The 66,399-nt window shown below is 46.3% G+C and overlaps 10 protein-coding genes across 14 annotated transcripts; 7 read left to right on the top strand and 3 right to left on the bottom strand.

Moving 5' to 3' along the window:
- Positions 1-10,127: 10,127 nt before the first annotated feature.
- Positions 10,128-15,245, top strand: LOC101753925. 4 transcript variants are annotated; one of them, XM_022822991.1, is made up of 9 exons: positions 10,128-10,262; positions 11,807-11,892; positions 12,305-12,399; positions 12,497-13,099; positions 13,320-13,437; positions 13,711-13,890; positions 14,050-14,165; positions 14,360-14,491; positions 14,973-15,245. In XM_022822991.1, exons 1-8 carry the CDS (start codon positions 10,260-10,262, stop codon positions 14,446-14,448), a joined length of 1,290 nt encoding a protein of 429 aa, XP_022678726.1. In that variant the 5' UTR covers positions 10,128-10,259; the 3' UTR covers positions 14,449-14,491; positions 14,973-15,245. The 4 variants fall into 4 exon arrangements, with proteins under 4 accessions (XP_022678726.1, XP_004984011.1, XP_022678725.1 ...); XM_004983954.3 differs by having other exon boundaries at positions 13,663-13,890; XM_022822990.1 differs by having other exon boundaries at positions 13,317-13,437.
- Positions 15,246-15,796: 551 nt separating this feature from the next.
- Positions 15,797-21,535, top strand: LOC101753507 (nucleolar complex protein 3 homolog). The gene is made up of 13 exons (XM_004983953.3): positions 15,797-16,102; positions 16,221-16,402; positions 16,731-16,921; positions 17,393-17,601; positions 17,690-17,792; positions 17,983-18,146; positions 18,573-18,711; positions 18,855-19,025; positions 19,099-19,235; positions 19,400-19,714; positions 20,142-20,281; positions 20,675-20,772; positions 20,856-21,535. Exons 1-13 carry the CDS (start codon positions 15,936-15,938, stop codon positions 21,366-21,368), a joined length of 2,529 nt encoding a protein of 842 aa, XP_004984010.1. The 5' UTR covers positions 15,797-15,935; the 3' UTR covers positions 21,369-21,535.
- A 75-nt stretch (positions 21,536-21,610) lies between these two features.
- On the bottom strand, positions 21,611-25,126 carry LOC101753107 (ninja-family protein 6). Its single transcript, XM_004983952.4, has 2 exons — positions 24,002-25,126; positions 21,611-22,310 (listed from the first exon to the last, which is right to left on the bottom strand). Exons 1-2 carry the CDS (start codon positions 24,525-24,527, stop codon positions 21,889-21,891), a joined length of 948 nt encoding a protein of 315 aa, XP_004984009.1. The 5' UTR covers positions 24,528-25,126; the 3' UTR covers positions 21,611-21,888.
- A 2,149-nt stretch (positions 25,127-27,275) lies between these two features.
- LOC101752694 (ras GTPase-activating protein-binding protein 1) lies at positions 27,276-32,101 on the bottom strand. Its single transcript, XM_004983951.3, has 9 exons — positions 31,913-32,101; positions 30,595-30,647; positions 30,377-30,514; positions 29,731-30,282; positions 29,363-29,552; positions 29,157-29,278; positions 29,022-29,087; positions 28,639-28,702; positions 27,276-28,266 (listed from the first exon to the last, which is right to left on the bottom strand). Exons 2-9 carry the CDS (start codon positions 30,643-30,645, stop codon positions 27,635-27,637), a joined length of 1,815 nt encoding a protein of 604 aa, XP_004984008.1. The 5' UTR covers positions 30,646-30,647; positions 31,913-32,101; the 3' UTR covers positions 27,276-27,634.
- A 1,243-nt stretch (positions 32,102-33,344) lies between these two features.
- Positions 33,345-38,824, bottom strand: LOC101786842 (protein LONGIFOLIA 1). The gene is made up of 5 exons (XM_004983950.2): positions 37,360-38,824; positions 36,791-36,858; positions 35,058-36,695; positions 34,812-34,953; positions 33,345-34,325 (listed from the first exon to the last, which is right to left on the bottom strand). Exons 1-5 carry the CDS (start codon positions 37,517-37,519, stop codon positions 33,574-33,576), a joined length of 2,760 nt encoding a protein of 919 aa, XP_004984007.1. The 5' UTR covers positions 37,520-38,824; the 3' UTR covers positions 33,345-33,573.
- Positions 38,825-41,707: 2,883 nt separating this feature from the next.
- LOC101763271 lies at positions 41,708-43,598 on the top strand. Its single transcript, XM_022829760.1, has 4 exons — positions 41,708-41,725; positions 42,880-43,131; positions 43,231-43,319; positions 43,471-43,598. The coding sequence occupies exons 1-4, from the start codon at positions 41,708-41,710 to the stop codon at positions 43,493-43,495; spliced, it is 384 nt and encodes a 127-aa protein (XP_022685495.1). The 3' UTR covers positions 43,496-43,598.
- LOC101786450 (nifU-like protein 4, mitochondrial) lies at positions 43,560-45,196 on the top strand (the record flags this gene model as incomplete). The annotated part of the gene is made up of 4 exons (XM_022822893.1): positions 43,560-43,598; positions 44,470-44,573; positions 44,661-44,772; positions 45,009-45,196. Coding segments are annotated over 4 exons (321 nt in total), but the record flags the coding sequence as incomplete, so codon positions are not given.
- A 2,833-nt stretch (positions 45,197-48,029) lies between these two features.
- LOC101785776 (vacuolar protein sorting-associated protein 52 A) lies at positions 48,030-57,327 on the top strand. Of its 2 annotated transcripts, XM_004983947.3 has the most exons (19): positions 48,030-48,277; positions 48,381-48,438; positions 48,647-48,742; positions 49,081-49,182; positions 49,719-49,802; positions 50,297-50,377; positions 50,948-51,091; positions 51,773-51,864; positions 52,799-52,880; positions 53,459-53,644; positions 54,083-54,198; positions 54,277-54,335; positions 54,698-54,798; positions 55,373-55,423; positions 55,553-55,732; positions 55,851-55,985; positions 56,095-56,169; positions 56,575-56,632; positions 56,716-57,327. In XM_004983947.3, the coding sequence occupies exons 1-19, from the start codon at positions 48,177-48,179 to the stop codon at positions 57,015-57,017; spliced, it is 2,103 nt and encodes a 700-aa protein (XP_004984004.1). In that variant the 5' UTR covers positions 48,030-48,176; the 3' UTR covers positions 57,018-57,327. The 2 variants fall into 2 exon arrangements, with proteins under 2 accessions (XP_004984004.1, XP_004984005.1); XM_004983948.3 differs by lacking the exons at positions 48,030-48,277; positions 48,381-48,438 and having other exon boundaries at positions 48,727-48,742; positions 49,723-49,802.
- A 472-nt stretch (positions 57,328-57,799) lies between these two features.
- LOC101785101 (protein SPIRAL1-like 1) lies at positions 57,800-60,187 on the top strand. The gene is made up of 3 exons (XM_004983946.3): positions 57,800-57,946; positions 58,974-59,228; positions 59,859-60,187. The coding sequence occupies exons 2-3, from the start codon at positions 58,995-58,997 to the stop codon at positions 59,931-59,933; spliced, it is 309 nt and encodes a 102-aa protein (XP_004984003.1). The 5' UTR covers positions 57,800-57,946; positions 58,974-58,994; the 3' UTR covers positions 59,934-60,187.
- Positions 60,188-63,017: 2,830 nt separating this feature from the next.
- LOC101784711 (cytochrome P450 78A5) lies at positions 63,018-64,961 on the top strand. Its single transcript, XM_004983944.3, has 2 exons — positions 63,018-64,022; positions 64,163-64,961. The coding sequence occupies exons 1-2, from the start codon at positions 63,057-63,059 to the stop codon at positions 64,766-64,768; spliced, it is 1,572 nt and encodes a 523-aa protein (XP_004984001.1). The 5' UTR covers positions 63,018-63,056; the 3' UTR covers positions 64,769-64,961.
- The last annotated feature ends 1,438 nt before the right edge of the window (positions 64,962-66,399 follow it).

The following is a 66,399-nucleotide window of genomic DNA, read 5'->3' as shown; positions in this document are numbered from 1 at the left end:
GTCGTCGACGTAAGCCTCAACGGTTCGCCCGATGAGGTCCCCGAAACACTTTAGCATGCATCGCTGGAACGTAGCCCCTGCGTTTTTGAGACCGAACGGCATCTTAACATAGCAATAGGAGCCGAAGGGGGTGATGAAAGAGGTTGCGAGCTGGTCGGACTCTTTCATCGCAATTTGATGGTAGCCAGAATACGCGTCAAGGAAGCTAAGGGTTTCGCACCCGGCAGTTGAGTCGACTATCTGATCTATGCGCGGCAAAGGAAACGAATCCTTTGGGCACGCCTTGTTGAGTCTGGTATAATCAACACACATCCTCCATTTCCTATTTTTTTCGTACAAGAATAGGGTTAGCTAGCCACTCGGGGTGGTACACTTCCTTGATGAATACGGCCGCCAAAAGCTTCTTGAGCTCCTCGCCGATGGCCTTGCGCCTCTCCTCGTCGAAGCGGCGCAGACCTTGCTTCACTGGCTTGGAGCCGGCCTTGATGTTCAAGGAGTGCTCGGCGACTTCCCTCGTAATGCCGGGCATGTCCGAGGGTTTCCATGCGAAGACATCGCTGTTCGCGCGGAGGAAGTCGACGAGCGTACTTTCCTATTTGGGAGATTGGGAGATAGGGTAGCGCCGATCCGTATGATCTGGCCATCGGAGCTGCTAGGGTCGAGGGGGACCTCCTTGACACCTTCGGTGACCTCGAAGGAGGTGGCCGACTGCTTGGAGTCGAGCTGGTCCTCAGTGCCCTCGGCGAGCTGGACCGCCGAACCCTCCGTGAAGGTGATGGCTGCGGCGTACTCGCAGCACTCTACGTCGCACTCGTACATCTTTTGGAAAGACGTGCCGACGGTGATGACCCCGTTGGGCCCCAGCAGCTTGAGCTTGAGGTAGGTGTAGTTGGGGATGGCCATGACCTTGGCGTAGCACGGCCGCCCCAAGATGGCGTGGTAGGTTCCACGGAAACCTACCACCTCGAAGGTAAGTACCTCCTTCCTGTAGTTGGAAGGAGTCCCGAAAGTGACGGGCAGGTCGATCTACCCGAGAGGCATCGCCTATTTCCCCGGCACGACGCCGTGGAATGGCGCCTTGCTGGGGCGGAGGTGGGAGCGGTCGATTCCCATGGCGTCGAGAGTCTCGACGTAGAGGATGTTGAGGCCGCTGCCTCCGTCCATGAGCACCTTGGTAAGGCGCGTCGTGCCGACGACGGGGTCGATGACGAGCGGGTAGCGTCCTGGCTGCAGGACGCGCCCCGGGTGGTCGGACCGGTGGAAAGTGATAGCGGATCCCGACCAGTCGAGGAAGGCCGATGTAGCAGGCTCGGCCGTGTAGACCTCGCAGCGCTCCAGCTTCTAGCGATGCTTGGATTCGTAAGCTGCCGGCCCGCCGAAGATCATGAAGCAGCCGTCCACCTTGGGGAAGCCGTCTTCCTTCTCTTCAACGTCCTTCTTCTCCTCTTCGGGCTTCCGTCTCCGGTCGCCCTTCACTGGGTTGCCTACAAAGTACCTCTTCATGAGGTTGCAGTCCTTGTAGGCGTGCTTCGCGGGGAACTCGTGGTTCGGGCACGGTCCCTCGAGCAGCTTGTCGAAGAAGCTCGGGGTGCCCTCTGGGGGCTGCTGTAATACCTGCCATTTTTAGTCATCAAAGTAGCTCTAAAGAAATAGAAGCAATTCATGAAGAAAAGGAGAAGAAATTGGCTAAAAATCAAATTCGGGTCAAATTTGACTGAAATTTGAATTTTGAATTCGAAATTCAGAAAAATTCGGCAAAAATATGGAATGGAGGTGTAATGGTGATTAGAACTTGAAGATCAAGATTTGGGACAAGACCTGGTCCCAAATACCTCAAGAAAACTCAAAGAAAGAAATTAAAAACCCAAGTTACTGTTCACCATCCGACAATAAGAAGTTCAGAAAGACAGCAGCAGAGTCCATTTTGGAAATTAATTTCCGACCAATTTTCCAAATAAGTGAACCAAGAAAACTACACAGTGATGAAGTATGGACATTGGACAAATAGATTTGGGTGTTGTTGATCACGAACAGTAAGAAGGACAAATTCAAATTTAAGCTCAAAGTCAGCACATTGTCACGGGAGGCTGCATTGCTGAATTTGCCTAAGTCTGAAACAGCAAAAATAGCTGAGTTTGGAGCCAATTTCAGAAAAATATAGTGTAAAGGATATAGGTGGTTTTGGGCAAAATGGAATCCTTGGATGTTGCAGAACACAAATGGGAAGAAGTTGGACTGCAAGGAAAGGATTTGGATCACTGAAATTATTTACAAAGTCGGGTAATTGAATCTGCCGAATGACTGACGAACTGAATGGGAAGAACAAAAGGGTTCAGTTACTTGCCAGAGAAAAACTTAAATTTGAAAACTTTTGGATGCTTATCTCGGGCAAAGGTTTAAATATGAATTGTAAAGCTCAAGTTAATCTACAACTTTGGTTAAGCGACTTGTGGACCGTCGGATGCGATTTTGACCGTGCAACAGATCTGAAGTTTCGGATATCAGAAAACAAGAAAAGGGGGGGTAACAGAGCTGCGCCCGACGTGTCGCCGCCGGTGCGTCTGCCGCAGTCTAGCTCAAATAGCTACGCCACCTCCTCACCACGCAAGCCTACGAGTAGACCACGGTGTCAACCATGCGCGTGGTGAAAGCTTTGAATAACTACCGCTCCCGCCGACCGATTCTACTACCTGTTCTTTTTACCGCCGCCGCCCTTCTGTCCAAGCCACCCCCGCCGACCAAATTCCACTGCCACGCCTCACCTCCCGTTGATTTCTCTCGCCCACCCCACAGATACCCCAGCTACACCCCAGTCGAGTTGTTGTCCAACATCCTTGCCGAAATACCCTTCGCCACCGTCGTTTCCTTCCGCCGTCGCCGCACCTCCTGCTCACGGTGAGCACCTCCTTGCTCTTGTTCTCTTTCTCTATGGGTAGTAGTAGGCGGGTCCTTGGGGTGCTAGGAAGCCGTAGAGGGAGTCGTCGGGGTAAGCTCAGTCGTTGTCGTGCTTAGCCACGACCGGCCGTAGGCGCCCCCGCCCGCCGCCGTGGAGGGAGTGGCTCCGGCCATCTCCTGGGGAGTTGTCACCGCGCACGGGTGCGTTAGGGCATGGGGATGCTTCCCCGGCCTAGCCCCGTCGCCGGTGGGGCGCCGGCCGGCGAGCCGCGCCACCCCCTGTCGCACCGGTTTATGGCGGGAGGAAGAAGAAAGCGCTGGAGCCACGGGCCCGCGCGTCAGAGGAAGCAGGGGGAGAGAAGGGGGGGCGGCCGAACAGGGGAGTTGGTTGGGCCAAGGGCTAGTTGGTCCGAGGAGCCGGTACGGTCGGCCGTTAGAAGAAAGGCCGGAGGCCCAGGAGTCCAGCAGGCCGGTAGGCCAGGGAGGCGGGCTAGAAGCTGCGCGGGAGGAGGAAAAGAAGTAGTAGGCCGTTGGGCCGATGCTGGGCTAAAGTTTGAAAAGGAGAAAAGAAATCGGCCCGGTAGGGCCCGGCCGAGGGGAAGTGGCCGGCGGGTAGGGTGAACAGGAGGAAGGGGTGGGTCCGAGCCGTGGGCCTAGCGTAAGAGAGAGGGGGTAGAGTAGGATCGCGTGAGAAAATTAGCCGGCGGTGTTTTCAGGAAAAATTAGATTTCCTTTATAGAATAATTAGTTTAAATCCGAATCTCACCATTTAAATCACAGAAATTTCTAGGAGTGTCCAAAATTAGTGAAACCAATTTTATTAGGCTTATTTTATTTTCCTTTATGCATTAAAATTTTTATACCCTAGAAAAATAATAAAATTTAGGCATTTATTTAATACCTTTCTTTTAAGGTATTTAAATAAATACTTAATCTTTATTAAATGCATAAAATATGGAATAACATTTTCATAATCACAAATTATTATTAACTCATAGGAAATTAGGTTTTAAGGCTAGAAAATAATTGTAACATTTTCTAAAAATAAAAGAAAAGACCTAGGTAAGGTTAGTAAGGAAATAAAATTGTGGGCTAATCTTTTCGGGTTTTTGTGTGTGTTGGCTAGCAACTTTATCATGATAAATTGTATAGTCCTTGTTGGCTTGCAACTTTATCATGAAGGAAAGTTGTATAGTCTTGTATTCAAAAAGTTGCATTCCTAACCCCCTGCATGTGTTGTGTTATAGACACCGAAGCACCAGAAGGAGATTTCTCGGAATATTCAGAAGGATCCCCGGAATTTGAGGAAGTCTTTGAATTGGTCCCCTGCGAGGCCAACCCTTCGAACAGTGCTAACGTTTTTAGCGAACAAGGCAAGCCCCGGTGCATTATACCTATTATTTTGGAGTCGATATTTCATGTGTCAAATTATTGGTTATTTGCTATATGAATGCACTAAGTCCAGGAGTTGCTTGAAACCCATTCTTGTGCATTATCATACCTTGTTTTAAGGACATCTTTTCCACTTGTTCAAACCTTTAGTAGATAACCCAAGTCTAGAATTGCTTAGTTGCTTAAATACTTGGTTTGCCAAACCTTAAGGTAAATATTGAGTCATGCATATTAATTATGGAAAGATGACTTGGAAATTAAGGAGCGGACAGAAGCTAAGGATGTTGTTCTGTCTGCTAGTTTAATCTGGTTAAGGCCCGATTCGTTGTCTTAACCTTTGATCAAGTGAAAGACATCTGATCACTTACTGGGTATGGGACCAGTAAAGCCCAGTAGATTAGTAAACCCTCTGATCGGGAATACTACGTACCCGCGCTTGACGTGCTGGAGATTGGTAGGGGCGTAGCCTGAAACTCACATGGTGATCGGGCCAGACGTGGGGTCCCATGTGGGGGTGCGTCCCTGGGTCCGGGTAGTCTTATTCCCAATTGTTGGTTTTGCTAATTGAAAAGTCGTTACGTACGACCTGGACAGTCGTATATAACTGGTGATCAGGGTACTCTCCTGCAGGATGTAATTTGATCCGGATCGCCGCAATTCTCGGTTATGAATGCACTTGATCACTGTTGAGCATCGTAGCATAATTTCATGAGTGCTATATCTTTTTACTAATGTTTGGTGTATGACTTAATACCTTGATGTTTGCAAATAGTCTTTTATCATCACCTAGAACGGTTAGGTAATGACTTAATCCAAATAAAAGATAAAGCTAAGGTCTCACTTTTTAGTAAGCTTTTTGGCAAAAATGTGTCAGCCTAGTACACCGAAAAAGCTATCATGTACTTCCAAGAAAAACTATTATATTGGTTAGTCGGGTAAGCCTTGCTGAGTACCTCGTACTCAGGGTTATCCCTTGTGGCTATTTTCAAAAGCACCGCAGGAGTCCACCGAGGAGCAAGCCCCGAAACCCTAGGGTATTGTTATGAGTCTCACAATACCCTTAGAAGCAATCTTAAATGCTCATCTCCACTCGAACCGTTTATGTTTAAAATCCTAGAACTTCTGTCTAACCTGCACTGTTAAGTTTGCTTCAAACTATGTCTTGTAATAACTCATACCCCGTGTATGTATGTAAACAATGTAATATTTGTTGATGCTATCCCATCGCGGATACAATCCTGATGTATGGCTATGAGACACGACGTGGATCTTTCGAGGAGTCCTAGGGACACTCGACGAACGACCGGACTTATACTGTTTTAAGTGCGTTTCGGATAATTGCTGCGTCGGCAGCGATTAGGCGCACTTAAACTAGTTTAAGTTGGACGGTTCCACCACAACTGCTGTCCCCGCTTGCGCTCAACAGCAGACACGAGGGGAGCCTCGCGCTGCTGCTTGTTCTTCTTCTTCTGCTGATGGTTGGAGGCGCTCTCGTCGGCGTCCTCCTCCCGATTCGCCTTGCCCTTGGAGCGGTCGAAGATCGCTCCGACAGCCTCTTCGCCCGAGGCGAAGCTGGTGGCGATGTTGAGGAGCTCCTCCGTGGTCTGCGGGCCTTGGCGCCCCAGCTCGTGGACGAGGGGCCGACAGGAGGTTCCTGCCAGGAAAGCCCCTATGATGTCGGCGTCCGCGACGTTGAAGAGCTCGGTGTGCTTCCTGGAGAAGCGTCGGATGTAGTCCCAGAGGGACTCGTCTGACCCCTGGCGGCAGCTCTGGAGGTCCCAGGAGTTGCCAGGCGCGTGTACGTGCCCTGGAAATTTCCCACGAATATCTCCTTTAGGTCGTTCCAGCTGCGGATCCGACCCGAAGGGATATGTTCCAGCCAGGCTCGCACCGAGTCGGCCAAAAAGAGGGAAAGGTTGCGGATGATGAACAGCTCATCGTCCGCCCCACCGGCCTGACATGCAAGCCGGTAGTCGCTGAGCCATAGTCCGGGGTTCGTCTCGCCGGAGTATTTGGCCACGTTCGTTGGCTGCCTGAAGCACGGCGGGAACGGCGCGTTCAAGATACGCGCGGAGAAGGCCCGGGGCCCCGCCGGATCGGGGCTCGGGCTGCGGTCTTCTTCGCTGTCGTAGCGGCCGCCACGGTGGACATGGTAGCCGCGGTCCACCCCCTCCTCTCTGTCCGCGCGGGAGCGCCTCCACGCGTCTAGGGTGTCGCAGGCGTCGCGGATGGGACCAACACGTCGGTGAACGGATTGAGCCCCGCCTCCTGCGGGCAGCGGTGTCCGTCGAGCGGGCGCGGCTTGGTTCACCCTAGGAGGAGGCTGGTGGACAGACTCCCCGCGCCTCTCGGGGGGTGCGGTGGGCGCTGCCCTGCTGGCATTTTGCCCGCGTCGTCGGGACGCGGAGCTCTCCACCTGCTGGACGGCGGCGCACTCGAGCAGGTTGCGCACTTCTTGGTGCGCCTGTTCGCTCCTCGGGCATCGTCGGCTCGGGGACTCGTTGGAGTAAGGCCGTCGCTGCGGCGATGTTCTGGCTGGCGCGGGCGAAGAGCTGAGGGCGATCTTCGTCCGCACAGATGCGCTGCTGGATGTCGCGCGCCCGTTGTCGTGCCCCGCCATCATTGCGGGGGCGCTCGACCTCCTGGGGGGGCGCTGCGCGCGCCTCCGACTGTCGAGGTCGCACCGGGGCCCTAGCAAGGGCCCCAGTTGTAGCCGCGGCACGCGGTGAGGGAGTCCTCGGCCTCCCTTCAGCGTCGTCGTCATTGGACCCCTCGGAGTGCACGTCGGCCATGAAACACTCGCGCGAGAGGTGGTGGCTCCCGTTGTTGGAGCCGGCGTCGGAAGTCGTCCTCGCCACGCCCACAAGCTCGTTGCTCGCAAGCGGCACGATCATGGACCGCGCTAGGAGACGACCGTAGGTCGCCGTGGCATTGCGCAGCCCGAAGGGCCACCCCTCCGAAGGAGGCCCCTCGGCGCGCGCCCGGCCGCTCGCCGCTATCCCGGCGGCGGAGCTAGAGATGATGGGGCGAGCGGGCAAGATGAGGAGAGGGATCAACTCGATCCCCTCCCCGGTGGCGAGGAAGTCCAGACTCCCGAAGCGGACCAGGGAGCCCAGGGCGAAGCTGGTGTCGTGGTTGGCCATCTGAAGCCGGTGATGTACGCGCAAAGGTCCCCTACCTGGCACGCCAACTGTCGTTGTCGAGATTAGCGGATCAAGACTAAGACTAGTGAATTTCTTTTATGCACGTAAGGCTTCGGATGGTGGCGTGGAGACACAGGGTTTAGACTGGTTCGGGAAAGGGAAAGCCCTACGTCCAGTATGAGGTGTTGCTCGTGTTGCCCACGCAGGGTCTGCAGTAGGGGTTACAGGAGGCAAGAGAGGGAGCTGGTCCCAAGTCTCTTGTGTGTGCACTGATGCTCTGAAGGAGAGTGTGTGTGTTCTGTTGGCTTCCCCGAGTCCTCTGTCTCAGGGCTCCCAGTTCTCCTTTTATAGCGCAAGGAGGCCACCGGGGTTACAAGTGAGACCGGATGTGAGGAGAAGTAAAAGACATAAGCTAGGTAAAGTAAAATACAACACAAGAGGAGGGACCAAGTCCCTGGGTCGCCGGCCTCCTCTCCCGCCTTCGGCTCCTGTCAGCGCGTCCGTCGGAAGAGGGTGGCTGCCTTCGAATCCTGTCGACGATCTCCCCGGTGGCCGTTGCCGCCAGGCATGATGATAGTGTCCGGCCGTGGCATCTGTGCCCGTCGGGGAAGGCGGCTGATCCCACCATCTTGCTGATGGCACGCGGAACACGGACGTCGCGTCCCTATCGCCGGATGCGTGGGGCGCGAGAACGGGCGGGGCCTTCTCCTGTCATGAGTACCCTGTAACGAATCGGGGAGAGCCGCAGCCACTGTAGCCTGTGCTGTGCGGTCGTGCATGGGTACTTGTGGCGGGTCGCGTCGGGGGCGCGAGCACCTTTCTGCGCGCCAGAGCCGCGGCGCATTTATGGCAAGATCGACAGGGGGCCCACGAGATCCGCGCTCTTATCTTCCAGTTTGCGCTCGAGGCGGATACTTGTCTTGAGGGCTCGGGTGAGTCCGACCCCCTGCGCCCTGGGTCGGGCGAGGCGGAATCTTGCGGCGAGAGGTCGGGCGCTCCCGACCCTAGGTCCGTGGATCGGGCGAGGCGGAGCCTGTCTGTCAAGGGGTCGGGCGAGGCGGAGTCTATCCGTCAAGGGGTCGGGCTCGTCCGACCCCGGGCACTGGGTCGGGCGAGGCGGAGCAGGGCTCTCCCCTCTCATGTTGGGCCGACGGCAATCTTCATTATCTCAGGTGGATCTGGGCCTTCACGATTGATGTTTTTATGGGCATTAGGAGGTCGTTAATATTTCTCCCAACAAAACTATGCGCTAAAAGCTAGATTATTGGAAAGGTCGTCTCTTATTGTGCTTAAAGTTAGTAGGTGCTGTTGGAGGAGGCCCGACTTTAATGCACAAGATTTGTACAGGACAGTAGAACTCCTATACAACGTTGCCCCACTCTACTCGTACTGTCGTCCCCGATCGATGGGTTCGGTTCGAGTTTGATCCATCGCCCAAAGTCGGTCACTCGTTCGGTAGTCTTGGGCAGGCGAGAGCTGATTGGAGAGATTTTGAGCGTTACCGCACTTCCCGGTTCCAAGCAAAGCAATGCGCCGTTGCTGCACAAACTTGACTACTTTCGGTCCAACATGAACATGACTCATCGAAATCGTAGCCCAATATGACCGGCCAACTCCATTGACGGGTGCTATCTTTTTTTTCTTTTCACACAAGAGAAAAAAGATGTGGTAAATAGTCGTGTGTCCCAACCCTAATGCCTATTTACCTTTTTCCCGTGCCCTTGTGACCGACACAACACACCCACATTTTCACGAGCTCCGCACAAAATTGTCTTTTCTTAATAGGATGGATGGTCTTTTCCTAAGCTTACATCGCTTCTTATTTGTGGGTAGTTTCCTTCTTCATCTCCGGCAGCTCCTAACATGGATCCACCACCACCACTTTTTTTATCACCTCTTTGGTAACCACTTGAATAGTTCAATGTCGGTACCGCTCAACCCTTCTACCCATCACCGATGGTCCTACAACTTCCCCAGCCATCCCTCTTCAAGCGAAAACTACATATCCTTCTGGTGTCTAAACATAGAATTCTAATTTTAGTAGTAGATTTTATAGACTTGTTTGAGAAGCGAAGGTTGTTTGAATCTCGAATCAAATCCTATGGCGAGGAATTCAATATTTTCGCTCTTAAATCTATCATCATATGATAAATAGCACAAGTCAAAAAACGAATTTGTGACTTCCTGGGACCGAACGGTTCTCATGGTTATTGGGCAGCCTTTGGGCTCTTTTTAAGTAGGTTGGGATCAAGGGTTTTAGCAAGTTTGCCTTATTTTATGTCAATGACATCTTGGTGGTATACCAAGCTCAGTATAGTTTGAACAAGCCAACTCAACTCGGCTTCATGGATTTGCTGTTTCGTTTTTTTTTATAACAACTCCGCTCCCGTTTTTTGACCGTGTGCTAACGAGGTTAATGTGCCATGTCAGTTTTGTTCGAGACAAAGTAAGTGGAATTCAAGCGTGAGTAAATCCGACACGTTCGCCCCTTTTTGCTCTTTTTTTGGATCTTTTAGAAAAGGAGTTATTTTCTGGAATTATATCACAGACAGAAGGAACACACAAGTGAGCAAGTGAGATGTGAATGCACATCTCAGCAGAGGGCAGTTTGGACCTTTCACGATCCCACAGTTGCTGGGTGTGAAAATCATTTGACTCGCGTCGCGTCTCTTGCTCTGCTCGCTGGCAACGGAAAACAGAGGAAAACCCCGTTCCTCCTCGGCTTCGGCTCCTCTCCCTCCCCCGACCTACTAATCACCCAACCTCCTCCAATCACGGCATCTCGTCTCGCCTGGCCTTGGACCCGCACCGCGGCGGGGCGACGGCGCAATGGTGAGGAACTGCTCTCTCGCGGCGCCTTTCTTTCCCCGCTGTGGTCGGACTGCATTTTCTGATCGCCCTTGTTTGTTTCTTGGTCGACGGGTGCTTCTCTCCCCCCCTCGGTTCTTTGATTCTTCTTTTTTCCGGGAAGAAAATGCTCTTCCTTCCTTTCGAGTTGCGGGGCGTCAGCAGGTTGCATCTTGTTGCGATCCTGGTGGGGACTGCTTGTTATTCCGATTGGATTCCGCCCTCTTGGCGTTGGTCCGAGCATGTCCTTGGTTGCGGCTGCGCTTCTTGGTTCCTCTCCTTTGATCGCGGTGTGGTTCCGGTAGGGGTTTGGAAGGCCGCGCCTTTTGCGTTCTTGCTCAGCCGAATCTGTGGCGACGCGAAAACGAACTCGTCTTCTTGGATTCGGTTCCAGCATTTTGGGCTTGCAAGTTCTCAAAACCCACAACTTTTCCGCGCCCTTCACGCTTTCTTGGTGACTGGACGATTTGGTTCCTTTTTTCGTTCCTTTTAGAGTTCTTTCCCCCCTTCTTTACGGGATTGCTGGTGGTCCGTCGTGCGTCTGGTCTAGTTTGTGTTCTGTATTGTTGATTGTTTCATCCTGTTAATGCTCGGTAATTTGGAGCGGCCTTCGAATTAATCTCACCGGCTTCTTTGTTATCATTGGTCCAATTCTTGTTCGAGAAACATGAACTCAATCAGGTGGTTTAATCTTAGGGTTTTTGGTTTTCTGTAATCTTAGCTTGCTTATTGTGTTCACCTGTTCAGTAATTCAGTGCTTGTGTTTTTGTTCTTGATTATTTTAAAAAAATGTTTTTGTTCTTGAATGTTCCATCCTGTCAATGGTCAGTAATTGCAAGTGGATGTTAGTTTTATTGCACTGTGTTAGTAGCTGTTACTGGAGCATGCTCGTGCTCATCATTAGGAAACTTTTGAGTAAATTTTTAGGACAGGGATAGCAGAGGCTCAAAGCTTTGGCACAGCCATGCTCGACCAATTTGATTTCTCTCTCACAAGGTTCTTGGTTAATAGTCTCTTTCATAAAGACAAATGCAAGGATAAATTACTATGCGAAAAAGTAGGACAGTGGTAATTAACAGGACTACCATGACTAGCTATTCTTGTACTTTCATTAATACATCAACCTCTAAAAACCCCATTATTCTTGTTAAAGGAGTTATTTCCCACACATTAAAAGTGTTCTGCCGATAATCCATAACTTGTGTGGGCATGCGAATTCAGTAACATTAGTAGCATACCTGTTTATGGAAGCTAGGATGCTTGGCTGTTATTTTATATCTTTGTTTATACGTAGTCAGTTCAATGCATCTTATTTAAGTTGGTTTGGTGTGATGATAAACTCTACTTGTTCAGTGGATTTAGTTTTGTCAGATATTTTCTTTGACAAAGTCATGTCTGTTTCATACTTTTCTTATTGCGATGTATATTTCTTCTTCTCTTAGGGCTATTTCCCAAAGATCTGTGTGGAAGTATTAGATGAACACGAAAACCTGTCTTTGACACTATGCTATACTTTCCCTTTCATGCAGGATGCCGTGGTGTGTGGGACATGTGGCAGTGGTAGCAGCCCTCATCTGATTGTAAACTGTGCTGGGTGCAATGCTTCTGAGCACCGGTACTCCTTTATTTCAATGCCCCATCTAGTTTTCCGCCCTTTATTTTCACATCCTAAGCTCTTGAAAAATCTGCATATACATCTGGTCGTCTGCCTTGAATATGCGTGTGTTTATGCTGGTTAATTGTTTGACCCATTTCTATGTAATGATGCCTTGAGAGCAGCAACCAGCAGGAGAAGTGGATGGTAGCTGAATATCTATGGTGAATTGGTGATAGGAAACCAGTATGACTTCTGGATAGATAGCACATGCAAAAATTGTACTTGAACTAGGCTTGAAACTTTTTTAGCTACTCTATAATATTTTATTTCCTTTTAATATACTCTGTGGCAATAAATTTTTTATGTTTTAGAATTAATATCAAAATCTTTTATTTAGCTCTCTGAAAGTTTTGTTCTTTTCCATTTGAAGTTATTGTATGAAGGTGTTGACATATGTGATTCCAAATGAATGGTATTGTGCTGGATGCCAGGAGTATGCTAACGGGTGCCCAAATCCTAGTCAAGGTATTTTTCACTGTTCTTGATCACGTATCTCACTTTTGCTATCTTTAATAAACTCGATTTTGACTACTCTAAAAGTTCTTCTCTGATCATGATGAAGGTGGGCAAACTGAGCTCCAAAAGCCATGGCATGGTTGTGATAAGATGAAGGAAAGGGAAACTGCGAACATGCACCTCAGTCACAACAATGTGGCACATCAAATTAATCCCAGATCTTCAAATAAATTTGGAAATGCTAAGGTGAAATTCATTTCTTCAGAAGAAGTGGCATTATTGAATAGAGGGAGGCCACCATATGTTAGGTCAAGATTTGCTGTGTGCCCAAGTAAAGGTCATCCGTCATCACCTCCAAATACAAAACATTCGCCCAATTTGAAGTGCATATCCCCCAGCAGGAGTGACACACAAGTGCAAGCCCTGAAACGATGTGCTGCTGCAAGTCATGATCAAACAAAAATTGAGGATAGGTCATATTTTGCTAAGTGCCAAAGGAAGATTCATCCTGCATCTCCTCCAAGTGTGAAGCAGCCATCCAGTATGAAGTCAATATCCCCCAGTAGGAGTGATATGCAATTCCAAACCCTGAAACAATGTGCTGCTGCAAGTCGTGATCCAGCAAAGATTGAGGGCAGGCCAGATTTTGCTATGCGGCGAAGTCAAGTTCATCCTGCGTCTCCTCCACATGTGACATTATCTGCTTCAGGTATGTAACTATGGAAGCATATTTTATCCTGTTGTTTTAATATTGCGGTTCAGGAATAGCTCAGTTCCCATCCTCCAGTATCATGACATTTGAAAAGGGCTTAGTTTCGATATATATTTATTTCTGCGCTATATTTAAATTTAAGTTCTGATGCAATCTGAGGATTTAAGTGCACTAATCAAATGATCATTATTGTGCTCATTTTTCAATGTACTAGTAGGCAGTGATACTGGAAGCAAATCTGAAGCGGAGTCTCTGAACCAGAATAGAGGTGTGATACTCTCCATCAATCCAAGTATGGAGTATACAAGACGCCCACCACCTGCAATTTGTTGGATGTGAGTTGTACACCCTGATAGTTTGCAATAACTTCATGCAACAATATTTACCTTTATTATGGATTTTTTCTAACTGCAGTAATTAGTTAACTAGACATGGTTTCTTAATGATATGAATGTAGTTGCTGTTATCTGTATTTCTGATGCTGTATTTTTAACTTGTAAGAAATTCTAACAATGTTGCATTGCTGGACTGATGCTCTTTAACTCTCTTTTGCTCTTTAGGGGATGCTTTCATGTCTCTGATGTTGGCATAAATCTTAACCTTGGTAGGTTCAAAGCTCAGTTTCCATCAAAAGTGTCATCCAAAGTTTATGATATTGTGAAGATGATACCCAGTAATCTAGAGTTGGAGTTATTACCTCGAATGAATGACTGGCCAAAGTCTTTTGAGGCTTGTCGTCCAGTTTATGAAGACATCGGTTTGTTCTTCTTTCCTAATGAACCTGATGGGTAGGTTTCTGTTGGTTACCGTACCAACATTCCTTCATGCATATTTTACTACAAGTATAACTACAACTATGCTCTTTCAAGATATGTGCTAAAACATATTAAGTCAGTAACCATGCTTTCATACATTCAATTTTATTCTGTTCGTTCCTTTGTTTTTAGGCGTAAAAAGCACTCTTATCTTTTCGAAGAATCCAATAATTATGTTCTAAGGGCACGTATTAATGGCATAAAGTTGTTGATATATTCGTCAGAAGTGCTTCCGCATGACTCTCAATGTAAGTGATTCTATTCTCTGTTCCCTTCCATACAAGAAAAGCAACCACCTGTATTGCTTTCTCACTATATATGATGGTTCTTGTCCAACTTATTTGCATTGCAAACCTGGAAACGAATACATTTCAGTGTCGTGAAAAGATATCAAATGTACTACGTATGTTCGGTGATATTCTAATTTCTATCATGGTAACAGGGATAGATGGTGAGTGCTACTTATGGGGAGTTTTTGTGAGGTTGGAGGGAAAGAGCGTACCTCGGCAATTTGGTCCAACCACTACATGACCATTATGTTTCCCTGGGCATGGCAGTATACAACAGCGAAAAGGTATATAACCAAACTGTAAATTATGTTGCCAATGAAAGATATGGTTGGTGCTGCTTTGATGCAGTTCTGGCTGTTGTGTCCTTTTTCATTGTTGGTCTAATAAAATGGAGAATATAGCTGAAACTATGCTCTTTCAAGAATTTTTTAAATTTGTTCAAATCCCTAGAAAGGGTAATATCATGAAAGAACCTAGCAAGGGTAACATCAAATTGGGTGTGAAAGGTTCATATTTGGTTTTTTTTTAAAAAAAAGCTATTGCCCTGCATTTTCTTAATAACTTTGTAGTTTTAATCTCTGGACCTGTTGAATTTCTGCTAGGATTCACTAAGTACAGATATCTAGCTATGTTCTGTAAGTCTTATTCCAATAATACTATGATCAAAGGGTGGAGAAATCATTTCAGAAAGATCTAGCTAATTTGATGCCTTCAGAAAGATCCCGGCTGTCTCTTGTCTAATTTGATCAAAATCATTTCACGCAGTTTGTCAAATCCAGAGGTGGTCAAGTGGACGCTCCGTTACATGTACCAGTGGCATCTTCATATTGTAGAGTCATTGCACCTTCTGTATCCATCTGATTCTGTCCTTGTGACCGAAGGGTTGAGCTCAATGAATTGGGAGGATTCCACCGCGCTGGTCTATAACAATGCATGTTTTTTTTTTGGTTCTGATCTGAATTCTGAAACTAACTCCTGTGTAGCATAGCAAGCTTATCTAGCAAACGCTTGCAGTCCGCAACTTGCTCTTGAGAAGTACATCCGTTGTTTGCCATATCCTTGCTGGTTTTGCCGACGATCTGAGAGATTGTTGGTTTTGCCGACGATTCTATTCTACGTGTATCTATATGCACGTGTTTGAGAACAGCGATCGAGTTGCGATGCCTTGGTAGAGTCCTGCTCCAACGTTCACCGGTATCAGGAAGAAATAAGAGAACCTCGGCAAAACTAGGAAGAAATAAGAGAACCTCTGTGGCAAATCATTATACAGTAAGCACGAGCGAGTACGGCTCCAACACCAGTCCAACTGTCCGTGTCCATGGCGTGTTACCCCGTTGGTGATCAAGGAGCTGGAGCTGGAGCTGGACAGCATCATCAGGAACGGACTGTAACAGTTCTTGGGCTGAACCTGAAGCCCAGACACTCCCTTAACGCTCTTCTGGACCAAAAAGCCTCTGGTAAAACGCGAGGACGTTAAGCCCACGGGCCTGGTTACCACCCAGGCTGAGAACGAACGAACGTGCGGGCCACGCGAAGGCCCATTTTTCGGTAGAAAAGCGAGCAGCCAAAGCCCGTGGTGAGTCTTCTTCCTCCTCCCCTCTCCCCGCCGCCATCTCTCTGCTGAGGACGAAGGGACAGAAACCCTAACTAAACCCGGACCCCGCCCCCCGCCGCGCTCCCCTCTCCTTTTCCCGCACCGCAAGCCGGGACCACCGAGCGGCGACCGCGATGGGGAAGAGGAGCGGCGCCAAGAAGAAGGACAAGAAGAACAAGGTCATCCTCCCGCCGGAGCTGCCGCCGGAGGTCGACGACGAGGAGGTCTACGTCTCCGAGGAAGACATCGACTTCTACGGGCGCCACAGATTCCACACCTTCGACCAGAAGTCCATCGACAGGTTGGTGCCTCTAGGCTACGGCTGCGCTGCGCTGCTCTGCGCCTTCCAAATTCGTCGCATCCCTTTGGTCTCGCATTGCTGTTGATTGAGCGTGGGATTCCGGTTTGATTCTTTGAAGGTACGTCGGGAGGACCGCAGGCCACGACGAGGCCGAGGTCGAGCGCCTCTATGAAGAGCGCAACAAGAGGAAGGCCACCGACGCCTCGAGGAGACCCCGGGAGGAGGATGACGATTTGGAGGTGGACCCCGTTGACGCGCTCCCCATCAAGACCCTGCAAGGGGAGCTCGTCTACAACAAAGGTAAACTGCTCGTGATTGCAGTAGATGCGCAATGCCACTGACTAAATCATAACTGCCAAGTATGGTGAGTTTCTGGTATCATGATTGTAGTAACAACTTTCAACCCTGCGGGAAACAGAAATGTTGCCCTAAAAAGAACAGAAATGTAGTGAAAATTGCATCTGCGCCTGCAAGCTTTGCTGAAACTTACGAAACATGTTATCAACTGCAAATGACTTTTTACATTGGCATCTGAATTCTGAAGAACAAAGATGTGTTTTCAGTTTTATGCTGTCTGTAGTGTTAATCTACTTACATAATTATATTGCATTTATGTTATGACATGCAGCAAAGAAAGCAAGGTACGAAGAAAATACTGGCAGCATGAAGTCTAAAGCTCAAGAGAATGGTGCTGATGCCAAGCAGAGTATTAAAAAAGAACCGACGGGCAAGTCTAAAAACAAAAAGGGAGATGATAAAGTGAAAAATACGCAATCTCAAACTGAAGTTCCAAAGGGGAAGCTACACTCAGATGTGCTGGTACTACTTTGGTTCCTTTTCCTTGCTTGCCCCAGTCAAAAAATTTATTTTCTGAAATCTCCTTTCTAGCTATTCATTCAGCATGTCGATAGAGTAAATGTACCAAGTATTTGGCTTCTTCATCAGAGTAAGCTTACTTATCATATTAATATCATGGATGTAAATGAATTTGCTACATTTGGTCATAAATAACACTTAGGCATCATCAACTTTAAGCAAGATATCTAAAATGATATCCAATTTAAAGGCTAAGTAATTCACTGATGTTGATATAGCAATGCTTTAGGTTAGAATAAAAGGAGAATTTTGAACCAAAAGAACTACCTCAACGTGTTTATCGAATACTGGGTCAATATAAACAAACTACATAGGGTTTTGAATGGCAGTGTTCTATAACTGGTTTACCCATAATTTCAACATTTTCTAATTAAAATGATTTTTTCTCACATGCCTTTTTACTATGCATAACAGGAAGAAGTGAAGAAGGAACTTTCAGCTGAGGAATTATTCGAAAAAAAGAAAGCCCAACTTGCTGAGTTGGGGATGGCTATGCTTGAAGATCCTGAGTTGAATATTAGATCTCTGAATGATATGTTAAGCATAAGCAATGACAAAGACCAAAAGGTCGTTAAACTTGGTCTGATGTCCTTGCTTGCTGTGTTTAAGGACATTATTCCAAGGTAACTTACAGTTAATTTTTATTGTTACCTAGCTGTATTTGTTCCTTCCCCCAAGTTACTTATGCATGTCACTGTATGCGCACTGCAGTTATCGGATTAGGCAGCTGACAGAAAAGGAGCTAGCAGTAGAAGTTTCGAAAGAAGTGAAGAAGACTAGATATTATGAGTACACACTTCTCCGCTGTTACAAGGTCAGGATCTCCTTCATACCATTCGTACCTAGTGAAAGAAAGTCAATAATTCTCTGATCATGAACTAAGCTAAATGGTTCCTTTCTTTCTAAGTACCATTTTGCATATGTCTGAATTTTGGTGCTCACGATAGCTTCCAAAGTTCTGATTGGTGGAGGTGGATTTATTTTCTTCTTTGGTGCATTTTCAGACATATCTACAGAAATTGATATCATTGGAGAAGCAACGCCACTTTTATCCTGTGGCTGTTCGATGCATGTGTGCTTTATTGGATACAGCTCCACATTTTAACTTCCGTGAAAGCCTGTTGGCCAGTGTGGTGAAAAATTTAAGCTCCTCAGATGATGTAGTAAGGTAAATAATCATTTATCTCTATTTACTTTAGGCTGATCTGAAATTATTCAAATAATGTATCGGAGCACCATTTAAAAGTATTGGTGTACCATGGAGTGATAAAATGCACCATAGAGCACCATAGAGCTGAGGAGCAGAATGCCTCTATTGGTTGCTCTTATAGTGATCTAAATCACATTTAAAATTGTGTAAATTGTCAACTGATAAAATGCACATATCTTTTATTTGAGCAAATATATTATACCCAACAACAGATGTGGTATGTTTTGTTACTCCTTTAACATCATTTTATAAGTAATCAGTAAAACAAGGACTATTTCATCAGAAAATGTATTGAATTTTTTGCTTCGGAGAATTTTTCGAGTCTTCGATCACTGAAGTAGTGCACATAGACCTAACCTGCAACCTTTTTACAATTCCTTGTAGGAAAATGTGTTGTGAAACAATAAGATCAATATTTATAAATGAAGGAAAACATCGTGGCGAGGCAACAATTGAAGCAGTAAGGTTGATTGCAGATCATGTGAAGCTCAATGATTGCCAGCTCCATCCTGATAGCATTGAGGTATGTGGTGATTATGGTCTTCTTATCTTTCACATATTGTTAATGTTTATTTTATTCTTTTTACATGTAGTTTTCCATGGGAAAAAACTGAGCATGAGTCAATATCATATCATTGCTGACTATGCGCTGGGACTTTTTGTTAGGTCTTTCTGTCTTTGAGATTTGATGAAGATCTTGGAGAACATGAAACCGAGGAGCAAAAGGTGAAACCAAAGAAGAATAAACGTTGGCAAAATCAGGAGGCCCCAAAGCAATTGCCTGTTAGCGATAAAAAGAAAACCAGACGGGAACTGATCTCAAAAGCTAGAGAGGAGGTAACATCAGATATGGCATAATTTTTATAGGACTGCAGTTTGAATTTGCATAATAACTTCCATTTTGTTTCAGGTTGATGCAGATCTTAGGGCGGTTTCCTTCACCCTTGATCCCAAGGAGAGAAAAGGGATACAAAGAGAAACACTTTCTGCTCTGTTTGAGACTTACTTCCGTATTTTGAAGCATACCATGAGCACTTCAAACCTAAGGTGGGTCCTTGAATGTGGTTTCTATAGTTGTATCAGAACAAATAAAACACATTGATTGGAGTTTTGTCTATTTTTAGACTTGATCTGTGTTGATTTGATAGCATGAAAGGTCACTTAGTTTTGAAATAGAAATTTATCACCCTTATGTTGTTACAAATTTCCAGGTCCAAGGCCAGTATTGTCTCACCTGGTGCCTCACACCCACTACTCGCTCCATGCTTGGAGGGCTTAGGAAAATTCTCACATTTAATTGATTTGGATTTCATGGGTGAACTTATCTCTTGCCTCAAGAAACTTTCTGGGTACAGCGACCGTCAGGATGAAACACCCCATGATAACACACTGTCTGTCTCAGAACGCATGCAATGCTGCATAGTTGCCTTTAAAGTCTGGAGGAGCAACCTTGAGGCATTGAATGTAGACCTGCAGGATTTCTTTGTACAGCTCTATAACCTCATATTGGAGTATCGTCCTGACAGGTTTTGACTCTTAATCTTGGTGATAGTTATTAGGAAGAATACCTGCTTTTGTTTTTCATTATTTATGATTTATCTTAAGAATTTTAGATGATTTTGGTGTTACTGCACTATTCCTTTCAAACAAAGATACTCTGTAGATAGCAAATTTTTATCTTGAATCCACATGGACAGGCTGACAATGCATTTTGTCATGTGCATCATATGCTTTTATCTTTTATTTCTAAATGCTTGCAATCTAGAACTCATAGTTTCATGTCCATGAATTACTAATTTTGAATTTCCGATGATGTAGATAGTTTCATGGCTTATAGTTGTCATCTTTTCTCTTTTTCGTCCCTACATTGATAATGTGAAACATCATTTGGAGCGATTATGGTGGTTATTCTCCATGAAGTAGCATATTTAAACTCTTTTCTGTTGCATCCAGGGATCGTGGTGAGGTGTTGGCAGATGCTCTAAAGACACTTCTTTGGGAAGGCAGGCAGCAGGATATGCTAAGAGCTGCTGCTTTCATTAAACGTTTGGCCACATTTGCTCTCTCATTTGGCTCTGCAGAAGCCATAGCAGGTTCGTTCTGAGTTCTGATATTGCTGTTGTCCTAACTGATTTTGAGCTATACCTGCCAAACTTTCTACTATAATGTTGATTGATATGGTATGATGCAAAGATGCATGAACTGATTATCCATTCATGTGCACGATTATTTGTGGACAACTTTTAGTTATTCAATAAGCTATACCCATATGCTGTTGTACATAGTTTTGCTGTCCGTAGTTTGCTAATGATAGGCACAAAAATCCTTCTGCCTTGAATAGTATTATAAGTATTAGGCCTGTATGTAATTAATAATTTCCATCATCAAATCCCATGGCTAGTGTTATGAGAATTAGTTATGCAAGCATAATCTTGTCTCCTGTATTTAGCTGACACAATGATGTGCATATTTGATGAATATTTCAGCATTAATCACACTGAAGCATCTCCTGCAAAAGAATAGCAAGTGCCGTAACATGTTGGAAAATGATTCTGGTGGTGGTTCTCTTTCTTCCTTAGTTGCGGTATTTATCTTATCATCTCCTTTCTATAATAGGCAATCGACATTTAATATTTTTTCTGATCATGATCCTCAACTTTTATCCAGAAATACAACCCCGAGGCAAAAGATCCATATCTGAGTGGCGCACTGGCGTCGGTCCTTTGGGAGCTCAGCCTCCTGGAGAAGCACTACGATATCTCTGTTTCTTCAATGGCATCGAATATCTTGAGTATGGCAAATTTGAATCCCACCCAGAACCCTGTTCCGATTTTGAATGTGAACCCCCTGGAAGCATATAGAGACTTGTCAATTGAACGGGAATTATCAAAGCCAGCGAGCAAAGCATTGTCACTGAATCTCAAAAAGAAACGGCGTGGCAAGGAGTTTGTTGTGCTAAGCCCAGATGTGCTTCAGAAGGCAGATTGCTCTGTGGATAAAGACAAGCTTGAAGAGAAGTTGCAGAACCATTTTGCAGTACTAAGAGGTATCTCGGAGAATGAGAGGTTGCGGGCCGAGTTGAACCACACATTGTCATCCATAAACATGTACAAGGAGTACAAGAAGCAGAAGAAAAACACGAAATCGAAGATCGTTAGGAAAAAAGTAGCAAGGGTTTAGGCGTGTTATTTCTTGGGATTTTTGTACACCAGTAATGGAATGGGTGTTATCCTCTCTAAATTTTGGCCTATTTATCGTGGTGGCTACCATAACGCTGAGTTCTGCTACCTTTTTTGGTTTCTGTACACGGTACTTGAGTGAAAACTTGTTTCGAGATTTTGTGCAAATATTTTTTTAAAAAAAGTAAGTACTGTCACGAGCCTGCAAGAAATCGTGTAGTCTAAATTTGAAAGGAAACAAAATTCACGAGTAAATTCAGGCAAATTAATATTAAAGGATAGTTCCTGGTGATTGTGCTCCAGCAATTTCAGAAGGCTTGTGTCCTATACCAGCGGGCAGAAGCTAAATCATTGTAATTTTGTAAACAACCCTAACTTTTGCACCTGATGTTTCTCTTGAATTTGCTGTCATTCTCTCAATTTATGCAAAATACAGAGACTTTCCGTTTGACTCTGAAACAGGAAGCCTACATGTTACAGCACAATAGGTACCAACAACAGGGTAACCCTCTCTTCAGTCTTCAGGAGAACGGCGAGGGGTTGACAACGATATGCCTAAGCGGGTTCGACACATCTCCGCCGCCTGCGTGCTTCACAAACTCTGCCGGAGTGAGGAAGCTACCATGGCAGACGCAGACTATCCTCACGTCCTCACCTTTCTTGTACCTGTACAGGAAGCCGTCGATCCTCCTGGCATTAGGACCTTCCACCTTGGATGAGACCATTGGCATGTCCTCCATCATAATCTTCCTGATATCACTGCAGCTGCTCGTTCTCGTTGTCAGGGACCCAAGCGTCCGCAGCCGAGGCTGCTCTGTCGAAGTGCCATTTTGTGGCTTCTCAGTTGCTTTGGTTGGAGGAAGCATATTATTTTGATTTGTATTATCAGAGGTTGATGGACTCTTTGAGTCAGTGGACTGGCAAACTGCGCTTCCACCAATACCTGCGAAGACAACAGCAAAGACTTAGATTCCCGGTGACGATGAGGGGAAATGCAAGCAGAAACTGAAGGAACAGTTTATTTTTTACTAGATTGATCTCCATTTCATGACAGAACAATCATCACACTAAAAATGCAAGATTATTTCGTCCAACTACCGACAACAGAATGGAATATCAATCAAATATCATGTGGTGTGCTTCAAGCCTTCAAAATAGACTTCAGAAAGATTGAGAGGTCCATGATTCAAACTAACAGAACTTTAGATATGCATGCTATGCAAATGCAAAACTTGTAGAACTTCCGAATTGTGTGTGTGTGTGTTAGCTTTCTGTGATTCAGAAACAAGTGCCTATCAAACTAATGTTAAGCCTCACTTTCAAGTTTCAACCAGGCATGCAGTCTTGCATGATAAACATCAAGATACTGTCCAAAATTAGATTGTTGAATCAATTTATAGTGGTGTATTAATTGGCAACTAATCACCCTTGTCAAGGTAAGCACGGAGATAGCCAACTAGCAACTGAATTCCCAGGAACCAGCTGTAAGTTGAGGAGAAATGACATTTGAATGTTCACTGAAAGAGGGGGGAGACGGTTTCGAAAGGGCATGCTTGCCAGATACTCAAGTAGTAACTAGTAAGGGTTCAGCTAACCTTGTTAAAGGGGTTTTGTCTACATTTTTGTTCATAACCACAACCCCAAACACCGAATTCGTCACACATGAAAATCATCCTATTTTGGCCTTGTCTGGATTTCAGAATGTAGTGCTCAAAATTTGGCTTGCCAAAAATACAACTAGAGCTTGTGGGATGCAATGTTCTGAAATGATGACCCCCTAGGCCCTAGCTACCTTGCTATGGTTGGTTAAGTGCATGCAACTTTACATCTCCCTATCACATTATAGTGTGCCAAATATTGGACACTGTCATGTTCAGATCGCATGTTGACACATTGACTGACACCAAATTTAGTTAGTAATTCCTAAGAGTCAGCAACTGAGGAGCTCCAGGATTTAATACCATAATATCCAGAATAAATGCCAAAATTGCAGCTGCCTAGTTCTGGACCCGTAGGGGCACGTGACTAGCCACCAATCAACGATTCAAGCAAAACCAGGGGCAAAGTGAAAATTTTGAACTCAACTCATCTAGACATTTAGGGCATGTTTGGACTTCAAAGTTGCAGCGCTCATATTTTTCATTGCCAATATGACCACAGCTTGCGGGATGCAATGTTCAAGTGACGAATCCAGCTGCGGTGCTGCCTTGCTATGATTCGTCTTGCGCAGGCAACTTTACATTCTTCTGCCATATTGTCAAGCCCAATCCAGAGATAATAGATTACAAAGCCTGGATCACATGCTGGCACATTTTGCAATTATGATCCAAGCAAAAGTAAAACGTGTGATGAGGTGGCTGGCTCGGATTTGTGGCGACTACTCGCACACGTGTCAGCCTGGAGAACCAAGGCAGCACACGGCAAAATTTTGAACCCAGCACATCTACTTCAGGAATCTGGTGCGCATAACGGATACTAAAAGTTGCTGACTAGTGCATTAGCGGTGTGAATCGAGTTGTATGCATCCCATCGAGAACACGCAGTAGCAACAAAGCCTTAGTAGCTGCTGAACACGAGAAACAGAGGAATCGGAACGAATTAAGGGCACCAATGTTAGGATTCATCCTCGTATACCTTGCTCCGCCGTGTTGACAGAGTTGCTCCCCTGCGAGCCGACGGACCTCCTGAGTTGCACGCCGTTGGCGGCAGCGGTCGCGGTCGCCTCGCCGCCTGGCTTGGGCGGCGCCGAGGGCGGGGCGCCGCCCATGGAGTTCCTGCGCTCGACGCGCTTCCGCCGCGCCTCGAGGCGGCGCCTGCTCTGCATCTCGCGGCGGCGCCAGCGCTCCTCCTCGGTCTCGGTGGGCAGCGAGCTGGTGCGCAGCAGCGGGAGCGGCGCGGCCGGGGACGGGTCGGCGTCGTCCCCGTCGAGGGAGGAGACGGAGCAGACGGAGGCGATGGAGGAGGACCGCGCGAGGCGCTGGCGCTTGGCCTCGGTGCCGAAGCGGCCGCCGAGGGAGAGCCCGAGGCTGAGCTCGACGTCGTCCGACTCGCCGCCAGCCGCGCCGCCCGCCGCCGCGTCCTCTGCCTGTGGCCGCGCCCCCTCGCCCCCGCCTCGGACGCCGCCGCCGCCGAATGCGCCCAGGAAGTCCCTGGACGCCATTCCCTAGCCCTCGCCGGACGCGGGCAGCTACTCCCAAAGCAAGGAAGGAAGGAAGGAAGGAAGCAACGAGCTCCGGCACGATCAGAATCAGGAATCCATGCTCCGGCTGGGCGGGTGAAACAAATCGGGGAGCAAACGAGGTGAGCTCAAGCCCCGACGGGTCGCTGCTAGCGACCACGACACATGCCGCCGAATCTCCCGAGAACCTGCGCCGAATCCGTGGGCGAGGGCACCGAAGAACAACAGCAGCGAGCGAAGGGATAGGCGGCCCAGGCAGCTAGCTAGCCCCCCCGCCCGCCCCCTCCTCGCCCAAGAGAATCGGGGGCGGAAGATATGGTGACAGTGGCGGATTGGAAAGCTAGATGGGGGGAGCGAGGAGATAAGCCCGGGGGCGGGGAAGCAATCAGATCTCTCCGTTCCCTCTCTCTGGCAGGTGGCTGCAGCTTGCAGGGCAGGGACGGGGGGTGGTGGTGGAAGGGCGGGATTGGTGAGAGGAGACAGGGGGGACGTGGCCGTCCAATCTGATGGCTCGCTCGCTTTCTTTCTGCTGCTCGTCCTCCCTCTCGATTGATTGGGTTGGGGGAGGAAAGGAAAGGATTTCTTTTTTCTCTCTCTCGCTTTGGGTGGGGGAGGGAGGGAGGGAGGGATTATGTGTCCATAATTGTTTGATTAGCGCGGGAGGCAAGTGGGTTGGAGGCTATAGATAATTGGGGGGAGCCGTGTTTGGTGGGCGACGGTGGTGGGCGCCGACACGTGTTGGGCCGGCGAGAGCCGGGACGAGCACGAGCACGAGCCGAGCTGAGCTGGATCCCTGCCTGGAACAAGCTCTCTTGGGAAAGGAATGAGGAGTCAAGCCGAGAGAGAGAGAGAGCTCCCGCAGGAGCAGCAGCTCGGCTCGGCTTGGCTCCGCCGTAAGCCGAGACTGGAGGAGGATGCGCAGAGCTCAAGGTGAAGGCAATGCAACTATGCAAGCAACAGGTACGGACGTGCGTGGCAAGCCAAGGGTCAGAGACCACCGGGCGCAAGTGGCGCTGCAACTAGCTGGGCGCTTGCTGTTGCCGGTGGGGCCGTGGCCGGATGGGGCGGTGGGCCCAGGCGGCAGCATCCAATGGGAAGGAGGGGGGAAAAAAAGGAAGGAAAAGGACCGTCGTGCTGGTGCTGCAAGTGGGGGCTGCCCTGCCCCGCCTTTCGGTGTCGTGTTTGACGCCCCGACCCGCCACGTACGCCGCTGCCGGCCTGGCAGTCACGCCACGACGCGCACTTGCGCTAGCTGTCGGATCGGGCCGGATCGGACGGACCACCGACCTCGAGGAGGACGCCGCGAGCCCGAGCCACGACCACGAGGTCGAATCGGACGGCGACAGGCGTCCAGCGCCGAGGGACCCGCACTTGCAGAACTAACCTGGGGCCATGTTTAGTTACTCCCAACTCCCAACTTTGACACTATGCAAAAAGAAGATTCCCCATCACATCAAACTTGCGGTACATGCATGGAGTACTAAATGTAGATGAAATTAAAAACTAATTGCACAGTTTTGTTGTACTTTGCGAGACGAATCTTTTGAGCCTAATTAGTCAATATTTGGACAATAATTCACAAATACAAACGAAACGCTACAGTGTGCTACAGTGCTGTAACAGTAATTTAGCACCCCCAAATTCGCCAAACTAAACACGGCCTGGGTTGGGTTGGAGTACTAGTACACTAGAGGTAGGCCTCGTCCCATGGCGGTCACGTCCGGGCGTCCGGCCAGCACGCAGCAGCGGCCACTTGAGCAGCGAGCCGTCGAGTCTGACCAGTCGACGCGGACGGGCTGCTCCGCTGTGCTCCCATGGCCTTCTTCAACCGTCGCTTTCGCGCGTGATCCACCGGATCGGGAGCGAATCCAACCACGCCTCGACGCGTCGCCGTCGAGACCTCGCCACTAGTAGTAGTAGCAGCTTGTATGGGGTGCGGCCGTGCCCAAGGTTAAAACACACTAGACGCTACTGATTATATCCGTTGGCAAGAAAAGATTACGAGGGAGATGGCCATCGCGCTATCCAGCTGGGTACGTACGTACGGTGCTCGAGGAGACCACGCATCCGCCAAGCTCGAGAGAGGGCAATGGCCAAGCGCCGAGCAAGGGGGTGGACGAGGCGGCCGTTGGCTGTTTGCTTGTTAACAGCCTCTCCCGAGTGGCCCAACAAACTGGAATTTCATTGCTCAGGCGTCAAGCCTTGCCGCACCCCCAACACCATGCATGGCACCGTGTCCATTCTGCGAGATTCATCGATCTTAACAGATAGAAAGAAAAATTACATCTTCCATCAATCCAAATATAGGAATTTTTGGGGAAAAAAAAACTTCTCTGGGTAAATCAGGAGCTATATCTCATTGGGACCCTGTTACGATGCTTGACAGTTACATTTCCATGGTCCGTAGTGCAGCTGGTTAGTCTCCCTGGGGAGGCCCTAGCCGACCAAGGGTCGAACCCTGGTTTCTCACCATTGTTCAGAAGGTGGGGTTTATATACCCCCCTTGCCCCAACCTCGTTTTCTTTTCATTGCCAAATTGACTTCGTAATATATTACAAATATGACCTGACAGGACAAATACAAAAGATTATGATCCCATATCGGAAAAAAATTAAAAAAAAAGCACTACGTAGGTTTGATATTCTCCTCGTAAGCCGTTCGCTTTGTCACAGCGGAAAACTCAAGGCAGTAACTCAAGAACAGAGGTGATGCAGTTACTGATGCTTCATGTAAAGATATAGCAACAAGCGCATTGCCTCTCCTACACTAACAACGGTAGTAAACATGGGCACAAATTTCTGTATGCGCCACTTCATAAGATAAGTGTCCAATCTCCCAATCCTGATCGGCAGATGACACAAGTTACGGACCACCAGTCCAACAACCAGTTGATAAGCTTATCAACGGCAACAAAATTCACCTACCATCAATGGACGACTGCCACTACTAAACTTGTAGCGACCCCAACACAGTACAAAAGAATTTGAGATGCCCCTGGAAGCTGTCTGATCAGCAATGCTCCTACTAGAAATAATCCTTACACTCACTTGAATGTAGCCTTAAGCATCCTACTTTGACGCCTGATGCCTCTACACAGCAACTGGCGATTGCTTAGGGCCACTGTTGACACGGCCGAACCTCCCGTTCCCATTCTGGAAGGGTCGAGCTGGGTGGAGACCATTCCCATTCTGGTGGTAACCATTCCCTGGTGGAGGTGGCCCCCGTCCACGACCAGAGAACTCATTGTGATTTCTGAAGTTGTTCCTGCGGTTTAAGTTCTCGCCACCATCGTTCCTGCGGTTGAAGTTCTCGCCACCATCGTTCCTTCTGTTGTAGTTATCACCATCATTCCTGCGGTTGAAGTTCTCACCGTCATTCCTGCGGTTGAAGTTCTCACCATCACTCCTCTCGTTCCTGCGGTTGTAGTTATCACCATCACTCCGCTCGTTCCTGATGTTGTAGTTATCGCCATCATTCCTGCGGTGGTAGTTCTCTCCATCGTTCCTGCGGTTGTAGATCTCTCCATCGTTCCTGCGGTAGATCTCTCCATCGTTCCTGCGGTTGTAGAAGTCTCCATCGTTCCTGCGGTTGTAGCCCTCGCCTTCATTCCTGCGATTGAAGTTGTCGCTGCCTCTATAGTTTGCATTGTCCACATAGCTGCCACCACGTCCCCTGAAGTTATCACCATGGTACACCCCCCTGCCAGATTGGAAACGACCACCTACAACATTGTACAGAGTCTGAGTACCCATAGACATTTGCATAAATCAAACAATAGCATCAAAGTGTTTAAAAATGCTCAGCAAAATAAGTAATGAAATAATGCTATTTAGAATATTCACTTCAAAATAATACCAACCAATAATCACTAATAACAAGGTGAGCAGGTAATAGCACCCTAAAAAGTATCTTGTCATGTCCTCTACACATATTTGCAAGACACACAAACCATTTTGACAAGTCAAACTATCTGGAAGATACTTAATACCAAACAGGAAGAATTTAGCACAGCTACAGTACCAAATGGTGAAATGGATACATCTTGGCATAAAACTCTCTACAGTTTACTATTCAGATCAGGTAGATTGCCTACCTCGTGAATTGGCTCTTTTCGCCTCAATATGGACTTCTTTCTCCTCCATATGAATCGGAGATGCCTGCAGAAACAAATAGGACAGATCATCACAACCAATATCATAATCAAATATTTATCAGGCAGAAAAGATTTAGCAGTTATCTGAAATATACATATCCAGCTGCACCATCCACGCATGACACATGCAGTGAATTTGCAGTAAAGTATAAATGCGAATTGTAAATGTACTTTAGGGGCTGAAAACTTTCAAAATCTTGATTAAAAAAAAGGATGACTTTGATCACTGAAAATTTACCACTTTTCAAGTAAGGCATGGTCCAGAAAGGATGCTAACTAGTACAAACAGTCAGTGATTAGAAGGAACTGAATAAAAGGCTAACCTCAATTGCTGCTTGCATAGACTGCTGGGACTCGTACTGGACAAAGCCAAAGACAAAACGATCATCCTGCACCAACGCAATAAGAAATGTTTAAAACTAAACACCACAAATAGAAAAAAAACTAAAAGTTCCAACCTTGTTGTGCCGGACTTGGACGCCTCCTGGCTTTATAGTGCCAAATCTCTTGAACTCCTCCTCGACAATTTCAATATTTGCACTGAAAGGCAAATTTTTGATGAAAATTGAATAGCCTGGCTCTACAGGCAATATAGTGTCAGTATTGCTAATAGAGTAATACCACCAAAAAGGAAAGCAATGCAAAAGTCAGAACCAAAACAAACCATTGCGAGAAGAGTTGTTTTGGGCAACAATCCCATCACTGGTTTCATTAGCTTGGGTAGGTTTCGCAGATGATTTTTCCGGGCCTTCGACAGCCTTGGACACTGGCTTAGGAGCTGGCTTTTGTTTGGCAACTGATGGAGTTGTTTTGGCAACTTGTGGAGTCGGTGGGCCCTCCTTCATGTCCTTCACCTGTAAGGAAGTCGTAACAGGTATGTAATTAGAAGAAGCAAACTAAAAGTCCACAAAGTGATTCCAGCCAGATCATTTCTGCACAACACTTAGAGCAAGGCATCAGCACTAAGGTACTTGAGTTACTAAAAATAGCATGTCTATCCCAATAAACTGAATAGAATGATAAATAACTTACAATGGATGCATAAGATTTCTTAGTAACATCTGTCGGAGTTGGAGCAGGAGGGGGAGGAGCAGCGACTGGGGCCTTTTTAGGATCCTCTTTGGCCACTTGCACAGGTGGCTCGGCATGAACATTATTTTCAACAGCAGTTCCATTAACAGGGGGGTTGCTAATTTGCCTCTCCGTGACAATATTCTCAGTTGTCACATGGTCCGAGATCACACTCCTGTCAGCTGGAGTAGGTTCTGGTAATGCTGAACATGATTCAGATGCAGATCTACCATTCTGACTACTTTCATTTTCTTGAGTAACAACTTGATTAATTTCAGCCGGTTTCCTTTCTGATATAAACCTAAACACATCGTTGAGAACGAAATAGCCACCACTTTCTTGTGGAGCTAGGAAGAATGACTGGGTAAACCTACGGCAAACGCCTTCATCTGAAGTCAAGGATCCAGTAACAACAATGAGCACACCATCCTCGTGAGATAACTGCGCATCAGCCGTCTCTATCTCTGTTAAGCAATTCCTGAAGTCCATAGACATAATTTTTTCATTGATGTTCTGTTCAGAAGAAGGATGGCACAAGAGTTAATCTCTGTTTCAGAGAGTATGCCTACTGTAGCAAAAGTCAGAAGATCCTGGTACTAGAACTTACACCAAGAGTGGTTACATACACCATGGTTCCATTGGACTCTGGTCGACCAAGCATACTTGATTCTTGGTAAAACTTGTGCACTTGATCTGGTTGCTCATGTAGAATGTGATAATATTGCTGAACAAACGCGCCGCCTATCTGTAAACAATAAAATAACATTCAGCAAGCCTGGTAACTATTCTAAGTACTGAACTGAAACAAATGAGAACACAGATTACCACGTGGGGACTTATATGATGGTTTGCTGGGTTTCCTGCTTGCCCTGCCATTGCTGAGGGGAAGAACAGATTAGTGCCTTGTCGCAAACACAACAGTTAGATGGTTATATTTAGCAAAGAAGATTTGAATGGAAGTTTCAAGACATAAATAGATGATTGCCTGCAACATTTGCAAAACCAAGAAAAATACAAACAGTAGACATGGCAAAACAAAGGTGATGGATCAATAAACACAATGTCTACATGTACTGAAAAAATTGTAGTTCAGTAGTTGACTGTATACAGTGACACAAATATACTACCTCACAAGAACCACAAGCACAAATGCAATGAGTGGACAATCAAGGACGGAAATGAAAGAATACAAGCACAAATGCAATGAGTGGACAATCAAGGACGTAAATGAAAGAATACTAAGAGCGAAATCAGAATTACTTTTTATCTCTAAACTTACATAAGAAAAAAATAGATTTTCATAAATCCTAATATTGACAACAGGTCTAGTTTTAGCAAATAGCAGCTAAAAGGCTAAAAAACATGAAATTCTTGGTTACTAGTACTCCAGACCACCCACTTTCGCTAGAGTGATGACCAGCATCTCCCAGATAATCCCCTGACAGAACGACATGTTTGCACAACTCCATCAACAATGTCCAACGTGATTTGTTATGCACAGTAGATTTCATCAGGTATCAGCTACTGATCACATGAAACAAATAAAATATGCAATGCAAAATCTCTCTATCCTAAAAAAATTATAATGTCTGGGTATTAAACATTATGACACATGAGATCAATTTGTCCTACCTAATCTGAGTAGGATGAACCCCATGTCCACAAAAAGAAGCCATTTTGATTTAATTCATTAATACCCATGAACACATAGCATAAGGAATCACTAAAGCCACAGCCATCGAATTCAAAGATTTCAAGCAAATCCGAAGAGGGACTTGCGTTAAGCAAAATTGAGAGGACTACAAACTCGACGATTTAATCAACCATTCCAGTCCTCCATAAGAGACAAAACAAAATCATTGGACCCTCGCTTTATTCTCTCACCTGATCCGCGCTAAAATGAAAAACTTGAACCACTAGCACCACGGCGAGCGCCGCGCGCTCGTCCAAAGCCCGTAGAGGAATAAAAAAACCTAATCCGCGCCGGGCATCAAATCCCTCCGGTGGAACGAGCATAGGAACCCCACGAAACCCTCCCGCGACATTTCCCGACGCCAAGCAATCGAGAGACGGATCAAAACCCACAGGACGGAGAGATCGCCACCAGTGAAGGAAGAGACAGAGAGTCGAAGAGGCGCAATACCTTGCTCGCGGAGGAGAGGGGGGCGCGGCGCGACCGAGGAGGAGGCGGGCGGGCGGGTTTCGCCGACGCCGCCGCGAGACGACGCCGCCGGCGGCCGCGGATGTGGGGCGGGAGGAAACCCTAGGAAAGGCTGAGGAGGAGGGAGGCGGCGGCGGCGGCGAACACGGGTAGTTTTACACGGGGCCAGGCGAGGGGTTTAAAAAGCTGGAAAGGGTTTTGTACGCGCACTCGTGTGGTTTTTACTTTACGGGGTCTCCCTCGCCTTCCCTGTCGCGGTTTTTACCGCTGCACTGACTCGTGGGGTCCACTGGTCTGCGTCACTGACCTAACGGAGGGCTCGATTACGAAGAAATTCGGAAGCAATTTCACAGAAATTTTATTCTACCAAACATTTTTTTCCTCCGAATTTTTGTTAGTTGTTTCATTCTACATGAATTTTGAGGGAATATCACAAAACACTATTCAATTAGCATTACGTTTGCGTAAATTTAGAAGGAAAAAAGGAAATTGCATCATTTCTGCACTCGTTCTCCCCTTTCAATCCTTCATTCAGGCATTGTCACAGTACAGGAAGGCGTTGCTCGGCCAGGATCCCCGCCATGGCCGAACTAGCGATTCGCGTCGAAGGAATCGATCCATTTCTTGGAGCCGCTACCCCGAAGCCCGGACCACCGCGAGGGAAGTTATGGCTCTGGTCCTAGGGCTGCTCACAATTCCTGTAAACAGGTCCTTGCGCTTCGAAACCCCACCTTTGTTTATTGCCATCTCGAATCCATTATGATTTCCTTCTCGTCTGGGCGCATTTCCTTGCAGCGAATGATTTAATATTTTTGGGATATGTAGTTTTGTTTAGGAACGAAGAATCGGACTCAGGTTTTGATGCCTCCAACTCTGGGGATTATATGATCCTAACCACCTTCGGGCCAAAATACATAATGGACTCAAACCTAGGAGCATTTCCTGCTTCCAAATGCCTGATGAATATTGTCTCACCTTGAGAAATTCGCGTTAGAGATACCCAGTTAAGCAGGTGTTGAAGGAACGTAGGTGAAAAAAAAATAAGTATAGAGTTCCAGTGTCAATTAGGGTCCAGGTATATTTGGTCTGTAACTAAAGACTGACAAAATATAGCCATGTTTTTTTTCTAAGAACAAAGTTTAAGTACGCCAAGAAGATTTGATGCCATTAGAGCCAAAAAGATCTTTTTGTACGATTCCACTGATTTACCAAAGCATTGGGTCCAGCCAAACACACTCCTATTTGTGATCTATCAGATAAATCTTGTGTTGCTTGTAAGAATGTGAGATGCTTCTAACAATGCTGATGCCAGGTGGTTTTAATTATCACGTTAGCCCAAACATATGCTTAAATAGTAGGGACAGATGGTTTTAGGTGTTTGTAGGAGCTAGAATTTGAACTTCGCATGGCCAAGGGAACAACTTTATTCTTCAGTAGTATTTGCATCTTCTATCAAAGATTGTAGGGTAACTAATTCTTTGTACAGGATTTTTCATATATACTTGTACAACTTATTATTCTTTACAGCTGCTAAAATGCAATTACATTTACCATCAGGTCAACTTCATGGAAAATAGGAAAACAATGAAACCGTTTAGTCTATATGATTCTCAAGGACAACTGTCTCTTTATATTTCCATTTCCTACACCTTTCTCATGGCTTCACTACTTATGACCTCGTCAATGAGATTCTTGAAGATGTGTCTTTCAATGTCCAGAACCACCCCTTGTAGCTCGCTGTCGAAACTCTTCCATTTTCCCATTTCATGTACTGCATTCTTTGCTAGCTTGCGCTCTTCCTCTTCCTCTTCAGAGAATCTTATTATTGAGGCCTCAGGTTGGAGCATTTCAATCTCTGAGCATAATTCCTTGAAAAGATGCCATCCGCTTGATTTTTTACATATAATCATCTGCACTTGTTGTCTCACAGAACCGCCACCGTGTATTTTCTGAGCAATGAGTTCATTTGCAAGATCGAAAATGAGTTTGCGGTGAAGCTTTCCTGCGGCTGGTTTTGCTTGTTCAAGGATAAGGAAAACCTCAGGATTGATTGTATAGCTTGGCAGCTGGAATTGACTACGCACTTCGAAAGATAATGGTGTATTCCGCTGGAACCGACAGGGGATCATCTTGGAGCTTAGTTCACTGCGTAGGAGGCCTGATGCTGAGAGTATCTCATAAATGTAATGGCGGTCTTTATTGGCAGTTACCGTCAACAAATTGTCATTTGTGCTGGGAGCCTCATCACTCAACAATTGCAAGAGTTCAAGCTTTTGGATGAGGGCTTTCATGTTTTCTGGTATTATGTGGTTACCCTCAATATTTTTCTTCAATGTTGGGGTGTCAGGGAGGCTTACTGGATTCCAGCACTCATCCAATGTATGTGTCGCAACATCTGAACAAGTTAAGATAAAAGGTTAGTTGAGCATTAAGGGCTAGAACGATCAATCCAGCAAACATGTGGGGGCTCTGAGAACAAGCTAAACATGAACAGTCCAGCTAAGAAAATCAGTTATACTTGTGGGCTCATCTACATAAGTATGTATGCACAAGGAAAACATATACTATGTCCCTGTATGGGCATTTGCAACATGTGGGGCTCCATGATGTTAGGTGCAGACATGAACTACTACTGGCAGTGAAGAATTGGTGCTCTTTAACTGGTTCGCACAAGCACTGCCAATTTACTGTGGTTCTTCCTGGTATGCTGGACAACGAGCCACATTTGGTTGCATTGATTATGAGTTGCTTGTCATTATGATTGTTGGATGTGCTTACAGCTAAGTATGTTTGTCCTGTGACGAACAATATGGTTTCTGGATTGATGGAAACCCAATGATAATACTTGTGTGAAGAATGGTTTGACAGACAAATTTCTCACCTTGGAAAGAATTTGACATGCTTCTCAGAGAAGGTGACAGTCCATCTTGACAGAACGTGGCATCAAGGACTGATATAGGACTCGGTATGTTCTCCAGCGTATGGATGTTCTTCTTGTCAGAAGATAGAATTGGAGGTGTTTCCTGGGGGAAAAAAGGAGGGAGTCTTTCAATAACCATTATCTGGTGATAAAGGATGGAAACATGCAACAATCAACTGCAGGTCTTTACTGTGGAATTAGTTGTACCTCATGATTCCACGTCGAAGTTGTATTACTTTGGCTGCATGCTGTGTTGACATTAACAGGATTTGGATAATCGATAATGCCCATATCAACCTGCTTGGATAAACAAATTCTACTTTCAGGAATTATTGACATCTTATCATCGCGGCAGATGCTATTTGCTTGTGAAGCTTTTGACCTTAATCTGCCTCTTGGGGACACTACTTCATTGAGTGTCTTGGCTGGTGACATCAGTGGAACTGCCAAAGGGATCCGTCCACAGTCTGACTTCTGCACAAGTCTTGGGCTCAACGATCTAGAAGGCGGTGGTGAGATTATGCTGCCTACAGCTTCCTCTGCCCTGGAATGATCTCTTTTGTTGTGAGAATGGATCTTCTTCCTGCCACTGCTGTCACTTTTCCTGGTGAAAGGACGCTCTTCATGCTGCAACTTTCGGTGGACTTTTGGGGCTGCAAGGGGAGCAACTGAAGCTTTCGATCTCATGATTCTTCTTGCCGTCTTATTGATCACAACTGGAGACTGGAGGTCTTTACCAGTAGTGTTTCCTTCAGCAGTTGCCTTCTGAATGGGCAGTAATCTGGCACTGTAATCTCTCTGACACGGTGTGTGCTTTGTGTGTAAATTGCCAAGTATCCTGAGAGCCCTCAAGTCCTTATTGCATTCAGACAATGCGAGATGCCTGAGCCTTCTCTCTATGTCATCATAGGTGGATACAGATATTGGCCTTGCTTCATCATAATATCTTGTTATACCCCTCTCCTGCTGCTTCCAAGGTGCAGCTTCAGGGACAATTCTTGTGGAAGGTTTGGTTTTCAGTATAGGAGGTTGAGCCATCAGCTGTGATACACTAGGATCAGGGTGGATACTCCTGGGGATGTCTGACGGGTTACCATTTTGAATGTCAGGGGCTTGTCTATGTGATCTTGCAGGCCCAGAGCTATCTATAGTCTCTTCCAACCCCATGAGTTTGGCAATGACACCACTTGCCCGCCGATGGCTTGGGGATTCTTGGCTCTTCACATTATCATAGAGACTGTCATCGGTTTTTGCGCAACCAAAGTTTTTCAGATGCGAACTTGGCTTGACAGACTCTTTCCTACTGTCCAAGGACAACCTAGGAAGCTCCCTGAGCTTTGATGAAGGCATCTGGCTATCTTGGGCTTCTACCTGCTGCAGCAGCTGTCGATCGTCACAGGAGAAACGTGGTTGCCTTCTAGATTCATCAGTGTATGCTGGAAGCTCACTGCTTCTATCGATCGCAATCACGTAGGTTCCATCTGTTGATTTGGATATCAACAGTGGCCTTGGTGAGTCTTTGTGCAATCCATTTCTCTGCGCCATCGTTGTGGTCTTGATGGCTAGGACACCAGGTTCCCGGTTGATGGAGTCCTTTACGACATCTCTAAAATCAGTATTTCTCCGTTTGGATTTAACCTCTTTATTGCAAGATTTTAAGCTTCGTGAGCTCCTCACTGTCCTTCCTACAGCAGGATCCTTGTTGATGTAAGGGAGTTCCTGCTGTACTGGTTTGCTGCCGTCCAGGGATGATAATGAAGAGCAGGATGACGAAGATGAAGATACTCTTGATGATTCCATTGAGAGGATAGTGTTCTCAGCCATACTTTTGCTGAACGAATTCTCCTGCACAAGTAATTCAAATCAAGTTAAGGTGAGTAATCCGTGGTTTGGTGAAACAAGGAGCGAGATATAAGTTTACTGTAACATGTGAAAATTACCGGAGTGGTGTTTGGATTAGCTGAATTATGCACCAGGGCATACGTGCTGCTACTTGGAAGATCGTGACCTAGACAAAGGAAACACATATGCAATTTATCATGCGATGCAGGTGATCACGAAAATCCATGGACATGATAAATAAAAAAAGGTAAACATCGGAACACATATGAACCCTCGATCATTTTCTTTTGCATGAATATAATTATTGTGTAACTTTTGATGTCTTCCTTGGCCCCATCTATCTTCTATCTGTTCTGTGTGTATACATTTCTGCAACTGCTTCGCTGTCAGTATACCTTTGGTCATCATGGTGTCAGTTTCTTGTCCATGTGCATCCCAAGAAAGGGAGTTTTTTTATTTGCATGGTACTTTCTACGTGAAGTAAACTTTAGACCCTGTTTTATTTGGCTTCATGCAGGTTATACTTTCCAGAATTATGTGCTGTACAACTCGACCTGTCTCCTGATAGTCTTTTTTTTTTTTGACTTGGAACAGGCACTCTTGTTGCAAGAACAAACTCTGAAAATCTGAAGTAAAACAAAAGCAGAGCTGCTAGAACGAGAAGTACCTGGAGGCAGTTCGTTCCCGGTTCCAGGGCTGCCGCCACGTCGTCGACCGGTGAGAAGGCGGCGGCGGTCGAAGATCTGGAACATGCCTGCCATGCACCCCATCTGCCGGTCAAACTCTGTCACCTCCTGGGAGAAGCCCTTCGCCATTCTGGCCGGCATTTTTGGGCAGCTCTTGCTCAAACAATCCTTTGGAAGACTGGGTATTGATCACCTTGGACTTGGTGCCATTGGAGGCCGAGGATATATCTGCCAGAACAACAAGAACTTCGCAACCAGAAGAGAACGAAAGCGGGTGCCGCCGACTACAGAGCTCTCTTTTCTGTTCTGTTTCGTTCTGTCTCTACGGAGTATGGTCTATGGGTGGACTCAAAGAGTTGAGTGGAATGTTGCTCGTGAGCAGCTCATCAGCTATGTCATGAGGGGGGAGAGAGAAGATGTCAAGAGGCGCCGTGGATTTATGAGAGGGAGAAGGGGGATGTGTCGTCCTTGCAGTGCAAGGGGGGGCGTGGCTGGCCCTGCACCAGCACCCCGCAATACAATACCAGTGAACAGGCCATGTGGGCCGATCATTGTGGGCGCGGGGCATGTGATGGCTGTCAGAATGCATCCCCATCTTCATCCACCTCATTCAGCGTGGCCTGGAGGAGGAAGGGCAGGGAATGTTAACTTGTTAAGGAGTCATGGTCATCGGCAGCGGCTCTGACCGTGCTCCTTTGTTCGGCGGCGTCGCTGGTCCCCCGGCTAGCTGCCCGGCAACAGCGGCATTGGAAGGGTTACCTCTCCCCCTCGCCGTATTCACTCCCATCCTCGGCCGTTCATGGAAAGAAACGGAGAAGCCAAGCCGCCGCCGCATCCGCATATGGCGAGCTGCGTTGGAGCGCGTGCCGGATCAGCTTATTCTTTCTTCCTTCTTCTATCTCTCACTGGGTGTGGACGGTTGTGTTCCATTTCCTCCATCCCGAGCGGTGCGCCGGACGGCCAGAGCATGTGCAGCTTCCCGGAGCACGATGCCGGAATTGTCCGACCAGTTTATTACGTCCGTGGAATGTGGATCACGTTGTGGACGAGGACGAGCGGCCGAGCGTGCTCGCAGTTGTTCGATCGAAGGTTGGCAGCGCATCCCCTGCATGGACAATGGGGAACTGACGCATTCAACTGCAGGTAAGAGTGAGAACAGCTCATTCTTGCTGTGCCTGGGTGAGTTATGCACGTTTGCCACGCCGATCGAATGGTACACGCGAGATGGTCCCTCGCTGATACATGCCAGGAAATCCCATCAGCTCCACAACTCCGCGATACATGAACTGACAGATTCCTCTTTGTAGCCTAGTAGGTGATTAAAGAACTGCTCCTACTACGGCATCGCAACATCCTGTTGCTGTTGTTTTCCTTGTGATCGGAGGACGGGCTACAGAACCTATCGGCTATCGCTTTCTACAGATAAGGAATTCATGATGACGAACACGGGTCTATTAGCGTCTGGAGTTGTGCCAAGCTGAGTCCAGATTGCAAGTGTTCTGCTGCTAGTTTTGGAGCTAATGTGTTGTGCTTGGGGACCGGTGTGGTGATGTTGGCAGATCTTGTTAGGCAGTTACACTGCACACTCTGATCGCTAGCTGTAGTGCTGTGGTGTTGCTCTGTGGTGTGGTCACGATATCTTCTAGTCGGTTTGCGCTCGCCTCTACATGTTTGTCCGCCTCGATTCATGATGATTCCGTACTCTCCTCCTTACCAGCAGTCCGTTCTTTTCTTTTTCTTGGTTGTTTTTGACTTGTCGCGGTCCTTTGAGATGTACTCCTAACTTGAAGCTAATGTTTATATTGTGGATTATCTACACCGTAAATATGATAATAAAATTATGATATAATTTCTAAAGACGACTACACTAATGATACAAAATTTCCATATTATATCGATGGACATATATGTAGTTTCAAGGAATGACCATTTCCCTGTCGTTGCAATTTTGCAAATTCCCTCCCTTAGCCTGTCGCTTTTCAGTGATACACAAGGCCCTCACGTGCCATTGACATCATGTCCCTGAATTGCAGATCCTGTTTCTGCTAGAACCTGAATCTGGGCATCATCAAGTAGGAAAGAACAAGGACGATTTCTCTTTAGATAGATTATTAACATTATTGCAGATTGGAAACTGAAAGCATAATCACCAAATTTCAAGCTTTTGAAATCTCTAGCAAAGTGTGAAAAGCAAAGGAGGCACGCGGGCGTGCATGTTATACAGCTGGCGATCAAGCAAGCTGCCTCATTCGCTGCCGTACGACGCCGGCCGGTAAGGCCGGCCGGGCCCGTTCGTCGTCGTCTCCCGGCACGAGATCAGCGACCGCCATCTTCTCCCGGAGACCGAGACGGCGACAACCCAAGCATGCATGTATATTCACACGCATATACATATATATATATATATATATATATATATATATATATATATATAGATATAGATATATATGAGTGCGAGACAACAACAGCCGAACAATATTGTATGCATGTACGCGTGTCCGTATACGCCGCGTGCATTGCATTGTCGTCCCAGCAGGATCATACGCATGCACGGCACGTGTCGTCGACCAGCTAGCGAACGAGTTTGCTACTCCTTGGATTACCTTGGCGTCTGGACATTTCCTTGGCAGCTGAAATGAAACCGCCAAGAAAGAATGTATATACATTTCTTGGCGTGAGATGAGAGAACAGCCAAGAAAATTGTGTTTTATCTTGGCGGTTTGCATGAGCTGCCATTGCTAAACTGCCAATGAAATGGCACATTTGCTTGGCGGTCGGCTGTGCCTTCTCTTCCTCTCCCCTTGCCTGCGCGCGGTGTTGCACGGTCACCACCACGGCGAGCCGATGCACGCCCCCGCGGCCTCCTCAGCATCTGTGCTGACGGCGGCTCGGCGTCGTCGGCACTGCAGTGGGCAGCCATGGAGGCGGAGCTCGCGAGGTAGGGAGCAGCAACCATGGCGGCTGCAACGTTGATGCTCAAATCGATGACGGCAGTGTCCGCCCCCTGCTATCCACGCATCTCGGTCTTCCCCAAATACTCTTTGCTTCTTTGGTAAGACTTGGATCCCCAATTTTGCTTCTTTAATTATGACACTCGCCTATATAATGTATATACTCGTTGCATTGTCCACCTCAATTGATTTTGATTCCTTGTGTTATCACTCGCCTATGTAGGAGTATATACACTCCCTGTTGTTCCAAATAAAATATATGCAAGTCCATTAAACTTCAATTAATGGCATACACATAATTATACTGTTTTAAATATAAACGTTATGCATCATGAAAAGATCATGTAAATCTAGATCAATTTTATGTTATCATTTTATACGATTGTTTTACTATTGTTAATTCAAAATGAAAAGTTCTAGTTTAACATGGAATAAACCTAACCGAAACTATTTTAATTCCGCGTATTAATTTTGGGGATTTTTCTATTAAAATTAAAAAAGTCAGTATAAACTATAGAAAATCAAGTGTATTTAGCCGAGAAGAATGGGAAAGGATCGATGTCCTGCTTCCTTTGAATCTCAAGCTGGAGACGGACTGACGTAGAACACGGGCACGCATGTTAGCCGGCCGGCCGGTTCACATCACCTCATATTCTATGACTGATGCTCTTTTCTTTTCTTTTCTTTTTTTGGTGTTGTCGCTGCCACTTTAGACTAGCCTTCCAGGACAGATGCCTGCCATTTCCCCGGCCGGCCACGCGCGGGTGCACGACGCCGCCGCCGGTGAATCAGGCCGCCCGCCGCCACGTTCGTCCACTGCACGTAGTACTAGGCTACTAGCCCTCGATCATCAGTACACTGTACACGAGACGGCGACCGCCATCTTCCTCCGATGGCGACGGCGGCGGCCGACGACGGATAGCTCGATCCTCCGCCTCACAAAAATGTCTTGGATAAGCTGATGGCACTGCATGTATATACCATACGCACAATAAATGCTCAGTGAGAGTACAGCTACAGAGGATCAGATGTACGACTACGACCGGCATCGCTGAGACGACGACACATGCATGCATGCACGCACGGATGCACCGTACCGGCGTCGTACGTACGCCCCCTCCGTGTATGTATGTACATGCATGCATGCATGCATGTGCACAATACAAAGCAACAACAGCACGCACGAGCATTATTCCGGCTCAGCATGCAAAGGTGATCAAGTTGCTAGCTGTAGTAGCCTGCAGGTTAGCTTAGCGGTCGCGTTCGTATAGTATCTCTGCATATATCATGCATCTCTCTGGCGCTTTCTTTGTGCAAGCGTTTTGAGCAGCGCCCCGGCCGTACGCCAAGCTGATCGAGACAATGATGAGGGTGGGCAATGGCTGGACAGCAGCTAGTATACGTGCGCTGTGTCATTTAGTTTGTACCAACTAAAATAAAGCAATAAAAAAACCTTTATTTAATTGAGGATATACCATGATATCTTGATTTTTTTTTTAGCTTTGAGGATCTGCCATGATCATTAGCAAGCTTGTCATCTTTGTCTTAATAAGCTATATATTATTCATCGGTGTTCAAGTTGCAAGATCTCCCATGTGAGTTGACATCACACCCTCGGCTACTTCCGCTGGAAGTTTTGTATGTATATTGGAAGTAAATCTCGTGGCGGTTGTAGTCATTTATTCTGCAGTTAACTAAAGACAGATTTGAAGATCCTTGCATCTAAATTTTCGAACAATTGCCCCAGCAGGTCCTCCATGCGCATGCGCTTTTTCTGTGCGCTCGCGTAATTTGTTTAACCATCGATCACACATAACATAATGCATGGAAAAGAATAATGTACAAGCACGCGCATGCTTCGCCAAGAAAACTGAAAAAGGAATGACCGAAATGCGTTTATATACAAGTTCAAAGGATTCGTTTGCATGCGTCCCGCGTGTCATATATATATATATATATATATATATATATATATATATATATATATATATATATATATATATATATAGGATTATACTATACAATACCCTGGGTACGGAATAGACTATTCCGTACCGAGCTCACCCGCGGATCCGGCTCCCCCGTTTTCTCCCGCCCCTCCCGCCGTTTTTTTTCTCAAACGGTTCCCCCGGTTTTTTTTCCAGCTTTTTTTTCCCGAACGTGGGTCTTCCGTCGTGGGTGGTGTTCAGTTCCCGTCCATCCACTTCTCATGCTAGCGGACGCTGCCGCTCGCCATTCGCCGCGGCCGTCGCCGCCGCCGCTTCCACCGCCGACTCCGCGCCCGGCATCCAGTCGCCGCTGCTCCCCATCCGCAGCCACCTCAATCTCTCCCCATCCGTTTCCGCCGCCGCCGCCGCCGCTCGCCCGCAGCTGCCGCGCCGCCCCTCGCATCGACCCCGCACCGCCTCTCTCCTCCGCGTTGACCCCGCGCTGCCCCTCTCCTCCTCCGCATCGACGCCTCGCGCCCCTCGCGTCGACCCCGCGCCGCCCCTCGACTTCGACCGCTCGTCCAAGTTCCTGGTGGTTTGCCTCAATGCCATCCGGGATGAGGTGGCGACCGAGGACGGCGGCGGCAGCAACATCCACGGCGGCGGCGACTGGGGCGTGGAGCTCTGGAGGTCCTGCTCCTCCCCGGCGCCGTCCGACGTGCTCGACACCAGCGGCGCGTGCGCCACGATGGAGCAGACAGCGTGGCTCGTCTCCACTGCCTGCGACATCGTCGCCAGGAAGGAGAGGCTTGGGATGGTCGTCTCCTGCCCCTTCCTGCTGTACCTCGTCCCGTCCCAGGAGAAGGCCACGCAGGTTGGTACTGCCATTTTGATGCTTACTGTGTATTTATCTGTATAGCTTTTTAATGAATCAAATGTGAATGACTTAGTTAATTTGGTGTCGTTTGGGCAGGTGCGATCGATATGCAAACCCCTGAAGCCTCTTGGGATTCATTCAGTGAGCTTGCATTCTGGCGCTTCGGTTGAACATCAGATCTCTGGGTATGTTTTTTGTTCTTTTATTTGTGTTATCCTTTGTTTATTGCAAATGGAAAAATGTGTTATCTGTTAACCTAGACGCGTAGTGCTTATGCATATCAAATGGCAGCTGATATATTGGTGTTAATTCATTTTGTTTTGACTGCCCTACCAGACTAAAAACTTGTGAGCCGGAGTAGACTAAAAATTCTACCACATTAAGCAGGATTACTAGGACCTTACAGTGGCAGTTGGTTCGATTGAGTACTCGGAGTCCAAACCGGCAGCAACGGAAATATTCAGGTAATAAAGAGGTTTGTTTCTTTCTTCTGGAATTCCATAGCCTGGTGAGTTTGGGTGAAACGAGGGGGGCTGAGTGAATTATAAGAGGAAATTGGCCTGCTGCAACTTGAAATTCTAGTGTTTCCAAACTGACATTATTTTCGTTGCTGAATTCCTGTTTCAGATGGGCATGATTCCTTCTGTTAAATTTACCCATCTGGATATGTAGATATACTTTTGTGATATGGTTAGATTTTCTAATTTAGGCTAATTAAGATTAGAGCTCATATTGTCATCTGAAATGTTGGCAGGAGGCAAATACTGAAATATTGCCATTTTTTAATTTGTTGTTTGGTTTGGTTTGTCTTCATTGTCGAAAAAAGACTAATAATCATGTTTATGAACTACTAGGAGATATGCTTTGTTTTTTCTTTGGAGTTTTGGACTCCAGATTCTCTAACTAGCAATGAAGTGCAGATAGGAAATGCTGACAAACACACAATCTTATTTATGCTAATGCCTCTCATCAATACTGTAAGGTTCTGACTCATTTGAAGCTTATTCACAGAATACCAGGGTACAGAATAGCTTAGAAATAAAATTATTCTGATCATCTACATCAACTCATTTGAAGCTGTGACCTGTAATGACGAGATAAATAGAGATACTAAAACATCTGACTGTGTGCTCTTTACGCAACATGCCTCAGAACCTAATCCTAGTAATCTATAATAGTGCTTTACTGCCACCTAGGTAAAAAAATGTTTGAAACCCACAACCCTCTGATTGTACCATTTTGTTATCTTGACTTGGGAACACTTCGACAACTGCCTATGGTATACTGGCTAGCATTTGGTTGTGATACTGAAGATCCTATACTCTTTCCTCCTAGGATGATTCAGAAATAGTTGCCATGATAAAAGAATTGTTGGAGACTCGCATTCGGCCAGCTGTTCAAGATGATGGTGGTGACATTGAATACCGAGGGTTTGATCCGTTAGTCTTTCTCTCCCTCCCCAGCATGCTGTCTGCTGATATTGAATATTTGGATTCCTTCGTCTCACTAGGACACTATCCTTTCAGAGAAACAGGGATAGTTAAGCTTAAAATGCAAGGTGCCTGCAGCGGGTGTCCAAGTTCATCCGTCACATTGAAGTCTGGGATAGAAAACATGCTTATGCACTATGTACCTGAGGTAACGTGATGTGATTTATACGTTCTTGCTGACAGTCGTTAATGCTTGTGGCTCATGTGAAAGATGTTTTCTATTTGATAACTAGATTGCTTGTCATGTGCTGATATTCAGGAAATGAGTTCCTATTGCAATTGTTCCATATAATTTGTTTTTCATAAAGGGGGAGATTATCCATTGATTCTCAGTGGCAGGCCTTAAGATTTCTATTGTGCTAATTTGTCATACTGCTTTGGCAGGTGAAAGGAGTAGAGCAAGAGTTTGATGGTGACGAGGAAGCTGAGCTGGCTGGACAGATGGAATGAGCTTTTTCAGTTATAAGGGTCAACGCATCCTCTTCAAATGTTGTAGCAAACTTTGCACGTAAATGTTTGGGGCTGTTTCGACATCCCAAAAGGTTATCCACATGTTTGGTTTCTGAGAGACTCTTGTGATGATTAGTAGTCATTACAAATCTATTAATGTATGGAGGCAGACTACCATAGATAGTGCAGAGCAGTAGTCTGAACCAAACATCAGTTGTAGTAGGGTTCAAATAAAGTGACACTGTGAATTGCTTTTCATTTGCCGAATTGCTGTATATATATGCTGAGCTCGTCTAATCAATTACGAATATCACGGGGTTGTTTTGCTTGTACCTGATTATCTTCCATCTGATTGTCTATCTGTCTTCCATGTGCTGTATGATTTGTATTGCTTCTGCAGCCGGTTGAATATAGCAAATACATTTTGTAGTTTGGGTGCTCGTCTAAGAAGCAAAACCGTTTTGTTTTTTTAATTATTATCAGAAGTCTAAGTGCCACGTACAAGCACAGAAAACTCAACTGAAATGAAATAAAAAGATCACTTTTATTCACTCGACCTTTTATTACACATGGTGAGGGGCGATGCCTGCTTTTGATCACCCATCCTCAATCAAGGGGTAACAAAGAACATACATAGTAATTGATCAAGGTGGATAAAATAAAGCTCATACAATGTCTTTGCTAATCACGATTAGGGAGCCTATGAACAACACAGACAAGGACCACCATCTTACCTCTTGCAGGGCAAACCTGTCTTCCCCAAGTCAGCTTCGCTTTCGGATTCTACCCCAATGACACTACACAACGAGATCAGAGATCTACTACTGCACAAGAGGTGGATGAATCAAAAAAACGAATCCAGCCCTTTCAACGTCAGCTTCATCCTGAAAGAGGCCTTCCCATAATCCGATAAAGTTTCATGGTTGGCTTGGAAAACCATTGGGTGGCCTGTGTTATGTTCTGTGTCCTGCCTGTATCAGGTTTTGTATGTACACACTGAGCAGAGAGCTGTGCCTTTTGGGTGGTGTTGAGATCCTAGCCATGTAGCAGAGTGGACCTGGATGAGGAGGAGGACAAGGCCATGAGCAGGATTGCAGCCTCCTCCACTCCCATCAGGACCCTCCGTTTCTTCACCACTTGCAGGCGACGACCTGTGGAAGATCCAGCACGGTGCACTTCAAATCCGGGAATGCCGCTGCTATGGTCGCAGCGGCCCCGCCAAGGCCGCCGGCGACATCGACGAGGGAGGTTAGCCCACGGAAGACCTCGGCGCACTCCCTGAGGACGATCGGCATCAGAAAGGCGGTGTCCGCGGCCATGGCGTCGTTGAACCGGAACGCAGCGTCGTCACGCTCCGCTCTCTCCCAGACCGTCTGGCCGCCGTACGCCATGGCGAACGGGGACAGACCCGGCTGCTGCTGGTCACCCTGCATCTTGTCGGCGGCGGTGGCGGCGACGGCGAGCTGGCGCTGGATCTCAACGGGGTTGGCACACGGCGGCGGAGGGTGGCCGGGGAGGCGAAGGCTTTTCAAAACGGACGAGATCCAGGGCGCGGAGAAACTGACGGACGCTCTCCCTCGGTCCACCAAAACGGGAGGGGCGCTCGGTCTACCGAGCCTGGACCCTGAGGCCACGTTCGCGCACGCGGAAAAAACTGGCGCGGCCGCGGGCGGGTCGCGCTCGGGGGCTCGGGTACCGAATAAGCTATTCTGTACCCTGGGTACCAAATAGCGGAGGCCTATATATATATATATATATATATATATATATATATTTGTTATATGTTAATTTACATACAATTATTAGAGAGCACCACTCAAGAGTCAAGAATTTCTCTAGCACAACCTACTCTCTCTGCTAACTAAGAGCAACTTCCTCAAAAAATTCTTCCCCAAAACGATGTATTGGGGGCTATGCTAAAACAGAGCCCCTCCCTACCTCCAGAATATAGCTCCATCGCTCCTTCGAGCAGAGCTCACCATCGGTCAAATCCGCCGTATCCCGGCGCCTCCGTTTGATTCCTCGCACCAGCAGCTTCCCCTCACCATCCCGCATCCATCTCACCCATCACCGACCTCTCTTGTCCACTGTCCAGGGTCTCCACAGCTCCACTGTGCACACGAGTTCTGCATCGAGTGTGTTGTCCGCTACATTGAGGGCCGCGTCGTATTCTCCCTCCCTCCCTACCCAGCTGGCCGGCACGGGGCGATTGGCGGCCGGCGCGGGGCAAGCGATGCGGGGCGAGCAGGCGTCGGCTGGTGCGCTGCGGGTGGTGCGCGCGCACGGCAAAAAAACGAGCGCGGGAAGCATCTGCTGCGAGTGGGAGGGAAGGAGCAGCCGCCGCCGCTCAGGAAGGCCTGGCGCCGCCGCCGTTCGAGAAAGACAGGCGCTGGCACCCGGAAAAAAAAGTGGGAATGGCAGGCGCGGTCGCGCACAGACGGATTGGGGGAGGAAAAGCGCCGTGCAAATTTGCGGGCGGAACAACTCTAGATGCGGGTGGACGCAAATTTGCGGGAGGTTTAGGAGAGTGAGAGACTAAAAATATCGCCCCCCTCCCCCACTCCCCCCAAAAAAAAAGTATGGGAGAAAAACTAGTAAACAAAAAAAGGTACCGACCTTCGATGGGACGGTACGCCATGTGGCATGGAGGACCTGGTGACCAGCGATATCGCTGAGTCCGTAAGTTAATGGAATACATATTCCGTTCAAAAAAAAACAAGAAAATTAAGAACAAGGAAAAGCAAAAAAAGAACGAAAAAGGGGGAAAAAATCTGTCATAAAATGGCCGAATATGTTAACTAGGCCGAGCAAACACATATGGGCCGGCCATTGGAACTAACTGGGCCTGGCACGCCGAGTGCGCTTAGAACCACAGTAATAGGCCGACGAAGCAGCCAACAACACAGTCCAGCCCAACACATTCGCCCCTTCCAACCCACCTGTTGTGTCCGTGCAGTCTGCTGTCTCCTCCATTTCCCGGAGACCCTCCTCCCAGCCCCGTCCGATCCGACTCCAACCCCCACCGCCACCGGTGGCAGATCTAGATCGTAGCTACCCAGCCAGCCGGCCGACACCGTCCGCCGCGGCGTTCTCCGCCCCGAGATGGAGGCCGTCTCCGCCGCGGAGGCCCTCGACGGGCACAAGGACAGGTTCGATCTCGGGGTCTTCGTCGGCGACCTCGCCCTCGACGAGGAAGTCACCAGGTACTACGATCGCCCACTCTTCCTTCTCGGATGGCGTCGTGTGCTGTCCCTACCGTTCTGTGGCTGCGATTCTGAAGCTTGCGCGCTGTTTCGTCGTTGCTAGTGATGACGAGTGCCTGGAAGGGCTGCAGCAGGAGCTCGACGACTGCAAGAATGATCAGGTATCGCTTTTTGCTATACAGCAAACTTTATAGTTTCTGCATAATGGCTATGTAGTAGCTTACGCCTTACTGAGACCTTGAAGCAGCAGATTGCATTGCTGCCCTTTTGAGCTTGCCGCAATGTTTGGGTGACGAGGAGCTGTATGAAACAGTGTGCTCTTGCCTCCTCCTTGCTGGTCACTGTTGTTCTCTTTCTGGGCATGTGCAGGAAGTCGCAAACATCCTGGCTAACGGCATCAAACTGCGCGAGTACACAAAAGGTGTCGAGAATAACATACGCCAAGTCGAGCTTGATTCCATACAGGTGATTGCTCTGGCAGATGTTATCTGGTCCTAGTTAAGTAGTTCATGTCAATTATGACGGACAATCATTGTTCTCATAATGTAGAGCTAGCTGTTGTACGAGTCAAATGTCAATAGAATTTCAACCTGTTTAGTGATATCTTGAACTGGTAAGGTCATTCTATTAAACAAAATTTTATGCTGAATCATCAAATGGCTGTTCAAGAGTAGTGAAGCTATGTGGAGAACATGGACTCATGATTTGTTGATGTTTTTTAACGCTGCTGCAAAAATAATTATTATTGGGTTGCTGTCTTGACATTTGATTTAAGGAACATTGCCTTTCTTTTTTTTTTGTAGGATTACATTAAGGAAAGTGAAAACCTAGTTTCGCTGCATGATCAAATTCGCGATTGTGACAATATTTTGTCCCAAATGGAAATGGTTCTGACTGGATTCCAGGTAATTACAGATCTCCATTTGTTGTGGCAGTACTATTTGAGATATAACATGCTGGATAACCAAGCGAGTAGCTGTAAACATGTTATCAAATCGGCAACGTGCGAGCTTTTGTGTTCTTGTTGTTATTAGCAGTTCAATTCATTGTCTAAGCTTGCCAGGGTGTGCTTAACTGTTAGTTACATGAAAATGTACCAAGGGTATGCCCCTTTACATTCAGTATGTCCTTTTGTAACTATAACACATATGGAGCTATTCACACTCTGCTGCACTCCGATTTCCACGTGTTATCCAAGGATTCTAATTTCAATTTATATGATATGATCCATTTAACAACTTCAACGATCATAACTTTAGCAACACCATTTCTGGCTTATAATGGTTCACGACTTATAATGCTTAAATGTAATGGCCAGCACTCTCGTTAAATGCTGTTTCATGCTTTTCTAGTCCTCTTTATTTGTTCACCTTTAGATAGAAATAACAGATCCTCCTTTTCTTTACTAAGTCATATTGCAATCTTTTGACTTCTGTGGTAGACAGAAATTGGTTCCATAAGTTCAGAGATAAAGGTCCTTCAGGAGAAATCTATGGACATGGGATTAAAGCTGAAAAATCGTAAGGTCTGGTTCATTCCATATTTTGTATCTTTCATTCGTCGATTTGATTTTCTATTAGTTAATTAAGGCTGCTTTATAATGTTCTCCATCTTGCATGTTTTATGGTTATCTTTGTATCCCCTTAGCTGGCATTCTTGTCTGATCTCTGTTCATGCAAGTGGCATAGCTAGGAAAATTATAGTTTAGATGATGATTCTTATAAGGTGATACATTTACCAAAGGATATGTCAGTGTAGGTTGTACTACCATGTGCAACACCATTTTGCTCTTTAGATCAGATCTTATTAGTAGTGACATGCCACTATGAAGCAATGGTTCCCTCCGAAACATTCAAGCATAGTCACTGTCCTCTGAAGTCTGAACAGTTAGAAATTATTTCATTGTGGAAACGATTCACAGTATTCCTAGCTTTTATGCATTGTATTCCCCTATTCTCCATGTTCAGTTGCCTTTATAATTCTTATGTTGACTCCTATCTTTTGGAAAACAAATTGCAGGCTGCAGAGTCTAAATTGTCAAAATTTGTTGAGGATATAATAGTACCTCCAAGAATGATTGACATAATTGTTGATGGAGAGGTGATTACTTACATTCTTTCATTATGGCAGCTCTCAACATTACTGTTTTTTTTGTTTAGTTGTACAGTCATGATTTAGTTTAGCATATATTACGATCAGTCCTCTTGAACTTACTACCATTTATTTGCAACCTACTCCCTCCATCCCAGATAGATGCATAGCAAATGCTATGCACCTAGAAAAGCCAAAATGAATAGTAATTTGGGATGGAGGGAGTATAATGCAACTCTGCTATTTTGATTACTATGTTTAACGATGAGATTTCTTCTATTTTGTCTCTTTGCTTCCTTTGGGAATCCTATGGATTGCTGTTTAAGTAGTCTGGTGTATCCTATCTTACATGATATTTCTTTCCCCTGTTGCATGTATTTGTTTGCTCAAATCTTAACTATTGCTGGTTTGCCCAAGCTTTAACTGCTATATTACCTGTTAGAAAGACTGTCTTTGTCAGTTTTGATATATCAAAAGTCACACGAGTTTACTGTTTTGCTATGCCAGCATGGCTTGTTTGCAGTTGAAGCATGATTCTCCTATGGATTTCTGAAAATGCTTTATTCAACAATTGTGCAGGTCAACGATGAATATATGAAAACACTTGAGACTCTGAGCAAAAAGATCAAGTTCATTGATGCTGATCCTATGGTTAAATCATCCAAGGCTCTAAAAGATGTTCAGCCTGAAGTTGAGAGACTACGGCAGAAAGCTGTCTCAAAGGTCTGGAAAACAATTGTCGTTTTTAGTTCCTGTTGGCTTGCATCTTACTTATCATCCTTCCATGGGTTCCTGTGTCCATGTTTTTATCAATGTGATGCGACTATCAGAGCTAATGTGTCTTACTACCCCTGTTGATTCACAAATCACAATGCTTGTGAACTTTCCTGATTATATAGTAAACTCATCAGATGTATGTAATGAAGTCTTAGGTCGTCTTGAAAAGGGAATAAACTTAGTAGGACTGCAGTAATGTATGAATTGGGAAACACATGTCACTGACATGGCGAATAGGGCCACTGGCACATAGCTGCTAGTTGCAACATGCAAACTTTTGAAGTGTCAGAAACTTGCAATTGGTATGTGCCAGTGATGATGGACGCTGGACTGTTAACATGATGCATCACTCGTTGCTAGAGTGAGATGCGGATTTTTTTCTTGAGATTTTGATGACAGATGACAAACCAAATTGATTACTAATGGCGAGTGTTATTTATAGGCCATACTAGTTGACACGCAATTATGAATCGACATGAAATTTTTATATCTCTATTTAATTGCATTAATACATGGAAGCTGTAATAGAACCTGTGTTTGACCTTTTGCTCACTGATTCTTTTTGTAGTAAATCCAATAATATTAGGCTAGAACACCGTTATTAATGCATCCATACTTTTCTTGCAGATTTTTGAGTTTGTCATCCAGAAGTTCTATGCCTTGAGAAAACCGAAAACTAATATTCAGATTCTACAGCAGAGTGTCCTTCTTAAATACAAGTATGTCATGCTTTCTTATCACATACCTATTTGGCTTGTTGTACCTTTCAATACCTGTCTTGCTGTCCATGCCTCAGTGCAAAGTTTTGTGAACTAAATTGTGGTTCCAGTATATTAATTTATGTCTTGTTTTGGTCTTATTAAAAATTCATCTGTACTACGTTATCTTCAACAGCGCTCAATGTAGTCCGATTCATCCATTTGTGATCCTACTAAAATAGTTGCAAGTGGAGAAACTTACCATATATTTCCTAAGGATAATGGAAAATCACTTATACATGTAGGTTACATGTACTGAGATGTACGAAATGCCTCAAGGATATTTATAGGGGCATTACAATGACAATGGTATAAACTAGTACTTTGAATTTGGAAGGTTGCATCAAAGGCACATTATATGGTGGTGATAGTGCATTTGCCTACATATACATATGGAAAAGCCATATTGGTATTTTCAGTAACCATATATGGGCTGTCACCAGCAATGTTTTACTCATGCAGTATTGTACTGAAACTGGACAGATATCTTGTCAACAGATTACACTGCTCAGGTTTGAAAGTTAAATGCCTAAACTTCTGTTCATCTCCAAAGAGCTAACCAGGGCACTTAAAGTGTAGATCTTCTTGTCTGTGTGGAGAATAAAAACCTATTGAGTGGCAGCATTTTGTTGACAATTGAGTTCAAATTAAAATATGTTTTGAGTTTTAAAGATTACATTAATGAATTTGAAGTCCAGTCTCACCGGTTGGATTAATGAATCATCAAACAGATCACTCCACTCAATTACTATGCTTGTAATAGACCTTTACTGACTGGAAATGATTTTTTCTTCAAATATTGCATATGCCTATGTGGTTATATTGCTGCTGCATCTGTCATGTTCTGTCCTTTTGCGTTATTTCTCACTTTTGGCCATCACTTTCTCCACTGCAGATACACAATAATTTTCCTTAAGGAACATGCTAAGGAGATATATGCAGAAATTCGTGCGGCATATATTGATACCATGAATAAGGTGAGCGTGGTATTTTAACAAGAAATCTCTAGCCACATCAACACTAGCAACGTGATCTGAATGACTACCACATAACCAATGTTTAACGCCCCTGATGAATTGTGTACGGAAGTGTTGACAGTGGAGCATGTGGCTTAGTATTATAGCGGCAATAGGCAGTGAGGAGGATTTCACATAATGCTTGTTGTTCCAAAAAGTAGTGATTACTAATGCCTGAGGGTTCAAACATGTTAATGCTGGATTAACTCTTGGTATAGCATGCAGAAACACTGAAACAGCCAAGGGAGTTGCGATGCGCTTTGATGGACTCCTCCACTTGGGGTCATGATTTACCACTTTATTCAGTTTGAGTCTTTGGGACCTGGAGCATTAGCTTCTGTTCCTTCCTGTCTTTGCTTCTTTTGGCTGTTTGGCATCAACCTTCATCTACGTCAAACTCTTCTCTTATTTCTGCATGATTATTTAAGTCTGCTAGCATGGAGGAAAAAAGAGAACCATGTAAAACCTATACATGTCTGCACTACTAACTTCTATTGGTTATATTAACATTTTATTTTTTTTACTATTTCTACCTACAGGTGCTAAGTGCACATTTTCGTGCATACATACAAGCATTAGAGAAACTACAGATGGACATAGCTACTTCCACCGACTTACTTGGCGTTGAAACCAGAAGTACAGGCTTCCTTTTCTCCATTGGAAAAGAATCTCTAAAAACCCGTTCTTCAGTGTTTGCTTTGGGTGAACGAATAAACATATTAAAGGTAGTTTACTTAATTACACTTTCATTCACAGTATGTCTAGAATTTTGAAGTTCATTAGTGGCAATCATGGCATGGGAGCTAAACTGTGTAGTTGAGGCATAGGGTGCATAGCAACTAATCAGAACTTATACACTAACAAGCTTCATGGCTTCGGAGCATAGCCCATTATGCTGAGACCAAACATTTTTGCTATCTATACTTTCATAGTTCCTCAGCTTGCCTGTATTTGCACTTGTACCCATGAATAGTAGCAATTGTAATAAAGAAACTGTTATAAATTTGAGATATGCCAGATTTTGTTCCTTTATTGGAATGTTGCCTCACATTTTTTTTTTACCTTTTGGACTATCTATTGTTCCTGAAGGATTTATTCTCTCAAAACTGACAAGTGGCAACTATAGTAGTGTAAATTCTGTCTTTTGCTTTCTTTGGTATCAGGAAATCGATCAGCCAGCATTGATACCTCATATAGCTGAAGCAAAGTCACAAAAATATCCATATGAAGTTCTTTTCAGAAGCTTGCAGAAACTTCTTATTGACACAGCCACTTCCGAGTAAGCTTTGGATTGCCGTCTAGTTCCCTCTTTATCATAGCAAAATGTGGCAGTGTGACATATATCAACAAACTGCAGGTACCTGTTCACTGATGATTTCTTCGGTGAAGAATCCATATTCCATGATATATTTGCAGGTTTTCATCCTACTTTTCATCAAGTTTGTTTCACATTTATTTGTATCCTGTGCCGTAGTCTTATCAGATAGGTAACCCACATTTGACCCCTAGCATTGCCTTACCATGTGCATTTGATGCTTTTCCTTCATGCCCTATTTTTAAGTTTCATATCACACATACATCCAATGATTAAGAAAAATGGAACTGTTATTAATCGCAAAATTCATGTTTTCTCTCAGCTACAAATATGGTGTTTCCATCGAGGAGCACCTTAGGGTCTTTCTAAATGCTGTTAAAGTTGTCCTTAGCATTACCATCTTTGCCATTCTGCTTGATGAAAATGATTTATGCTTGAAGTGGTAACTGGTTTTCCTCCTCAGGACCAATTCAAGTGGTTGATGAATATTTCAATGCTGTACTCCTGAACTGTTATGATGCAATCGGAATAATGCTTATGATCAGAATAATTCATCAGCACCAGGTAAACTTTGATTTACCTTATGATGGAACAGCTAGTAGTATCGACATTTCTATACCTGTTTTAGGAATAAACCTCAGGACAATGGTGTTTTCTTCTCAGTGTGGTTGTGATTTGTGATCAATGTTTGGTACAAACTGCACAATATTCTGTTTACTCTAGCAATTACTGGCTAACTAGGTCGCTGGACTACTATAGAAATGTGACACATCCATGCTCATATCTGGATTTCATAAACTATGTCATTGGACTACTATAGAAATGTGATATTGGTTCACCCGTTTGATTTCTCAGTTCAGTGGGTTGGAAGCTATCAGTTTCGACCCAGTTTCGGGGATTAGTTTACAGAAAAATTATGTTTTGTTGAATCGTCTTGTAGCCAGCTGTGTGGGTTTTCTCTTAAACTGGTGACAATCAACCAATTTTTTGTATCCTTTTGTTGTTTCTTTTTTTTACATTTTTAAAAATAAATAGTAATTTAATTGCAAGTTTGTTAGCTCTCTTCCAGTGCATAAACTGATGAAGATAGCAGAACTAGACTTTTACTAAATCTTATTGAAATGGGTATTTTGTGCAGCTCATCATGTTCAAGCGGCGAATCCCATGTTTGGACTCTTACCTAGACAAGGTCTGGTCTGAATCGGTTCTTAGCTTCTGAAAATTTATAAGGCATGGTGTTGAACCGGCATGAGAGTCTTTCTTCTGCTCTCTTTCCATTATTTTGAATCACTGAGCTCATTTTATGGATGATGGACAGGTTAATATGTCACTCTGGCCTCGCTTCAAGATGGTGTTTGACTTGCATTTGAACAGCTTGCGAAATGCAAATATTAAGACTCTTTGGGAGGACGATGTCCATCCACACTATGTCACAAGGAGATATGCTGAATTTACGGCTTCTCTAGTTCACCTCAATGTTGAACATGGGGACGGTCAGGTTAGTTGATCACAAATCTTTCACTATTTTCTGATTGTTTTTTTTTCACACATGCCATACCACAAGTCAACTGTTTTTGAAGTTCACAGAAATTACAAAATTTGGCTTCTATCTGCAGCTTGATCTTAATTTGGAGCGATTGCGGATGGCTATTGAGGACTTGCTCGTTAAGTTGGCCAAGATGTTCAGTAAACCGAAGCTGCAAACTATTTTCTTAATAAACAACTATGATTTAACAATTGCCATTCTGAAGGTAGCCATTCTGTAACTAATTTTAAGGGGCAGTTTTTTATGCTGTAACTTTTCGACACAAATCTATAAAATAACCATTACTTCATTCAATCTGATCTTTGACATAAAAGGAAGCTGGAACAGAGGGTGGGAAGGCACAACTCCACTTCGAGGAGGTTCTTAAGAGCAACATTGCAATATATGTGGTATGCCATTGTATAGATTGGACAATATTTCTGTATGGCGAGCAAAATACCATTCACCACATTTCTTAAGCTTGCTGGTGGAACTCCCAAACAAACAAACACATAAATCTAGTTGGAGGTGTTAGGTTCTTATATGATTGCTGAATGCCAAGTGTTCATAACAGACTGAAAGATGCTAGTTTTGTACAGAGCAAGGATATGCCTATTGGCTTTCATAGAGTGTGGCAACACACCAGCATGCTTGTTTTTTGATGTTAGTAACAATATAGGGAACTGCAGTTTGTCACTGTTCGAGGGCTTATCCAACATACATGTCATGTCCATTTCCTGTATGCATTAATACACTAGCATTTTCTAAGAAGTTCCATTGAAGTTTCTTGATACGATGCATGCATATTCCTGCAGGAAGAGTTGCTCCAGGAGCATTTCAGTGATTTGATCAGATTTGTCAAAACTCGTCCAGGTAAGTGAAGATGTCTCCGAACATTAAACCCTTTTGCTTTTGTACCATGAAATGACACCTCAATCTTGCTTTAACGTTATCAGCGGATGAAACGGCTAGTAGTTCAGAGAAAATCAGCGTTGCCGAAGTTGAACCACTGGTAAAGGATTTTGCGAGCCGGTACAAGGCTGCGATTGAGCAGATGCACAAAGATGTGATCACATCTTTCAGCAACTTCCTGTGTGGGATGGAGATCTTGAGAGCGGCGCTCGCGCAGCTCCTACTCTACTACACCAGGCTCACCGAGTGTGTCAAGAGGATCAATGGCGGTTCTGCTCTCAACAAGGACCTGGTGTCCATATCCTCCATCCTGTTCGAAATCAAGAAGTATTCTAGGACCTTTTAGTTGCTTTACCCCCTTCCATGTACACTAAGACGACTAGTTAAGGGGTAGTGGTGTATCCTTACATTGTAACGACAAAGTTGGCATGTGCTACTGCAGAGGAAACAAGAGTATTTTGTTGTGATTTGTAGCTTCGTCGGTCGGAGTTATTTGGCCCCCCTACCCTTTCCCAGCGTAGAACCGTGTCCTTTATGCTGCTGTTATATTGTAGTGTATAAGCTCGAGATGTTTGCCATGCTGATGTATGTATCAAATGTTATCACTTAATGTAATTTACAAGAATGGTGATTTTGTGCTCTGTTTAGCACTTGTTTTGATCTGGTTCCCTTAATCTAGTTAAAAGAATTCCAGAGTTCTTTAAGCAATCACAACTGAGATTTAAAGTAGGGTGAATTTTCTTTCTTGTGCCGCCTAAGTGGGGCAACGTTAGCAGCTACAGTGAATGGCTGGGTACGGTAGTTGTATGGAAACCGTCCCGGTCTTCTTGGTACTGTTTGGAATACGGGATAGTTTTCCAAATTTAATGTGAGCGTTAAATTCCATATATTCCTGAAACATCCCCTATGAATTTTTGAAGAAATAAAACGGATATTATGCAGCGATAGATATTTGTGTTAAATATCTACGAACGGCAAACGTTAAAATATTTGCAAACAGCATCACGCGTTTCCGATTACAGCAGGCGGCAGGGAGGGAAGCGTCTCGTTCACGCGGGCGCCCCGTGCCATCTCGGCCGTCAACGGCGAGATCGGACGGCCGGTCAGGGAATCGGCCCACGCACTCCGCATGGTGGGCCCATCCGCCCCCCTATACAAACCAGCCGCTGGCCCTCCCGTTGAGCGCAGAAGCGAGAGCAAGAGCAGCGCCACTCCCCACCGGACACCGACCCCGCCGCCGCCGGCCGCGCTCGATCTCCTCGCCTCTGCCTCTCGGTAAGCGCCCCCGCCCCGCCCTCCTCCTCGCCCAGTGCAGCCTCGATTCGTCGTCTCGCTTCCCTGATCTGCGGCGTGAGCGGCTGAATCTGCCTGTGAGATGAGATCCCGTCCATTTCTGGCTCGCGCGCGTCCGCCGCGTCGTCGGCGGACGCGGATCCATTGGCGTTTAGGAGCCAGCGTCGTCGATCCGTAGGGTATCCCCGCCCGCCGGCCCTGGCTCAGTGCGATAGCGCCGTGTGGTTTAGAATTTAGATTCTTTGGAGGAAGATGTGGCGTAGATTCTTCAGAGAAAGGTGTAGATCCGTTGGGCATTGTGGTTTTTGGTGGAGGATCCGTCGATTCGTTTCGTTTAATGTTACTTCGTTGTTGTGCTGAATTGCGTAGGTAATCAGATCACTGGATACGTACCTTCCCAGATGATGCCTGTTCACATAACCGATTGTAAATCATGGACATGGTGATCTTTGTTGACTAGTGAAATGCTGTCAGTTAGGTTCTTTTCTGCTGTTATTTTACAAGACCTGTCATATATATATATATTACCAAGTAGAGTTAGCTGAAGGTGTTTTCTTTCCCTGTACTGCTCTCTGAATCTGATTAGATTTATGTTTGGTTTTATCACTTCTTATTTTCTGCACAAGCATGTAACGTAGAAGGAACTATGTGTCTCTGTACTAATGTCTTTGAAAATTTCTGGGAGATGGGGTTCCATACATACTTAGATAAGATCAGAAATACCAACCATTAATGGCAGATCTGGATATATTTTGCTATTTTTTACTGTCTGCTTGCACCTGCAGTGCTTAAATTGTAACTGAGCCTGTCCTGTCAAAACAAATCTTCTTTATTTTGATTTGATCTTGGGAGAATGGTATCCTTATCAAGCATCGATGGCAGATCAAAACAAATATGACATTGTCGATGTTAACTTGGAGTGTTGAAGATTAAATTGATGCACTTATGTTTCTCTTTACGCATTGTGTATTGGAATCATGCCTGATACCTGATTTGCATCTTTGTACAGTTTCTCCTTTCAACAATCAAGATGAGTCGTGGTGGTAGTGCCGGTGGTGGTTCAAGTCAACTGGGCTACCTCTTTGGAAATGATGAGGCCCCAAAGCCAGCAGTGGCACCAGCTGCACCAGCCGCATGTGCTCCTCCTGCTGGGAAACCAGCTCCTCCCAAGCCTGATGTGACTAAGCAGGTTGCTGCAGGGGTCACCAGCCAAACCAACAACTATCACCGGGCTGATGGGCAGAACACCGGCAACTTCCTTACGGTATTCTGGTTTCCTTCATTTTCACATACCAACCTTTTTGACACGCATTTATTGTTACTGGCCTACTGCTCATACAGTCATACATTTACATTCTTAGCGATTATGTCATATTTTGTGGGATGTTGGGCTGGGGAATATCATGTTAAAAGCATTATGGAGGTCTGTGTACCGCTGTCATATGATATTCTTGTTCTTGCACCCCACTAGAATCATATTGATAAGCGAAACTTTGTTCCATCAGGTATTTTACTTTAGACTGTACTAGTCTTGTTGTGGGGTGGGTTGGTATTGAATGTTTGGATTATCAATGTTAACATCTTATTCAGTACTTTGGTCGCTGCTGTCTGCAATTTGTGCACTAAAAATATTAAGTTTGCAACACTAGTTTTCATATGAATCTGTAGTTTCGAAATTGCAATAGGATTCATAATTTGATATGGCTTGGATTGAGGGCATCGGTGCCTTTAATGGCCACTGATTGTCCTTTGTAAACAGCTAAGCTAGACAGCTATATACTCCAATGTTTAATGTCTGCATCCTTACATTGCCCAATCAGATTCAGCATCATGGCAGAATTATGGGAATGAAACTAACGGTTGGTTTGTTGTGGTGATCAAATGATGTTTGCAGGACCGTCCTTCGACCAAGGTCCACGCTGCTCCCGGTGGTGGCTCTTCCCTGGACTACCTGTTCGGTGGGAAGTGATGCTGACGGTGCTGGCGATCACCAAGTTATCCTCCGCCGCCATCGTTATCTGAACCAAGTTATCCCCCGCCGCCATCGTTATCTGAAAATCGTGAACAACCGTTGTTGTCGTTTCATGTGTGTGCCCCCCCGTGCTGTGTGCGTACGGATGGTTTCTATGCGGCAAAAACCTTTCCGGCATGGGCACGTAAGCTGTCGCTAAATTCCAGGGCAAATCGTATGCCTGAACCTTATTTCGTTTGCACTTTGCACCCTTTCTCTGTGATGGTGTGGTATGGTTGCTGCCCGCTGGACCTATCTGCTCTTCTGCGTTTCGACGCGGTTGGTGAACTGCTGCCGTGCATCGCGCGAGTGACGATATATGTTTGGTTGCAGCAGGTAAGAATCGAATGTTGGGCCTCAGCATCCTGATGTTCAGTCAAGGAAGAGCGATGTGCAGGCTCGAGGATGGTTGTTTCGATGCTTGCAAGAAAATACAAATGTGGAGCTCTAGTCATCCATCGTTTGAGAATAGGTCCGCTTGTGAATCCAAGGAGCTCGTTCCGGTCCCCTCGCTAACCAGTTGGAGCCGCTGGAGGCAGCAGCACCGTTGCCTCAACAGTCGCCACTCGTACAGCCACTCTGATCACCGAGGTAGGTCGAGACACCTCCTCACCTCACATGGATCCCTGCAATGCAAGTCCTGAGCCAGCTCTAAGCACGGTTGTCGGAGTGGAGAGCTGAGCGTCAGCGGAGTTCCATCAATCGGATCCCCAAACTATAGTAGCCCCAGCTCTAAAACCGGATGGAGTATACAATACCGTTTAAATAACCCCCTAAAGCGGTTTTAAAGATGGTTTTGCCACCATGACGGTTGACGTGGACGACGATGTGGCAATGGCCCACATGCCAGCCAGGGTGTGTACACATTCTTTCTCCTTTTCCTCTCTCAATTACATTCTGGACCTACATGTCGTACCTTCTGCCCCACCTTTCCTCTAACGGAATGTAGGCAGCCCCCGGCTGCGCCTCGCCGCTGGGAGGAGGTCCTCCATCCCGACCCCCGGCCCCGCGCGCCACGCCACCAGGAGGATGCCTCTTTAGCCACGCCTCGCCGCTGGGAGGAGATCCGTCGTCTCAGCCCCCGGCCCCGCACACCACGCTATCGGGAGGAGGTCTTCGTCCCGGGCCCAGCCCCGCGCGCCACGTTGTCGGGAGCGGCCCCATCCCCGCGATGCACACCTCCGGGAGGTGGCCTAGGCCGCACCTTACCGAGCGTCCCAGGGGAGCCGGATTCATGAGCGCGGAGCGATGCGTGTGCGAGCGGAGGAGCAAGGCGTGAAAGCGGATGCACAGCTAAACAGAGGCGTACCGAAGGAGGTACGATGGAAGAAGAAGCTAGCAGAGGAAGAAGATAAAGATGAGATAAAAATGTGAGCTTCACGTGTAAGCGATCTACATCAGCAACACACTGTCCACCTCAGCATGCCAGCGAGGCAAAATTATCCAAAGTTAGATGGCTTTGCAAAGATGAGGGATTAAAAAAAATCTGATTTTGTAGTTCAGGGGAATACGTGGGTTACTTAGACTTTTTTCTCAAATTACTCATGTCTTACTCAGCTTGCAAATATCACCCATCACCGACATGGAGTAGTATTTGCCAAAATTAGATACTTTTAACGCTACAATCGTCTCAATATCTTTTTATTTTTTAATCCGAGCTCCCAAGTCCCAACCGCAGGAGAGAGAAACAGTGTTTTATACGTAAGTCCTGATGCATGCTCGCTCGTCTAGCAGCACCGCTCGCCTAGCTCAGCTCTGGTCCCGCCCCGGCGGCGCAAGTACCACGCTTCCGCGCGTGCTGTGTAGGCGCCGCCGCGCCGCGCGCGCGGCGCATCCCGTCGCGCCCTTTTGCGGCGGCGCCGGCAAACTTTACACGCGGGCCGGGGGGGCCAAAGTGAGCGAGCGAGCTAGCAGCCGGCTGGCCGCGCCTGCCTGCCTGTCCGGGGCCCAACCCAACTGCCGATCGAGGCCCTGCAGGATTAATAACCGCCATTGAAGGCGATTCAATTGCTCCAAGCAACGCGCCCGTAATTCGTTTGTAACGGCTGGACGGCTGGTGACCAGCTAGTGCTTCTTGAGCCTGCAGCGGTTACATTGGCCCCAGCTTAATGCAGTGAGCTGCTGCTGCATCCACACAGCAAATTCACCATGAATGATCAACGGTAGCTAGAGGAGAAAGGCACGGAACCATTGCATTGCACTTGCATTGCACCTAGTAGGTGCGAGGGGATCCTGCTAATCCTAGATCATGTTTGTTTGGGCTTCCGGACAGCTTCTCAGCATGAAAAAGGTTAGGAGCTCAAACAAACAACGAATTAATCGTGCAACTTTTGGAAAGCTGGAAGTCCAGAAAAGCTGGGTGTATATGGAAAGCTGGAAAGCTCAGTTTTTTGAGCTTTTCATAGTTTTTTGAGCTCAGAAAGCTAAACATATCTTTAAAAAAAACTAGTGTTGACTTTTCAGAAGTAAAAAGTCAGCAACAACTTTTTAGAAAAGTTCAAAAGCTACAGCTCAAACAAACATGCCTTTACAGCTGGAGCAAGAAAGAGCATGATCAAGCAACCATTAAACCGAAAGATTACAGCTTATAAATTCCATATACAATTGATCACAAATCATAAAAAAAAACCTATTTCATGGTACTTATTCTATTAGTTAGAGACATGAATAGCGAAAAGGTTTGCTTTTAAATATTTACATATTATTTTTTTTCCTGAAGTTGTATGTTGTTTTTAGTTGAGAGCTGCACTAATGATTTAGAGAAATAGGAGGGTTTCTATATAAGCTTTAGTTTTTTTTTTACAATAACTATTATCTGTATGGACCAAATGCTCCAAATGGTTTGAAGCGAACGCAAAAGATTACTTCTGCGCTATTTTCTCCACCATAAAAAGGGGAAAGAATACAATGAGTTTCATTTCTCCTGAGCTGTTACTATTGAAATCTAAACCTCCTCCATGTCACGCTCAGCACGCAGCCTCCCTCGCCTTCCTTCTATATAAACCCTCCTCACCCTCCCAAAACCCACACCATCCAGCCTTCCCACCTCCCCGAGGAAACCACCACCACCACGCCCTCGCCATGGACGCCACCACCCTCACCAGCTCCACCCAGGACTACCTCCTCTTCCTCTTCCCTGCCGCCACCACCTACCTCTCCCCGCTCCTCGCCGTCCTCCTCCTCGCCACCTCGCTGGTCTGGCTCTTCCCCGGCGGCCCCGCGTGGGCGGCGGTCGCCGTCTCCCGGCGCCGCGCCAGCACCGCCACGCCGCCGCCGCCGGGGGCGCCGGGCGTGGTCACCGCGCTCGCGGGCCCCACCGCGCACCGCGCGCTCGCGTCCCTGTCTCGGTCCCTGCCCGGCGGCGCCGCGCTGTCGGCGTTCTCCGTCGGCCTAACGCGCCTCGTCGTGGCCAGCCGCCCCGACACGGCGCGGGAGCTCCTGTCCAGCGCCGCCTTCGCCGACCGCCCCGTCAAGGACGCGGCACGGGAGCTCCTCTTCCACCGCGCCATGGGCTTCGCCCCCTCCGGCGACTACTGGCGCGCGCTCCGGCGCATCAGTTCCGCCTACCTCTTCAGCCCGCGCAGCGTCGCCGCCTCGGCCCCGCGCCGCGCCGCCATCGGCGAGGGCATGCTCCGGCGCATCTCCGGCGGTGGCGGCGAGGCCGTGGCCATGCGGCGCGTGCTCCACGCGGCCTCCCTGGACCACGTCATGGCCACCGTGTTCGGTTCCTGCTACGATCCCGAGAGCCCGGAGGGCGTCGAGCTGGAGGAGATGGTGAAGGAAGGGTACCACCTGCTCGGCGTGTTCAACTGGGGCGACCACCTGCCGCTGCTCAGTTGGCTGGACGTGCAGGGCGTGAGGAGGAGGTGCAGGACCCTGGTGGGCAGGGTGAACGTGTTCGTGGCAAGGATCATCGAAGAGCACAGGCAGAGGAAGAAGAGCGGCGACAATGGCGAGCCGGCCGCCGCCGGAGATTTCGTGGACGTCCTGCTGGGGTTGGAGGGCGAGGAGAAGCTGTCGGACTCCGACATGATCGCTGTTCTCTGGGTAAGAAATAAATCAAGAACAGTTAATTAGTGAATCGTGAATTGTTACATCGTGACATGCATCCATGAACATTGCATTTGTAACATCAGTTACGAAATGCGCATCGTGTTTACGTTTCGATTTCTTCGTGCATGCAACAGGAGATGATCTTCCGAGGGACGGACACGGTGGCGATCCTGCTGGAGTGGGTGATGGCGCGGATGGTGCTGCACCGGGACATCCAGTCGAAGGCGCAGGCGGAGCTGGACGCCGTCGTTGGCCGCGGCGGCGCCGCCATGTCGGACGCCGACGTGGCCCGGCTGCCCTACCTCCAGCGCGTCGTGAAGGAGACGCTCCGCGTGCACCCGCCGGGCCCGCTGCTGTCGTGGGCGCGCCTCGCCGTGCACGACGCGGTGGTCGGCGGCCACCTGGTCCCCGCGGGCACCACGGCCATGGTGAACATGTGGGCCATCGCGCGCGACCCGGCGGTGTGGCCGGAGCCCGAGGCGTTCCGGCCCGAGCGGTTCGAGGAGGAGGACGTGAGCGTGATGGGCGGGGACCTGCGGCTCGCGCCGTTCGGGGCCGGGCGGCGCGTGTGCCCCGGCAAGGCGATGGCACTCGCCACCGTCCACCTGTGGCTCGCGCAGCTGCTGCACCGCTTCGAGTGGGCGCCAGCGGACGGCGGCGGCGTGGACTTGTCGGAGCGCCTGGGCATGTCGCTGGAGATGGAGAAGCCACTCGTGTGCAAGGCCACCCCGAGGTGGTGAGAACGAAGCACAAGAGCGCATGGCGTGGCGCGCAGGATGAGTAGCGCCGTTTGATTGCCTTTGTGGATCCAGAGAATGTGTTTAATTTGGGATCGATTCGAGTTTAAGTAGCTACGTATAATCAGCGAATGTGTTTATATTCATGTACTAGATGTGAGTGTCTAGGATGTGAAATCATGTTTGAATGTTTTTATACCGTGTGAAAATGCCTCATGAGAACTTTGTAGAAAAATCATGTATTTTATACCGTGTTTTTGTCTGAGGCTGTTTTTGTGACACATGGAAATGAGGTTTATAAATTTTTAATGCATGCTTTGTTCTAGAGAAAGTTGAGCTCGAGCTCCTTCCAAAACAAAAAAGAACACATTTCATCATCTCGTTTCTGATATCATTGGTTTTGATACTTTGAACATGGAAACTTGTTATTCCCTTTGCCCCATACAAAAATGCAATTTTATGATTTTTCAGACAATATATGTGGAAGCCAAATGACCTGACCTTGATTAATTTTGATGGCAAGACAATTTTTGAATGCTACAAATTTATCTGCACCTGTTTTGATCCTGAGAAAATTACAACAGAGTTAACTCCTTCAATTTGCATGTCTGAATTCAAAATTTACATTAGTGTTGGCATATCTGGCCATTTTTGCGGTTTGATGTCTAAACACATTCAACCATCCACCAAATCTGCCTGTACCGCATGACATGGCCATTTGCGCCACGTCTCAATGTCTCCCTCTATTCTCTCCCTTTCCTCGTCTTCTCTTGTTCTCTCAATTATATGGGAATGAAGTACGCCGGATTGATTTACAGCTGCTTACAGCTAACTTATCCAATCTATCGAATTGTTGTTTTTATCAAAAATATAAAAAAATATAAGGTGTAGTCTGACTTGGCATGTCTCCAGAACTCTTTGTAGGTTTTTTTTAAATGTCAATCCAATGAAATTGTTTTGAAAAGCAAAATTACAATAAGTGAGGCTAATTGTTGGTGTGAGATTACAATGTTTGAATCTTGAAATGTGTCCTTGCCTTGTATTTTAAATTGGGAGAGAGTATAAAATTATGCTTTCCTCATATTAATTATTGTATGCCCACTTTTAAGTTTTAAATATTGACTATACACATATTAAGATAAGAAAACAACCTAGAACCAACAAATTACTGGTATGTACAGTCGTTTTTTTTATATGCCTTATCCATACAATAAAGATGTGGTACTCCTACATAAATCTGTTCAAAAGGTGCATCGCTTGACTCCTTGATCAAATCATGATTGATGCATAATGCTGCCTTTTGGAGAAAATGTAGTAGGAGGAAAGAAGCATCCTCCAATAGTATCATAGGGAAAATACTGAGATAATAAGGTGGGAAAATATAGGTATTTAAAAATGATTATAGTCCAAGTTTCAAAATTAGTTTATGTACGTCCAAAATGATAATTTGTGGCCAAATGTAGTACATATAAGAACAACCGAAGATTATTATTCACAGGGAATTTTGGTCACAAAGAGTTCACATTTAGAACACAGTAAGTGATATTCATGTCTCATCAACTAGAACCATATCTTGTTTCCACTTTAGTAGGATAACATTGGAGGTGACATCCAAAGTGTTCAACATCTTTTCT

This window comes from Setaria italica, chromosome IX, assembly GCF_000263155.2.
Source record: "Setaria italica strain Yugu1 chromosome IX, Setaria_italica_v2.0, whole genome shotgun sequence".
NCBI classification, from domain to species: Eukaryota; Viridiplantae; Streptophyta; class Magnoliopsida; order Poales; family Poaceae; genus Setaria; species Setaria italica.
The sequence above is the reverse complement of the archived record's forward strand: the minus strand, read 5'-3'. Positions and strand labels throughout refer to the sequence as shown.

What these genes read in the sequence shown, in the direction of transcription:
- LOC101753925 (XM_022822989.1), top strand. An exon ending in TGTGACATTATCTGCTTCAG is followed by an intron (nt 13,100 to 13,316) that starts GTATGTAACTAT and finishes TCAATGTACTAG; the next exon opens with TAGGCAGTGATACTGGAAGC. An exon ending in CCACCTGCAATTTGTTGGAT is followed by an intron (nt 13,438 to 13,662) that starts GTGAGTTGTACA and finishes TTTGCTCTTTAG; the next exon opens with GGGATGCTTTCATGTCTCTG.
- LOC101753507 (XM_004983953.3), top strand. Translation starts at nt 15,936, where the DNA reads ATGGGGAAGAGGAGCGGCGCCAAGAAGAAGGACAAGAAGAACAAGGTC. An exon ending in GACCAGAAGTCCATCGACAG is followed by an intron (nt 16,103 to 16,220) that starts GTTGGTGCCTCT and finishes GATTCTTTGAAG; the next exon opens with GTACGTCGGGAGGACCGCAG. An exon ending in TCTCAAAAGCTAGAGAGGAG is followed by an intron (nt 19,026 to 19,098) that starts GTAACATCAGAT and finishes ATTTTGTTTCAG; the next exon opens with GTTGATGCAGATCTTAGGGC.
- LOC101753107 (XM_004983952.4), bottom strand. Translation starts at nt 24,527, where the DNA reads ATGGCGTCCAGGGACTTCCTGGGCGCATTCGGCGGCGGCGGCGTCCGA. An exon ending in TGTCAACACGGCGGAGCAAG is followed by an intron (nt 22,311 to 24,001) that starts GTATACGAGGAT and finishes TTGTCTTCGCAG; the next exon opens with GTATTGGTGGAAGCGCAGTT.
- LOC101752694 (XM_004983951.3), bottom strand. Translation starts at nt 30,645, where the DNA reads ATGGCAGGGCAAGCAGGAAACCCAGCAAACCATCATATAAGTCCCCAC. An exon ending in ATCATATAAGTCCCCACGTG is followed by an intron (nt 30,515 to 30,594) that starts GTAATCTGTGTT and finishes TATTGTTTACAG; the next exon opens with ATAGGCGGCGCGTTTGTTCA. An exon ending in TCCAAGTCCGGCACAACAAG is followed by an intron (nt 29,088 to 29,156) that starts GTTGGAACTTTT and finishes GCGTTGGTGCAG; the next exon opens with GATGATCGTTTTGTCTTTGG.
- LOC101786842 (XM_004983950.2), bottom strand. Translation starts at nt 37,519, where the DNA reads ATGCCGGCCAGAATGGCGAAGGGCTTCTCCCAGGAGGTGACAGAGTTT. An exon ending in CGGGAACGAACTGCCTCCAG is followed by an intron (nt 36,859 to 37,359) that starts GTACTTCTCGTT and finishes TCCTTTGTCTAG; the next exon opens with GTCACGATCTTCCAAGTAGC. An exon ending in CTTCGACGTGGAATCATGAG is followed by an intron (nt 34,954 to 35,057) that starts GTACAACTAATT and finishes TTTTTCCCCCAG; the next exon opens with GAAACACCTCCAATTCTATC.
- LOC101763271 (XM_022829760.1), top strand. An exon ending in CCCAGGAGAAGGCCACGCAG is followed by an intron (nt 43,132 to 43,230) that starts GTTGGTACTGCC and finishes TCGTTTGGGCAG; the next exon opens with GTGCGATCGATATGCAAACC. An exon ending in GTTGAACATCAGATCTCTGG is followed by an intron (nt 43,320 to 43,470) that starts GTATGTTTTTTG and finishes CTGCCCTACCAG; the next exon opens with ACTAAAAACTTGTGAGCCGG.
- LOC101785776 (XM_004983947.3), top strand. Translation starts at nt 48,177, where the DNA reads ATGGAGGCCGTCTCCGCCGCGGAGGCCCTCGACGGGCACAAGGACAGG. An exon ending in GAATAATTCATCAGCACCAG is followed by an intron (nt 54,799 to 55,372) that starts GTAAACTTTGAT and finishes TATTTTGTGCAG; the next exon opens with CTCATCATGTTCAAGCGGCG. An exon ending in GCAACATTGCAATATATGTG is followed by an intron (nt 56,170 to 56,574) that starts GTATGCCATTGT and finishes ATATTCCTGCAG; the next exon opens with GAAGAGTTGCTCCAGGAGCA.
- LOC101785101 (XM_004983946.3), top strand. Translation starts at nt 58,995, where the DNA reads ATGAGTCGTGGTGGTAGTGCCGGTGGTGGTTCAAGTCAACTGGGCTAC. An exon ending in ACACCGGCAACTTCCTTACG is followed by an intron (nt 59,229 to 59,858) that starts GTATTCTGGTTT and finishes TGATGTTTGCAG; the next exon opens with GACCGTCCTTCGACCAAGGT.
- LOC101784711 (XM_004983944.3), top strand. Translation starts at nt 63,057, where the DNA reads ATGGACGCCACCACCCTCACCAGCTCCACCCAGGACTACCTCCTCTTC. An exon ending in ACATGATCGCTGTTCTCTGG is followed by an intron (nt 64,023 to 64,162) that starts GTAAGAAATAAA and finishes TGCATGCAACAG; the next exon opens with GAGATGATCTTCCGAGGGAC.